General features: G+C 37.8%; 3 protein-coding genes across 8 annotated transcripts in view; 1 reads left to right on the top strand and 2 right to left on the bottom strand.

Moving 5' to 3' along the window:
• The window catches only part of LOC101847483 (peroxisomal carnitine O-octanoyltransferase), a 38,497-nt gene extending 18,616 nt beyond the window's left edge, over positions 1 to 19,881 (top strand). For both annotated transcript variants that reach the window (XM_013080999.2, XM_005095659.3), the window contains exons 5-16: positions 297 to 424; positions 948 to 1,153; positions 1,548 to 1,682; positions 2,711 to 2,812; positions 4,734 to 4,817; positions 6,680 to 6,787; positions 7,643 to 7,773; positions 9,542 to 9,665; positions 10,519 to 10,597; positions 12,620 to 12,713; positions 14,492 to 14,611; positions 15,459 to 19,881. In XM_013080999.2, the coding sequence (XP_012936453.1) occupies positions 297 to 424; positions 948 to 1,153; positions 1,548 to 1,682; positions 2,711 to 2,812; positions 4,734 to 4,817; positions 6,680 to 6,787; positions 7,643 to 7,773; positions 9,542 to 9,665; positions 10,519 to 10,597; positions 12,620 to 12,713; positions 14,492 to 14,611; positions 15,459 to 15,597 (1,450 nt within the window). In that variant the 3' untranslated portion in view covers positions 15,598 to 19,881. The remainder of the gene's footprint in view (positions 1 to 296; positions 425 to 947; positions 1,154 to 1,547; positions 1,683 to 2,710; positions 2,813 to 4,733; positions 4,818 to 6,679; positions 6,788 to 7,642; positions 7,774 to 9,541; positions 9,666 to 10,518; positions 10,598 to 12,619; positions 12,714 to 14,491; positions 14,612 to 15,458) is intronic.
• A 2,016-nt stretch (positions 19,882 to 21,897) lies between these two features.
• On the bottom strand, positions 21,898 to 36,610 carry LOC101846806 (dynactin subunit 3). Of its 4 annotated transcripts, XM_005095653.3 has the most exons (9): positions 36,484 to 36,610; positions 30,253 to 30,273; positions 29,463 to 29,547; positions 28,762 to 28,848; positions 27,638 to 27,721; positions 25,779 to 25,796; positions 24,903 to 24,961; positions 23,935 to 23,994; positions 21,898 to 23,558 (listed from the first exon to the last, which is right to left on the bottom strand). In XM_005095653.3, exons 1-9 carry the CDS (start codon positions 36,580 to 36,582, stop codon positions 23,481 to 23,483), a joined length of 591 nt encoding a protein of 196 aa, XP_005095710.1. In that variant the 5' UTR covers positions 36,583 to 36,610; the 3' UTR covers positions 21,898 to 23,480. The 4 variants fall into 4 exon arrangements, with proteins under 4 accessions (XP_005095710.1, XP_005095711.1, XP_005095712.1 ...); XM_005095654.3 differs by lacking the exon at positions 25,779 to 25,796; XM_005095655.2 differs by lacking the exon at positions 30,253 to 30,273.
• A 7,800-nt stretch (positions 36,611 to 44,410) lies between these two features.
• On the bottom strand, positions 44,411 to 71,423 carry LOC101846419 (zinc transporter 5). Of its 2 annotated transcripts, none has more exons than XM_005095651.2 (17): positions 71,341 to 71,423; positions 66,943 to 67,065; positions 66,367 to 66,489; positions 65,631 to 65,697; positions 64,249 to 64,334; positions 63,169 to 63,259; positions 62,206 to 62,296; positions 61,667 to 61,746; positions 60,615 to 60,785; positions 58,231 to 58,519; positions 57,447 to 57,653; positions 56,824 to 56,980; positions 55,536 to 55,665; positions 54,066 to 54,351; positions 52,876 to 53,102; positions 49,383 to 49,511; positions 44,411 to 47,278 (listed from the first exon to the last, which is right to left on the bottom strand). In XM_005095651.2, the coding sequence occupies exons 2-17, from the start codon at positions 66,996 to 66,998 to the stop codon at positions 47,105 to 47,107; spliced, it is 2,364 nt and encodes a 787-aa protein (XP_005095708.1). In that variant the 5' UTR covers positions 66,999 to 67,065; positions 71,341 to 71,423; the 3' UTR covers positions 44,411 to 47,104. The 2 variants fall into 2 exon arrangements, with proteins under 2 accessions (XP_005095708.1, XP_005095709.1); XM_005095652.3 differs by having other exon boundaries at positions 66,943 to 67,062.
• Between the last annotated feature and the right edge of the window lie 666 nt (positions 71,424 to 72,089).

Raw genomic sequence — 72,089 nt, 5'->3', positions numbered from 1 at the left:
TAGCATAGAAATGTTAACATTTTTATGAAGGGCCATTATAAAAGTTTTTCTTTGGGTAGGATTTTTTGTCAGTGTTTCCGTGTCTGGTTTTTTTTGTTGGAATGACTTCCTTCAAGAAAATAATGTTTTAGTTATATTGGGAAAGTTAAATTTTGTTGGCATTCAGGTAATTGTCCAGTTTACTGCTTGATCCACTTCTGACTGTAAGCACACTCTTTTTTTCTTCAAATTTGATCAGAGCTTTGCATGACTTAATAAATCTTTTACTTTTCATTCTTGTCCTTTGTCTCATCTAGGCAAACATATAAGCCCATGAAAGATGGCAAAGGACGGCCACTGGATATGTATCAGTTCCGTAGGGTTTTCAACACTTGCACAATACCTGGAGCACACAGGGATGATCTCAAGGAGTACTTTCAGACTGGTAAGGTGTTACTGTCATCTGAATGATGTTTAGATGACTTTAGTTTTCAGAGAGCACATGTTTTGTTTCACCTGTAAGAACCTAATAGTCTTTTCCTTGTAATGCTTGACGTTTGAAATGTTTCACTCTGGTGTGGTGCTGTCTGACTTTCCAACATGAAAGTGGTTTTCTAGGAAGCCCCCCCCCCCCAAGTTTAAAGGACACTAGTTCGGAGTGAGATAGATAATGAACAAAGGGTTAAACATTTCTTAGTGCACATAGAAGTCTGGAGGACTCAAAGCCACATCCTCAAGATCTCATCATTACTTTCCACAGACATCCCATACAAAGTTACTTGATTATGTCTCTTCAAATCTTATGAGCACTGTTGTTAAATAACATTCACTGTATTGACAGTTGTCAGCCGCCTCATGGAGGAACAAAATGTTGTTACTTGACTAATAAAACAGTGCATGCTGTCCCTTAAACATGATCTTTATGAATAAACACTGCAAGCCTATAAATAATCTACTCTTACTTTCAGACGAGGAAGGATCATGCCCGGATCATGTGATTGCAATGTGCAAGGGGCATCCATTTGTTGTGCATACTCTCGACGAATCAGGAGAAATTCTGACCGCTCCTGAGCTTCAAACTCAGTTTCAGCGCGTTGTGGATCGCTGTAAGACACTAGAACCAGCTCAGGGAGTTCAGTACTTAACCTCAGAGGAGAGAACAAGATGGGCCACAGTAAGGATTCTCATTTTGTTTGATTTCCTAACCATTTGTCTGATCCTTGTACTCATACTCTTGATGGTGTTGTTTTTCCAGTGGGAGAAAGATTTCTGCTCCATGGCAAATTGTGGAAAAACAAAACAAGATTAAGGCAAGGTGGCTGTTTTTGTCTTTTTTCCTTAAACTCAGATGCAAAGCACACTCTTCTCTTAATGTGAAGCCAGGTCATATTGTGACCTTCTGTTCTGTGGGTTGAAGAATCTACTGTTAGCTGTCTTTGAACCCAGAAGAAAGTTAGAAAAAGACAGAAAAAACGAATAATTGAAATTGTAACAATTATGTCCTTAGCTTAGTGTAATGATCCATTTTAAGCATGAAGTGGTAATTAGGCATTTTGTTTGTTCCTCAGGCACGTAATGAATTGATCGCTTTGAATCCACACAATTTTGAGGTTCTGGAGAAGATTCAAAGTTCCATAATGTGCTTCTGGTTTGAAAGTGGTCCTGGAGGTGACCCCACTGGACAGATGGATGAAATCACTGCCGTGAGTTGAAGATCTTGAAAATGATAGGATATAAGCCCAATTATTCTTTGGTTAAAAACTTTCTTTTTACTGGTTTCTTTCTATACAAAACTTTCCTTTCTAATTAAGGAAAGTCTTCAAAGTGAGAAGACTTTCCGTAGTTTCCTATTTTTGGCCTTGTGAAAAATTCGTATTGATTTCACATTCTATCAATGTTTTCAAAAGTTATATCTAGGGTCTGTTTTCTTGATTCTCACTTTTTGGGTTTAATGGAGAAATCAAACATCCATTTCTGCTCTCTGTTTTGACGAGGTGTCCTCAGTACCATAGGCATGCTGAAAGCTACACCACGATGAGCTGACTGCGGATCCTTGAATGAATATCTTAGGTTATTGTGATGTTTCCATTTTAAGTATATTTTCAGTGGCCTGAAAAAATCTATCAGAGGTCACTGAAAGACTTTTTGAAATGTGAATGAAAACATCTAACTGGTGGGATGAAGGGAGAGTGTTAAAAATGGGCTCTCAAAAAGAAAGAAGTTAAAAGATTTTTAGAACTTGATTTACAAATATGTGTTTTTTTGTGACACTACACTTATTTTTCAAGTACAAATTGCATTGAGGGTCCGAGATAAGTTTTTTATAGTCGCATTTAGATGACGAAATGGATCAAAGATTTCTCTCCTATAATCAACTCACTTCTGTCCTACGAAGAAAAATAATGTAATTAAATAAAAAGCAGATTGTCGTAGATAAAATCATAAAAATGAACCAAAGGGAAAGTTTTCTAGTGCCTCCTTAAATACATGTTGTGGATATATATCTACTTGTATTTTAAAAGGGTTTGTGCACTGTAGACCTATTTCTGTTCTTTTGTTGATGAGATTTGTTTACATGCTAAGGTTTTCATACTAAAAGTTTTATACATCTTTTCTGTGTGTGATACACAATGCTGTTTGTAAACTGTGACCATAGAAAACGTAACTGATGCATCGCAATGAATTTTTTTTTCTTTCTATTCTTTCCACCCTGATCAAAAAAATTCTTTAGCTCACAAACAAAGCATTGCTTGGTTTTGGTGAAAATAGATGGCTGGACAAGTCTTTGTCAAGTGGCATCTATGAGGATGGTCTCTTTGTATCTAATGGAGATGTAAGTATATAGATATATATATTATGTATATACATAAGAAGACAATTGAAATAATTATTTGAGATGCTGTGTGAGTGTTAACTATTTCTTAGACATCTTTGTTTCATGCTGTGCGAAACTGAACATTTCCTTTTCTCCCCTGACAAAATAAGTATCTTGTCCAAAGTAATACACTGAGAAGTAAGTGGGAATCAAAGGTCAAATCTGGATTTTGAGGAAATTTTGATTGATTCATTTTTTTACTTTCATTTTCCTGTATTGCAAAGTAAATGGGTTTGTAGTCAAAGTTGTGTACAGCCCAACCTGCCACAACAAAATCCTGTCCAAGTCAGAAACCTGCCATGATGTAATGTCTTCTCCCCTTCCTTTATAAATTTCTTTATAATACATCCAAGATGAAAACCTTTGCAACCAAGAAATGGAAAGAGAAATTCAATCTCTTTGGACTGACGTGTTTAAGGTGGAAAGTGCTCCTCCTGCTCAACCCTTATTTGAACCAGAACTCTGAAGTTAGGTGACACCTGCCATGCAACCAGGCAAGGGACAGGGGAGTGAGGGGGGGAGAGGTGCGGTTTCAGATAGCTGCTACCCCCACCCATGTGAACCTTGAGCAGTGCATATGGCCAGGGTGGTTTGGATGTGAAATCTCACTGGTGCTTGTCTTCAAAGTGCTCAAGTGGCACGCTGGCTCAGAAACTTTCCTGGGTAGCTAGATATGTGAAATTTTAGCTCTGCCTTCTGCCTTGATCATACAGTAAGCCAAGAAAAAAGTTCCTGGTTACTTGCAGAGTTCCATGAATCTTTGTTATGAGCAGAGGGGTGGCATTGATTGATTGTAGTTATTGCATCGATGGGTGGGGGTTGTTGTTATTGATCCAGATGGGTGGGGGCGTTCAGTCATTTGTTTTTAATTGGTCAGTGGTCCTTATGAGATGCAATGGATTAGTGAGACTGATGCCTACCATTATCAAAGCGGCTCGGATAGCATTTTGGAGATGTGAGTTTTTTTTCGACCACTGCTTGCTGATTGGATTGGCCCTTGATACTACTTTGAACAGCTGGCCCTCCGGCCTCCCCTCCTCCCTAAATCACCCTGTCCAAGACAAAAAATGTCTATGATGGAATTTTTTTCTGACTCCCTTGTGATTCTGTCTTAGACAGGTTTGACTAATTGTTTTTAGTGCTGTCAAAAATTTGTGGCGCACTTATCCTAAAATATCTCTTTAATGAGCGAATCAAAATCACCCATACTTTGCGCAGCAGTTTGTGTCAATTTGTCTTAACATTATCATATTTTTTCACAAGAATTTTTTAGGCTTGATTAAAAAAATTTTCTTCATAAATTTGTATAAAATACAATAGATCTCCATCATGCGGAAAATGGGATTGTTCACAGCACTTCCCACTTCTCACACACATTTTGCATATGCATATGGCCTGTGTCACAGCTCCCTAATGACACTTTTTAGTAGCAAAACTTGTTACTAGAAATTAGTTTTATAGTGGACACATTTTTTGCACTAAAGGTTCTCAAAGCAATTAGAAAAAAAATGACAGACCTGCCAAAATTGTCCAAGACGGCCTGCTAGTCTCAAGGAAAAAAGTGATTGTCTTAGACAGATGGATGTCTTGGATAGTATCATTATGATGTAGAAAAAAATGCAAGAGGGGAAGTAGTTATTTGTACAGGTAATTGTCTTGAAAAGGTGGCCATTAGAGCAGATTCTACTGTACTATGTACTATGAATATATGTCATTCCCTTGGGGCTAATGGGTTAAGATTGGGTTGTTTAAATGATTAGTAGTGTGATTGATTATTTGTGTTTCTACATTTGGTGCCATCACCTTACGAAAACAAGTTTTGATGGCAACTTTGAACTGGAAAAAACAATCTCCTAATGTTTGTTGTTTCTCTCCCCAGCACACACCAGCAGAAGGCATGCTCATGGTGTATGTCACAGACTTTGTGCACAAGAAACTTCATGAAGTTGGTGCAAGATGGCAGGTTAGGGAATGTGTTGAAGTGTATGGGTTGATGGTCCTTGCAACTACTTTGAAGATGGCAGGTTAGGGAATGTGTTGAAGTGTATGGGTTGATGGTCCTTGCAACTATTTTGAAGATGGCAGGTTAGGGAATGTGTTGAAGTGTATGGGTTGATGGTCCTTGCAACTATTTTGAAGATGGCAGGTTAGGGAATGTGTTGAAGTGTATGGGTTGATGGTCCTTGCAACTATTTTGAAGATGGCAGGTTAGGGAATGTGTTGAAGTGTATGGGTTGATGGTCCTTGCAACTATTTTGAAGATGGCAGGTTAGGGAATGTGTTGAAGTGTATGGGCTGATGGTCCTTGCAACTATTTTGAAGATGGCAGGTTAGGGAATGTGTTGAAGTGTATGGGTTGATGGTCCTTGCAACTATTTTGAAGATGGCAGGTTAGGGAATGTGTTGAAGTGTATGGGTTGATGGTCCTTGCAACTATTTTGAAGATGGCAGGTTAGGGAATGTGTTGAAGTGTATGGGTTGATGGTCCTTGCAACTATTTTGAAGATGGCAGGTTAGGGAATGTGTTGAAGTGTATGGGTTGATGGTCCTTGCAACTATTTTGAAGATGGCAGGTTAGGGAATGTGTTGAAGTGTATGGGTTGATGGTCCTTGCAACTATTTTGAAGATGGCAGGTTAGGGAATGTGTTGAAGTGTATGGGTTGATGGTCCTTGCAACTATTTTGAAGATGGCAGGTTAGGGAATGTGTTGAAGTGTATGGGTTGATGGTCCTTGCAACTATTTTGAAGATGGCAGGTTAGGGAATGTGTTGAAGTGTATGGGTTGATGGTCCTTGCAACTATTTTGTCTCTAGATTAAGCTTTCTACTTTTACTAAGTGTCAGATCTTAATGTTTCTTCCTTTCCTTTTTTGTATTCTATTCTTTTGATCGAGTGAATATTCTTTCAGTCCCTGGTTATGTTTTTGTTGGTCTGTCTCTATTTGCATCTTTTTATTATATATCTATCTGTGTAGATTTGGATAGGACCTGTGTTTATTGCAAGCTTTTCAAATATATATGAGCCGGTCTGAGGGAACCAGGAATATGTTGCTAAACCTCAAACCGAGATATCTGCAAAAATTATCGGTGTAGTCAATTTTGGTCGATTTTGAGTTACCGTGAGATTCCTTAACCATTTTAGAAAATAATTCAAGAGCTCTTTCTTGTAAAAACTACTTTAAAACATCTAGTCTCAATTTATTTTCCATTTGCATTTAGATATTAAAAGTAATAATGGTGTAACTTTGCATGTTTTTCTCAGTTCTTATGATGTGCTATTAAAATGTGGAAACTATTCAGCTTAAATAGTAAGATGTGTACTTTGAATTTCAAGAACAGCTTTTTGGTTATATCTTCACATATGTAATTTATACTGACATGTTCATGTTCACTCTTTTTGATTTAGTTTGTTTTAGGGGGAAAAGAACAGATCATCAGTATTCATTTTTGTTTTGATCCATATTTTGATTTCAGTTTCACTTTAAGATATGTGTTTTTATTTAATATGAGAAGATTTGTTTGGCAGTGTGTTTGAAAACATAGAGTGTAACAAAGAAAGTGCAATGTTTTCATTTTACACTCCCCAAGCTTGATTTATAGTATGTTAACATCAGTTAGCACAAAGTGTATATAGTTTAATGTGCACATAGGGAAATTGGTGAGATGTGGACATTTTTTCGTTATGCACAAATATCACCATGTACATATTTTAAATACAAAGATTTAACATGTAAGAAAAAACTTCAGGACCTGAAAATCTGTTTGCTATGTGTGTGTTTGGTTGTGTGTATGCCTGACTGTGTCATTTCTACCAACAATTTACAGGGCACTACCCAGCAGAGATCCCTCCCAGAGCCTGAGCTGCTGAAGTTTGTTCTTGACGAAAACCTGAAGGGCAAGATTGAAGTTGCAAAAGCAAACTACGCTGCACTGGTTTGTTTATTTAACGTTTTTTTTCAGTTAAGAAGTTAATTGCATATTCACTGATGTTATGTATTGTCACCTCAGAACTATTTTGTCCAAAATGTACTTATGTAAAGAGGCACTTTGGACAAAATGGTTCTGAGGCGACGATGTGTTTGGATTGACTTCTATTCTTAAGATAGAATAAATGCTGTGGGCTCAGTTTATAAGAGTCCCTTCTTCAATTTTAGTTGCACTGTAATGTTGTGGGCAGGTAGAAGAGGAAGTTTACAAATAGGGACATATGGATGTTTAGTTTTGAGGTGGTCTGATGGGTACCTGTTATACGTACAAAGCTGCCAACCAGTTCATATAGAACATGATTAAAACATTTTTGAGAGTTTCAGTATGGAAGTCTGTTTTTGTGTCAGAAAATATCTATTCTCTGTTTTCTAGTCTCGCTTCTCATAGAGTTGCCAAGGCTTAAGAAAAGTTGTGAACTTTCAAGAGCGGATTTACAAATGATAATGAGAATGAAGCCCATAAGTCATTAGAGTTTTTCCATTATCATAGTATACTCACCCAGTATTTCTAGCATTATTTTCCAGGTCTGCTTTGAAAAACTGGAATTTATTACATGCAGAAATATGTGTATGTAATGTTTGGAGGAGTTTTTTGGCCAATGTTCATCATCTTGACCTGCAATGTGGGAACAGTCTGTTTTTTGGGGGTTGAAAAGTTGGCAGCAATGTATGCATGTCAGTTTCAATGTTGTTGATTGGTGTTTAAGTGTGCTGTTCACATAGCTCTGTCTTTATAATATGAATGAGATTTTGACCTAAAGGAAATTCTGCAATTGTTCTTTTTTAAAAATCTTGTTTCTAGAGGAAAGAAAGCACGGCACTCATCTGGCAGTATACGACCTATGGCAAGAACTACTGTAAGGGGAAAAGATTCCATCCGGATGCTGTTTGCCAGATGGCTTTTCACTATGGCTATTATTTGTTGTATGGCAAGTAAGTGACCAGGCAGTTGACTTGTGGGAAGCTGTTACTGCTTTCAAAAAAGCAGATGTAGCTTTTGTAGGTTTAGGAAAAGATCTTTGGTCAGAAGTAGTCCCACAGCTAAGCTGCCCCTTTACTCCCTTGACTTTAGTCAACATGACACTGAAAGTTCTTTCGGTTTAGAAATGGGAGCATTTCCATTAATTGGTAGTTTTCTTACAAAGACGAAGAAAAGAAAAAGGGGGATCATATTTTCTTTCAGTCTACTGCTGTTTTCGGATTAACAGTGTTTTTGTTTTAACTCACTTCAGACGGGTCACACAACAGTTGCGTGACCCCCGCCATGACGCTCGCGTCGGGTCTCACAAGCCCTGCGTGACCAACTTTTGAATTTTTTTTTCGCTCTACAAATCACGCACGGATCGCGAGACCCGCCTCGTACCCTTGTTTGGCCAAGCCTGAGCTACTTAGACTTCGTTTCGTATCTCTGGGGCCGGTAGTTTTTAAGTTATTGAAGGTGAAGGACAGTGACCCCAACTGGGGTTGAACAGACCGGAACTCGCTCTTTGTTTTTTTCTATACAGCTCATAGTAATCCGACAGTCGCGTCGTAGTAACGGTCGAAGAAGTCGCATGAACAAGAATCACATAATTTCGCCGTTTTCTATACTTCTGTGCGTTTTACTAGTTCTAGTGTCTCAGAATATGATGTGTCTAATAGTTAGGATCCTGGATATGTACCCGAACACGGCCCGAGTCGTAGTTCTAGGGCTAGATCTAGCACTAGTACCGGTGTTGTTTTTCGCGCAACGAAATCACAACTTGGTGCCGTACATCTGTCTCATGTAATTCAGTGTATGGGTCTGAATCAATGCACAGACCAGCTTTTATATTTTCACCAAACACTTGCACATGTATACAAATCAAACCAGAACACTTTGAACTTTTATTTTTGTTGTTGCAGTGAATTTCCTTCTACTTGTCACGTCTCTGGAAATTTTTCGAAAATCAAATTCATGCCAATTTTTAAAAAATCATACAAATTAAAGTATTAGACTTAGACAACTTTAGTTTTTTGTATTAGATTAAGCTTGAATGTTACTTTACTGTGTCAAAAAATGATTACAATAGGGTAATTCTGAGAGTTGTGGTGATTTATTGAAATACCCCCCAAAACGCCAGTCTTCAACGCTTGTGGCTGGTGAAAGGGCCCAGTCGCAAGTGAGTTAAGCGGACTACACTGTATTTAATTATATTATGGACTACATGTTTCTACTTTAAATCAATATTTGTATCTAGATTTTTAATATGTAATTTAATATCTTTTTCCTCTTATCTGGATTCTGCTTATTGCATGGTTGCCCTGAGTCTTGTTTTGTTTTATGATATTTATATAGATAACATAGCTGATGATTTAGTCCTTTAAAATCCTGATTAGGAGTTGAGACATGGTAGAGCAATGATATCTTAATCAAATTATTGCAACAAAGCCTAAAGGAACAAATTATGAACCATGAATCACAGAATATTTCCAAAGGTCCTCCTTCCCCTTCCTTCTTCCCCTCTCCTTTCAGTGCAATTTATCTCACTTCTTGCCTTTAACAATCTTGAAACTTCAGTATGTTGAAAGTATTTTTGTGAAAGAATGTCTTTGATGTTAAATACTCTTTTGTTATTTCAGTTTAAAGGATTTTATATACTTGATTGGTGTTTTTTGTTTTACAAGACGAAAGAAATTCAAGATACTGTGCGTATTATTTGCCTATCGTTTGTATTTCAAGGATGGCCCCAGCATATGAAACAGCTCCTACCAAACAGTTCTACCGTGGCAGGACTGAGACTTTGAGATCATGCACAGATGCAGTTAAACTCTGGTGTGAGGCCATGGTGGATCCCAGCATCCAGGTAGGTTTTTTTTTTACAGGGGTTGTTTTACTGCTTTCTCTCAAAATTGTTATTTCTTTTAGAATGTATTGTTTTTTGTTAGATCAGGGGCAAGTAAGCATTATTCTGACTGACACCAAGTTCATTTTTGTGGTAGGATATTTTGACAAGCCTCTTATTCTTTAGAACAACTTTGAGGCAGTTGGCTTAAGAGGGAAAATTATATTACTCCTTAATGTCTCGGTACAGGCCTTTTATTGGTAACTAAAGAGTAAGTAGTGGGGTTACTTAGATTTTAAGTCTTATTTTGTTTGGATAAGTAAAATAATTCACTTGCTATAAATTTGTCTTTTTGCTTTTTCAAGCTTATTTTATGTTAAGCAAATAATTTGTTGGTCATGAATGTTGTTCAATAAAAGTGCTTTTTCTCTTGAAAGTTTCAACTTTTTGTCCCTTGTACTACAGGTTTATGTCCCTGTCTTGGTTTGTGATGTCAACATTTATGTTATTTTCACTCCGTCTGGTATACTACTGAGTGTCAAGCTGGTAGTCTTTGTTCAAACCTCAAAGGAACCTAGCTGAAGAATGAAACCCTCTCCGTGGGTGGTTGATGGGTGATTGGATGTGGTTTGCTCCTTCCTCTTCTCTTTTGGTTTTTGTTTCTTTTCCTTATCAGTGAAATGTGGCCATTATTGTGCTAGCTTATTGCAAACTACAACTGAACTCTGTGACTTCAGCTTTTCCCAGTGATGGTGTATAAAATATTTATAGTGGTACAAAGGAAAAGTTAATTTTTTTAAGGCTTGGTTTTGAGTTTTTTTTGCAAGACAATGCATTTTGTATTTATGTGATTGTTGGTGTTTCCCTTTCATAGGTCTCACAGAAGCTCAAGCTGTTTGCAAATGCAGTGGCCAAGCATAATTATGAAATGGCTGAAGCTTGTGAAGGAAGAGGTATGACATTATGATGTCTCCATGTTTAGTGACTTAAGACCGGGAATGGGAGTACTGGCCTCCAAACCAAACTGTCCATCTTTCTGCAATTCTAATCTGTATTTTCCTAGCACTAGCTGAAAAAGAAGTAAAGTCATTCTTTGTTCATTTCATGTGCGTTAGAACTAAAGTTCATCCAAATCAAGTGCAGCGATTTAAAAAAAAACATTTTTAGAAAAAAACCCAAACATGAAAAGGCAGCTTTAGTTCAGTCTGGTCAGTCAGCTATTGGATAGCTCATCTTTTAGGTGGTGATAAGTTATATTCAACGAATATTTGCACTTATTTAGGCAAACGGACCACGTGGGACTGGAAAGTGATATGAAATATTTTAAAAAATAGCTTGAATTTATTAAAATGTGGAATTTCTTTTTCTTAAAAATTTGTTAATCCAATCCTGTTGGAATAGCCTTGAGATTTGAATTGTAGCTGGTTACAAGGATAAATTCATTAAAGAATAGAAGGTGTCCATAGTTGTGTGGCATATTTAAGAGTGAATAATTGACTTACATAGACCTCAGCAAGTACAGCAAACATCGGCAGAGAGTCATTCAAGACAGGACCGATCAAGTTATTTGTTTTTGCCTCCAGAACTTAAGTGAGATTTGAAAGATAAACCCTTTAAAGGCCATCTGCTGGTGAAATATCTAAGGTCCATACCCCTTGACTATATATAGCAACGATGATATATTCATATTAGTGAGACATCAAAGAATAAATTCAAGTAATTATTTATTATTATAAGCACATGGTAATCATGGTTATCAAGCAAACATCCGCCATATCGGATAATTTCATCAAATTTCAAAAGCTATCTTCTCTCTTAGTTTTCGTCTGTTGGCTTTCATTTTTAGCAAGTGCAAACTACAACACATAATATGTAATGAACAAATAATGCCGATTTGTAATATTACGATTAGGAAAATATTTATGAACTTTGGGAATATGTACATAGATAAATAGCAAAAAAATCTCAAAATTCCCAACAAAATCACTGATTCTAATTTTATTCTTTTATTATCTTTAAAAAGGGTTCTATTTCAGTACAGGTCAGCTATGGATGTACGTTGTATAAAATAATGAAGCCATTCGGATGAAAAATAAAGGAGAAGATGTAGTTTAAAGTCGAAAAAATAAATATTTGAAAATAATGAAGAAAATATTAAAAAACATGACGCAAAATTGTAAAATATTTTTTTAAATTACATTTTTAAATGACTTCTAAACATAATTGATTGAAGCAGGTGCTCGAAACTTTGAAGGAAATGGATGTAGGTTTCAAAAATTGAGGGGAAATAATGCATGGTCAGATTGGGTAAAAATGGGGAAAATCTCACCCGCAGATGGCCTTAACAATTTGCCCCTTTAAAAAGACAGGGTTCTAACCCCATGACGCATAGTTTTGAGAAAAAGAATATAACTCTTACAGCTAAAATATTCAAACAGAATATTGTTAAGTGTCAAACTGAGATTGTCTGGAGCCTGTGACACATCTATGTGAGTAATATGTATAATCTCAATTCTCACTAAAACTGAAGTTAGAACGTTGTCATTCTAAAGGCGAGGCTTGCTTTTTTCCCATGGAAATGATTTTGGAGAGAATTATTTTACCACTAGATGACTGCTCAAGAGTCCTATTCCCCTTATCCGTGTTAATAGTTTTGTCCGATTTTATACTTTAGAATTTTTGGAAATGAATTGATCTTATCATAGGCCTTTCATACATTTTTATTTAACTTTTGTTCAGACTTTGAGATATTGTGTGTATGGCATGGGCTGATATGCAGTGTGAGTGTGATAAGTTATTTTTCATTTCTAAGTGTATAACGATGTGCGTTGAATCTTAAATAAGTTCTGTGATAAAATGAAAAAAAAAAGATTTGTTAAATGTCTCATTTATGTTGAGTTCTTTCGCTTATGAGTTTTTTGTAGTTAAGAAAAAAGGTATTAATTTGTTATGAAATTTTCATTTCTTTTCTTTAGGTATTGACCGTCACATGTTGGGCCTGTATTTGGTTGCAAGAGAGGAAGGCAGAGACATTCCCATGATATTCATGGATCCATCATTTGCCAAGAGGTGAGTTGGATGTTCATTGTTTTTTAAATTCAAGCTTACATGTCGTGTTCACGCTACCTTTTTATACGTTACCAATAGCACCATAATCACACCCCCTGGGGTGGTGCCACTGACTGAAGTGTCTTTGGGTCATTCCCAAAGGGGGGACATTTCTTGTTCATGCACAGTAGAATTGAAAATGGGCTGATTCATCAATGTCACGCTCATAACTGTGCCGGATCTACAACAGGGAACTGCTGCTTTTTCTTTCCTAATCCTTACTATTGTCATTTTTCTTCTACTTCTTTTGTATGTTTGTCACACTCTTCTGACCCACTACTTCTGGGGTGCCTTGATAGTCGAAGCAGACTTTGTGCTGTTGAAGCTAGAGAGGTGAGCAGAGTAAGTCTGATTCCTTGTAAGGACTTCTCTGGTGACATTCACCCCTTGGCGCTCATATGACCGTATGCAGTTGCAAGCGCCGTAAAACTTCTATTAAACTAAAACACCATAACCACACACACACACACACACAAACCCTCACACACACATGCACACACACACACATGCACACACACACACACTCTCACACGCGCGCACATACACACACATACAAACACACCCACACACATACGCATGCACACATGCACATAGACCACCTCAGTGGCCTCTTGGTAAGGAGTCCACTTTGAGAGATGTAGAGGAAGGTTATAATTAATCTTTTAAAAGCACTAAAACTCAATAAAAACGAATTTTTAAAGTCAATCCAAGTGTAAAACTAAAAGATGAACAGACAATAACAGCTAGCAGGGTACGTGCACACAGTCATGTGCTGTTTACGTAAACAAGCTTGAAGTGAGCTAGAAGTTACCGTTCTTACCTCGTTTAATCTGTTGTGCATAGTGACAACAAGCTGTTTACATTTCAGACCATTCATGCTCGCAAAGAGGTCAAAGTCTAAAAATAGTTGCGAATGAAGAACGTTGTAGCAAAGGTGGCCTTGAGGTAATGGTTCTGTAAATAATCTCACAGCTACACACTGTCAAGGTCTAAATTCCTTTGTCTGGTCACCCAAGCTCACAATAAACCACACACTCCTCCAAAATAAGTCAAAATAAAATATTTATAGTCGATTGTAGTTGTTTATTTTTATCTTAAATAAAGACTTTCAATAGATCCAAAGAAACAAAAATTTCACGCAAAGTCACTTTTTTGTTTATCGAGCCTCATAGCTGATAATAGCACACTGCGTCACTCGACTGATATTGAGCGGGCGAGACAGATATAGACCAATGGTTCTCGAAATTCTGGAATTTTAAAAATATGTTTTTTAACTCTGTAGGAGAAAAGAAATATTGTTTAAAGGTGACTGGGATGGAAAGATTAGATTTTAAAAATTAAAGGAAAGGAAATAACAAACCAATCATTTCATGACTTTCCTTATAAGATCTTTTTTAAATTGGTGCATTTTGCATTTATAGGTGTTTTTTATAAAAGCCATTTTCGTTTTTGAAAATAAGTTTTTTCTTTGTGAATTTTATGTCAACAAATTCTTTTTGAATGCATTATATCTGTTCCAAATTACAACTTTCTAGTACAAATTTTGTGCGAAATATTCAGAAAAAAAGTTGTAGATTTTTTTTGGATCACCCTGTATCTTAGTTCATGGATAGATTTCAGTGTCTAGTCTACTTTTCAGACTTAAGCTTCAGTTAAACTAAGTATTGTTATATGAGGCATGTGAATTTACTCTAGATTTTATTGTCCTATCGCACTGTGAACTGTTTTTCTGTTTCTAGTGGCGGAGGAGGCAACTATGTCCTTTCCACATCTTGCATTGGTTATACATCTGTCCTTGGCGGTGTGCTGCCAATGTGCAAGGATGGCTATGGAGTCTTCTATCGCATCAATGACAACAGGTGAGCTGTCACATTTATTACAAAATGTTGAAGGCTGTTATATTTTGAATTTGAATACTTTGAATTCATTATGTGATGGATTTACTGTGTTCTTTAAAAGTTTTGGTTGTGCTGCAAATTCTTGGGGAGTTCTTTTCTTCATTGCCAGTTTCTAAAACTGAGGGAAATAAAAGGTAGTTTCTTTTTTCAGACATATATTCAACATTGCACTTGACTCAACACGTTGTTTTGAAAGGAGTCTCCGTGATGGGGGTGTGAGGGGGTTTGTGTTTTCTCAGACGAGACACCGAGTTGGAAGATCAGACCGAAAGAAGTTGACAATGGCTAAAGCAAAAACGGAGAAAAGATGCTTCGACAGAAGTTGTGAAATGACTCTCCTGCCCTCAGGGTAATTTTACTGTTTGTTGATATAACAGAGGACTGATTATATTCCACAGACAGCTATAAAATGAAAAGGAAAAATGTGTAAAGAATGCTTTATACAGTGATGTCACTTTTCCGCTTTTTTCCGGTATTTTGATCCTGATCCGCTATTTCGTTATTGAGATCGAGATAGATTCTATAGTTTGAAAAAAAACAACCCACACACGCACAACTTGCGTCATTTCTTTCTATGTACACTCATTGTTTTTGTTTGTTTTTCATTTCTCTCTAGGTACACCCATTGCTTATATTTGTTTGTCATTTCTATCTGTGTACACCCTTTGGGTTTCAAATTGATATTTATTTGTTAGCGAGACCGTGGCGCGTGGATTTTCAGCTATTTTCAAAACTGTTGAGTGGTATCCCTGTTTATAGATTAATACACCAGAATAAAGCAGGTGTGCGTTTATATCTCTCTTGTCAGGCTCACATTCTACATCACAACATGGAATGCAGATGAGGAAACAGATAACAAAAAGTTTGGACATTCTTTGACCAAGGCTTTGGATCAAATCAAGGCTTTAGTTGATCAAGGGACAGCATCCTCAACAGCCAGGTTGTAACTGGATTCTTTACAGCTCAAGGCAGAGATGTCGCCTTATATCTTAAACTTTTTTTCTCTTTTGCATATGTTCTGTATAAGTACAAGTTTTTTGTTTCATGGTATTGTAAGACATTAAGTAGATCAGTGTGTTTTTTTAAAGTTTTGGTACTTTTTTATATCAAGTGATATTCTCTTGTTTGTTTTAAGTATTGTACCAATAGAGGGAAGAGAAAGTAGGAGAAGAGGAATGCACTAGAGGTTTTGACCTTCCTTTTCTAACCATTTTTACAGAACATTTGTATGCTTTTTGTTGTGGAGGTTAATATGACGAAATATGTATCAACTGCGTCTCCTATTTTCAGTGCTCCCCCTCCAGACTGGAGTCTATCCCTGTTTGAGCAGAACATTTGTTATTTGAACTTTTGTTAATTGTTGACTTGGCAAATGTCAAATACTTTCCATTAAAAGAAAATGTCGTTTTCCTTTGGGAAATAAAGTGCTTATATACGGTAGATGTTTTCATTTGAAACTGAAAACGTATAAGGCTATTAATGTTTGTTTGCATGAACACATTGGCTAACCTGTATATATAGTAGTGTTGGCTGTAGCACAAATATGAAATAATGTTAATATGAACTGAGCAGTGTGGAACAAGAAGAATGACATAAATATATATGATTATTGTCTGGTAATGCTGTGACCATTATGACTCGAGTTTCTGTGATTTGCAATTTATCTTGTCTATCGGCCATGGGAGGACAACATGTTCAAGAACAGCATGATCTCAACTGCAGATGTGTGCAACTATTAATGTAGACTTTCGCTCAAACTTGTAGCTATTGGTCCTCATCAGGTTGGGTGTAGGTGCAAAGATAAATTAGAATGGAAATTTAATTTTATTGGTAAGTGGTTTTTAGTCGTGAACTATTTTCGCTATGAATACTCCCGTGATTTATACTTTTGTCAAGAACAAAATAGGATATGTAATAATGATATATTTGCATAAGTGTGCTGTATGTTGTGAAAACCGATTGATAGAATCAATTTTTTAAATATTTTACTTTTCATGTAAACATTCCAAGGAAATAAGGGTTTATTGTACAAAAGGAGAATGTTCAAGAAATTTCAAAAGTTTGTATTTGTAAGATTTTTGGCTGTCTGACAAATGAGCTCCGTTTTTTTACCTGATTTTCTTGATCAAGCGAACTGAGGGACCAGTTATAAACTATTATTTGTCTAAATATCTTTATCCTTTATGTCGTACCTACCCTTTATTAGAAATCATGATGGAAAAGGGAAGTATCTTCATGTTGTCTGTTGTAATTTTTTTTTTTTAATTGTTTTATTTTGTTTGGTTTGGGGGATGTATGGAAAACTAAACACAAAAATCAAAGGAGGATATTTAATCATTCGTGAAATTTAGCATTTTGTTGTACATATCTGACAATATAACTGATTTTATGGATAGAAATTTGATTTAAAGTATCCTGGCTTACTATATTATAGTGTTCTCAGAGATTCTTTGTTAGCTGGATGGTTAGTGAAATATCACCTCAGAATGTCCAAATACCTGGTGAAGTGAGCAGAGGTTGTTTTGGGAGAAAGTTTGATGTAAGTGCAACTGACGGGCCCTAAAACAGTTCTAGAATAGAGTTCGAGGACCTACTTTTGTATCTCTGAGAAAGAGAGACACTGATGTCAGATATTAGATTTTCTCATGTAGGTGCATTGTCTTGTGATTATTAAAGCAAAGGTCTTATTTTTAGCTCACCAATACAAAGATGGAACTTTTGTATTGCAAAATTTTGTTTCTTTATTTTTGTACTGGGTAATTTCTATTGTTATGGATTTTGCCTAAGTGTTATAAATCATCTTTTCACACGTTATACGCATAATTTGGTGCTGCATTTAAAAAAAATAAATTCAGAAAGGCTTTATTAATGATCTGCTTTGGACCCTGCATTTACTGCATTTATTACTTCTTACTTTGATTTTACAGTAATTTTTTAAAGGGTAAACTTGAGCGCTTAAAAGAGTAGAGATTGATGATGCATGGAGACGAATGGCAACCCTTAGATAGGGTTAGAAAGCGGTTCATATCCTGTCAGTTATGATGCTTCAAAGAACAAGAAAAATTCACATCTTAGCTGTTGCATGCTACAATTTTTTTGTTTTTTGATTAAAAACTTGCTGGCAGTAGTGGTAGGTCATTTTCTCATCTATTCCCATCTATTCCCATCTATCTGGGACTCTCTCCCACAACTTTTGAAGGATAAAAACAAAGGCGGAGGCAAAATTCAAGATTCATGAACATGTTTCAAGAAATGTCTTCTTGATAGTAAGTCCTTCTTCAACCTTCTTCATAGTACTCTAATGTTCTTCATGCGGAGTGCATAATCATCATCAATTGTGCTGTGATAGTATGAATGTCTGTTTATATTGTGGCGTTAATCTAAAGAGCATATAACATTCATGGATGTGTATTTTGTATTGAGAAAAAGGTATTGTTAAAATGCGTAGAGCTATATTGTATTGGAGCGGGGGCTATAAAAATTGTCTAGATTATAAAATAAATTACAAACATTATTATTATCATTATTATGACCCGACAATGCTGTGATGAAATAGTTCAGTTGTTGCCCCACTTTTGCGGCCGTGCTCATCACATTTTTCGGGAACAGGAAAGATACAGACCACTTGATCATATTGATTATAGTACGGATATACCCCAATTTCCTTCCAAATCAAGCTCTGCTTTGTGGTATTGGTATGTATGGAGACGAAGGTTTTGCACTTTGTGCTCTGTGTAGGGGGGAAAGTGTTAAAAGTGGTGGTTTACAAATATCAAATAAACCTTGCAAAATATAAGATTGTTCAACACTGAAATAAGAGAATGGCAAGAAAACGTTGGTTTTCTTTGACAAGTGCAGTGTCTCACAGGCTGAAGTAGACTAGATGTGTCTTTATGAATTGCAACTTTTGTCACAGCAGTAGCTCTGTGGCTGGTATTAATGCTCTTCTTAGGCTTACGCATTAAGGGGAGGAGCGACCCTTGATTTTTCAGATTTTGGGTCAGGCTATGCAAATTTTATGTTGGCTGATTTTTGAAGATCAACCAGTTTTTTTGGGTCTAAAATTAGCATGGAGACAAATGAGAAAGTTTTTATTCTCCTCGTAAATTGCCTTTGAAAACATGAGGATGGGTTAATATAGTGAATTTTCACAATAATTGTCGTCTTTCACAAAATTTAATTTTGACATGAAACTTTCAGGAAACAGCTGGGAAGACTGCCATCAATGTAACAGAGAGATATTTGTGGAAACAATAACTCTTTTCCTTTGGCAAGCGATTACGCAACCTAAATTTAGAAAAAAATGTTTTTTATACTTTGGGAAAATTCTCATATTTTTTTCTCTTTTGCACGTATTGCAAAAAACTTGCTGTTACTCTGATAGGTATACTCTCACCAAATTTGGTCAAGTTGGGTCGGTAAATAGACTAGCCTTAGGGATTTGAAATTCATTGTTTATTTTGAAGATGGCGGCCGTTTCCATAGCAACATCTGTAGCTATGCCAAAATAAAATTGCGTATCAAGAGATTTTACTATGCCTAACTTAAATGTGTACTTAGATTTGATCGTGGGCAACAAACATAGAGAATGGTCCTCAAGGCAAGGGTAGCTCCTCCCGTTACAGTCTATGTTAAAGCGCAAGAACAGTGTGTAATGGTTGAGCTCATTGTGAAATAATAGATTTGTTGTTACTTTGTGTACTTATGTATTTATTTTAAAGATTTTGGATTCTTGCTCGTAATCAAAAGTAGGTCTTTGTTATGAATATTCTGCAACTTTAATTTTGTTATGCTTTTATCACCTTTTTATTTTTTAACACATTTCACATCTGTGTCTGTGGTGCAAGATTAATAGTTTCTGTCTTTCTGCTGGGATGCACGATTCTGCTCAGCCTGAGTTGGCTATGACACAAAGGGTTGAACAAGTCTGCCTCCTTTTGATCGATAAGACATGTAGATTTTTCAGACTAAGATGGGAAAACAGTTGTGTATATATTATAAATAATTTAATTTATATTCAGTCCATCAGGGCTCATGACATTTGGAGTAAATGATGACAGGCTCTCATCTTATTTTAATTTTTAAAAATCTTATTATAAATTCACATTGTGTATGGTGTTCTTCATCGTTGTTGTGCATGATTATACAAGATTTTGGTGTTTCTGTTACCATGCTCTTTTTGTTGTTGACTTTCTTTTAAAAAAAATTAAACTCTACTCCTGGAAATTGCAGTCTGTTGTTGCTCTTGGTTAAATACACCACCTTGGTCAGATAAGATGCATGTATGCTAACTCTGGCTTGCAGGGAAATTGGACTCTGTTGTTGGCAATTTTAGGAAAAGTGGGTTATGAGGTTCAGGATGGGGTGACAGAATTTCACTCTGAGGAAGTTTGGCAAGTGCCATTTTCTCCACCCTTTTCTCCGTTGTAATTTGTTGCCTTCACCAAACCGTACGTGGGGGCTATTGTGTTGGTGTATACACTCCTTGACCACACTCTTTCTTGCTGCAAAAGTCAAGTGTTTGAAAGTAGCTTTGTCTAGCACTCAAAGAACACCTACATTTGATCGAGGGCAAATATCTGAATACCAGTCTTGGTGCTTATATAACTGAGTTGAAAATAGGCTGTAAACAGTGAAGCAAACCAGTCATCAATATATTCATCCTGCATGAAGTATGAGACTCCTCCTTTTTTGTGTTTATTACTCTCTTGTGACACTTTTAATCTTCTGCACTTATGACCTTATTGTGTTGCAAGTGCGGTAACACTCTCACTACAACGAAATATGAGCAGAAGGTAACATGTCCACTAGAAGAATGAAACCATTGAAGAAAAGCTGGTTAAGTGTACATTTGAAATTAACAGCATCATAATTAGAGTCAAAAAGTACCTTGATTCATCGAAAGAGAATGGAGAGGGTTGTAATGTTAAAAAGCATGTGTCATTTCTGGAATTATGGCAAACCAACTGCTTCATCTCCACACCCCTCCCTCCCCAGTCTTCACTGTTCTATTCTTTTTTTCTAAAACTGTAAGAGGCTGGATCACTTGAGAATACAGAACACTAAATTGTTGTATTTAAAGTTTGAATACAATAATTATTCATTGGCTGTGGGATTTTTTAAAAAAGTGTCTTGTTAAAATTTTATAACAATACAAAGAATCAGCAATAAGTCGGGAACACATTGGGGATTTCCATTTGTGCAGCTGTGAACCTCCACTGAGCTCATTTTAAAAAAGTGGGGATACAAAACGAACAGCTCAATCCTGGAGTATTTTATAAGGATACACAGATATCTTAACTCTTTATCTCCGGCAAGTCGCTCCCTTCAGCTCGCGGTCGGAACCCCTGTGCCGGTAAGCCGCAGGCACATTCCTTTACGATGACTTTTGACATCAAATTACTTTTCAACAATTGCCAAAAAAAAACAGGTCTCTTTTACCGGGAGTTCATTCGTTAGATAAAGAACTATCAAAACAGGTTCACTTGTTTTGATTTAATTACCTTTTTAGTTACGTTTTTGTCATTTTTAGATTTAGTACCAAAAAAAGGGCCCTGGCTTAGTGGGGTTACCCCCCTCGGAGATGAAGAGTTATGCAATTGAACAAATTTATGAAAATTTGGCTCTGCTACGTTCCTAGGAATATTGAACATTACCTTCGTTTTATTTAAATCTTGAGATCTGAAGGGTATGTGGTTTCTTCTAAAAAGTGAAGTAAAGGTCGGTGCCTCCAGAACTATATATTGTCACCGCTCTAGCAAAATGGCACATCTCATTCTTGCTACTTTTGAGATAAATGGAAAAAACTGTTGAACGAGATTATTTATCATCTTGGAAAAACTTTTGTGACAGTCAGCGCATTTTTATTTTTGTTTTACCAAAATGTATAAAGTACCACCAAACAAAATAAAAAGCTAGTCGCATTGCAATTCTTGAGTTATGCCATTTTTCTTGTGCAGTGACAATATAGAGTTTAGCGAGCACATAGCAGACATGCTATTTCAGGCCCTGAATCTTTTTTTTTTACAAGTATATTCTTTGTATTTAAAACATGTAGGTGTTACATAGTGAAATTCATACATTATAACGAAAAGATTTTTGGTTCCTGCCAATTTCACCATGCGCATGTTAGACTGTACACATAGTTATATTATATCCCCTAACTTGATTTGGAAACCTTGTTCAAAGTTCCTGTTCCAAGAAACAAACGTGTTGGACAGTATTAACGGGAAATAAACCAGGAGAAATCACAGTTCAGGGAAACATTTATTATGAACAACTTTAGCAGCAAACATTCAAATCAATCTTACACAGAAAGCAACCAACACCATTGCAGTGGTCCTCACAGTATTGCACTAAAGAAAAATGGTGATGACAAGCAGATAATTTTACATTGAAAAACATTTTGTAATGTTTTTACACAGCATAAAAGATAATAACAATATTATTTGAGGAGGCGGGGTAGGAAGTGAAAATGGGAAAACTATACTAAGATGTCAAAATGTGTAAATAACTTACTTTCGTAAAGCCAAAGATACATAAATTTGAACTAAAGACCGAAGGGGTACAGGGCATCCCAAAAATTACTGGATCCTTGAGAGATGGAGGCTGTACACATAACATAGTAGGCCCAACTGCCCAAACTAACTAAAGTAGCTGGTGGCATAATAAAAAACAAAGACTGGCAGCCTCAATAAGTTTTGGCAAAATTTCATATTTCGTCAACATTTCAAAGAAAATAAAATAAAGAGCTGTCGCCTTGAAAGCTGAAAACTGCCTAAACGTTCAAGAAACAAACAGCACTGTTGTTCGTCATATTGCAGAAAAACTCCAGAAACCAGCATTTTGTTCAAAGAACATAATTGTGGCCGTATATCAGGCAGTGTCCGGTCTCTCTTGGACCAGGACTAATTTATATAAAGTTAACATTGTAAAAAGCAATGTTTATGCTCTACTAAAATTTAAATCATTGTCACATAAATGAAGACCATCCCATATGAACGACAGTTTCCTGCAGCAAGGTACTTTACACAACCTGAACAAAACAGCATCTTGAAATTCAATTGTCTCACACCATGCCTTATCACATTTTCTTTCCCACACTGCAGCTTGTGCTTACTCTTTCTCTCTTGCCCTCCTTCAGTCACAATGTCTATTTTCTCTCCTTTATTCTTAGCGACTCTTTTTTCCAGTCTCTGTCCCAGTCCCATTCAGTGTAGCCTACCTTCTTCGAATTTCCCATTAACTCAGTCTTGTGTAACATCTCCTTTTCAATATGTTAGTTTACTAATCACTACTTCTTGCCTCTTAGGTCACGTTCCACTATTTCCCTTTGGCTATTGTGTTAGATATATATAATCAAAGGAGCAAATCTCATTCAAAGTATCCACACCAATGAATGAAGCAAGGTGATCAACACTTACATTTTTTGCACACAAGCTATCAAAACAATATGAAGGCAGTCCTCAGACACAATGACATCTATCTGCATGTTATTTGGTCATAGAAATAGTACTGAGAAAGGGAATATTAAGAACCCTCAGTTTGTACTGCCTACTTAACATTCACAATGCTGGAAACAGCAACACTATTTTTAAGACAATAATCTCAAGAATGAAATAATAGGGATAATCTAACAACCCTCCCCCTTGGCAGAGCAACAAAAAACCCATTTTGAACCTTAAATGTGTCACAGGATAACAGAAAGCTGGAAGAAAATAATGTGACTTAGGGAGGCAGTATCACAAGGCATGGCCTCAAGTCCAAGAAGGACCACAGTTCAAAAAATATATATATAGAAGAACTAATGGATACATTTTTAAAGAACATTTTATTTCTTCTGAGCTTGTAACTCCAACTGTGTGACATGCTCATCCCAGAGAATAAACTGCTTGGACAGAAGAGAAACCTGGAGCACAGTTAAGGAAATAAATGCAATGTTTACACATTTCAATACAAAGACAATAAATTGAAAAAACTGAAACCTAAGTGGTTGTTAAAAATTATTATAGTATCAATAACGCAGGAAGTTAAAATTGTCTTTTTCAATGAGACTGATGATCAGCAAGCTTGACTTAATCAAACCCATTCCCTTGGCCTTGATGTTTATTCAGTGTACCTGGTATGTTATAAGTCCAAAACAATCGCTAAACATGTTACAATTATTTGTTCATGGTTATGACAAAGGAATTGTTAATCCAAACCAAAAATCCCAATGATTGCCCAACTCTCTACCCATAATTCATAAGGATCAAGTCTAGACCACTGTTCTTGTCAAAGGATACAATATTGTTGTAGGCATTCAGCAACCTTCTCGTCTCTTCAGACATAGTGGCCAATGCATCCTGGAGAAAAAGACAGAGGAAAATTTTGAGCACACAATAAAATGAAGTTTGTACTGGAAAAGCACTTCATCTTTTATTCACTTTGGTGGAAAAAGTACAACCAAAGTCAAGTCAAAGGTGAGTCAGACCCTCTCTCCCATCCTGATTTGAGGGATCAAAATTGAGAATCCATCCAGACAGGCTTAACCCTATTTCTGTCAGTGGTAAACTTGCATTTGTCAGGGAAAAATCTTAGGAACAAGGGTGCACCTTTAGACGCAAGAAATAAGTACATGATAAAAATACAAAGACCTGAAAACTATATTTGGAAAGCTCTTTCCTGCAAGTAATATGGTTAAAAACAGTCATGAAAAAAGATACGTTCTAATGGAAATCCATCTCTGATGAGATGACCAAATATGCCAGCTATAGCAAGTTGTCCACTTGATATTCAAGGCAGACAACCACGAAAGTAGAGACCTTGAACAATCTATGCGGTAGCCAATTGATGTCCACAAGACTGGAGTACATCCTAAAAAACCCTCATTATTTAGAATATAAGTCAAATGAGAAAAACATTTTCATCCTCCACCTTATAACATATTCAGTCCTGCTCTAACGATCACCTATCCAAGACAATCACCTGCACAAACAGCCACTTTCCACTCATCCCTCCCTCCCCCCGACCTTGTGTCTTGACTTCATTTCAATGACACTGTCAAAGAGGACCACCCGTCTAAGAGGACCACTTTTCCCTTGACCACCGGCAGGTGTCTTGGACAGGTCCGACTATACAGTCACCAATACAGCGGACTGTCTTGTCAGCTTAACACTTAAAAACAGCTGACATGTGAAAAATCACCTCAAACTGCACTACAAGAAAAGGGAAAAGTTTATAAAGCATCACAGAAATATTTAAGAGAGTTTACCTGCTGGTCGATTTGAACTTGGCTCAACGTCTGCAGATTTTCTGTATACTTTGGCACGGCTGTGGAATGAGAACGAAATATATCTTGATGAATAATTACTCACTTCGTACATTCAGATGTTTGCTGCTGCAAATGAATCATAACGGAAACAAGAGCTTGAAGCATAAAAAGCCTTGACAATGAACAACAAGCTTAGGTTTACATGAATACTTCTATGTTGAAAAGAACACAACTGATTCCAATGGACAATTTTATTTGCTTTGTATGCCAAATTCATGATCAAGAGCCAGGTGGTTTTTAGCAGAACAGAGTTAGAATTTTATATCGTGAGAAAGAAACTTCACATCAATTTGTATAGAGGGGTGAATTGAGCATCAACATCTACTGAAGAAATAAACTCCTGAAGTATTAGAGTCGAGTCCAAAGAGTGATCCAATATTATTTTGTTTCACTTCAGGCCACAGAAACCAAATTAAAAAATATCTCTACGGTCTAACGGCCTCAAAGACACTTTACATATGCTACTTTGTAACGTAATTGGAGAGTACAACCCGCTAGAAGAACTCGGATTTGAACAAATATCAAAGGTATAATATTTATTTTATAGCATTGGCATGCAATACGAACAAAAACTGAAAATATCAAGGCTTGCGTTTTGAGCAGCACTAAAAGGTTGCGTGGAATGAACAATGAGCAGGGGCAGTGGCTAAAGCTGTTTTTTTTAAGTCTTTGATTTTGAAATGAGCAGCAACTGAAGGACATTCACAGCTCTTGGGGCTGAGCATCATGTTAGCTGATACCGGTACATGAAAAGCAGGATGGGAAAGAAACCTGGTGGAAAACAGTAACAATCAAAAGCTGAAACACTTTTGGCACCTGCTTGAGAAAATATTCCTGAACAGAGAACATGTCCAGGAGGTGGTCAAGGATGCCATGTCCACAAGGAGAAGCAGTTGAAGAGGAAGAGGAAAATATCACACTTTTACATTCAGTCATAGCCCCTATAAATGACATCAAAAGTAGTTAAACTTAGTACTAAAGACCCCTGAATGCAAAACACCTAATTTTCCAGCTCACTTGTCAAAAAGTATGTTGACTCTGCCCCCCCCCCCCCCCCCCAAAACCCTGCCAAACCACAAAGAGTGCTGTTGGATTTTGGACAAGTAGATACTGTGATGTATCTGTCAGGGAGACATACTAACCCTCAATGAAGTGGATTCTGCACAGCAGAACACAACAAAAGTGTATGAATGTCAAATTGTATTGCAATGTGTGAAAGAAGTGAACCGCAGTGTATGAAACAAGTCCTACGTGAGACATCGGTGAAATCCGGCACTCGTCACATTCTAATAATATCAAAGAAACCAACATTTTTCTGCGCGTCTTGCAATTTTTATTGAATTTTTTTGGGGGGGCTCAACAACTTTCATGTTTGTGTAAAAACACAATTCTGTGTGGATTTTACTGAAAAATGTTGATTAACTCTATGCCGGGGCCCTACTTTGATACGAAATCTAAAACTGACATATTTGTCACTAAATTGGTCATCAAATCAAAACAAGTAAACCCATTTCGATAATTCTTCATGTAATGAATGAACTCCTGATAAAACAGACCTCTTTTTGGCAATTGCCAAAAAGTAATTTGATGCCTAAGTCGTTGTAAAGGAATGCGCCTGAGCCGCTTGGCTCACTGGCACAGAGGTTCTGACCGCGAGCCACTGAGAGTGGCTTGCCCGAGATAAAGAGTAAGAGACACAAAAAAGTAAATTAACAGTTCCCAAGCACTCTCAAACTTTGCGAGCCATCAAACTTTGGCCACCATTTTCTTGCTAATTTTACCTCTGAAACCAGGCCACTCCCATCTCCTTCAATCGCAAATATCTAGACTTCTATTCAAGATGGATGGATATTTTTTGCCACAATAGCAAGACAAATGAAGAAGCTTTTAGATGAAACCAATAACTCCACATGCCCAAAAATTGACAAGTGTCCGGATTCCACCACGTTGTGATACATATTTTTATTGCACTGATGTTTAAAAAGTGCATGTGCCCTGCTTTTTCTTTTCTGTCTCCATTGTTTTCAATACTTAACATCCAACCAATGACCAATTTAGTCACCTGTCAAAAGGAACAAGGAAAAGGTCTATACATTTATCATCATCATCATCCCCTGGCAGGATAGGCTACATACAAGCTCCTTCCATTTATCTCTGTCCTGGGCCATCCTTCCAAACTCGATATTTATCATCATAATGATGAAATTTATTTTCAAAAGCATTATTCATGAACAATGTAAATACATTTTTGTTCACTCATGTTCTAAAAATGTGTTTCCAATCTCAAACTAAAATGGATGAATAAAATTAGTGTGCACATAGCAAAATTGGTGGGATGTAGAAATCTTTTCGTTATGTATGAATTTCACAACATACATTTTTTTAATACAAAGAAATACATGTCCAAGAAAAAAATTTGGGACCTGAAAATATGCTTGCTATGTGTGGGTTTCATTATGTACATGCTAGACCATGAAAAGGATTTGATTGAAAGTTGGATCCCTTGAAGATGAAAAGAGGGTTAATATTAAGTCCAAAGGACAGAACAACCATAACGTCTTTTAACAATGAAACTATAAGACCTAGATCTATATGGAGAAAGGCATTTGGTCAAAAAGTTGAAAGTTGCAATTCTTAGTGACGGTTTTAAAAAAGCAGATTTGTGAACACCTCACCTTGAACGTGTTCACTGTTCACATGTTGCTGTTTTTCTGAGAGTTTCTGGTAAAGAGCAGCTTGCTTCTCTAAAAATTCAGATTCTGTGGAGCATAAATTATAAATAATAATTAAAGCTAAAATAACACAGATAAAAGGAACTTTTAATTTGCTCAGTCAGCGCTTCACAGTATTCTTAGCTTATATTTCCTCCTAGTTCATTAGTCATAATTTGATTTAAAAACTCATTCATACAGAGGCAGCATTCATTTCAATAGACCTAGAAAAGTAGCAAGCTTCAAAACCTTTCCAAGGTCAAAATCAAACTGTTCATAAAAATAGCACTGCAATATATATAATTTTAAAAAATAAGAATAGATCTCTGTGCTAGGCTGCAGTTTGTATTCATTTGTTTCTGACACAAGTAGGTATATAAATTATGTTAGTAACTAGAAAACTACAAAAAGTAAACAGTGAAGAATATAAATAGATTTTTTACAATTTCCACCTGCATTTGTGGTATTGTGGTTAGGTACTTCACCATTGAACGCAAGACACCAAAGTTCGATACCCGGGTGGGGAGGATTTTTATTAGGTATCTCGGTCTTTCTGTTGAGATTTTGTATCCCTTTCTGCTCGGGTTGGCCCTGACAGGCAGTGTTGAAGCCCGCAACCTAAACTGGGGGCTCCAGTGGGTAAGTGAGTAGTGAGTTTCAGTTTAGACTCAAGTAATGTCAAGCAAGTGTTGGTGACATGGGGATCAGATGGGTGGTCACTGGGGTGTGTCCTTGAGCAAGACACGACAACCCTAGTTCAAAATACAGGGCGCTGCACAGTGGCGACCGACAGTGGCATGGTTGTAAACTGTTGTGTATTTGTGTAATATTGTGTATTTATGTATGTATTTATTCATGTATTTATGAATGTTACACATTTATAATTATGTATTTATGTATGTTTTTTTTCGCCGTTGTAAACCAAAGTGCTATTCCGGGATAAATAAAAGTGTGACTTATTATTTCTTATGATTATTATTTATATAATTGTGTGGATAGGGGCGTAAAAACACCCATATCGAAATTTTTAAAAAAGTTAAATGCAAGATTGTTACAAGATAAATGGACAGCAGTACCAAAAATCTGACCTGAAAGGATAGTCTCTTCCCTTGCATCATCAGATAACATCATTTCATCTGTGTATCGATGATCCAGGTATTTCTTCAAATCAGGCACTGGAACAAGGAATCATGCTCATGATAATAGCAATTTGAAAACATTACTGACCTAGTTGATCTTGTTTCTCTAAATTCTTCCCTAGCTTTTCAGAGAGGTCCTCACTTCTCTTGACAGATACAAGGATCGTTAAGTCGGTAGGGTTCATTTTGGTATGGCAATAGTTCTGTTTCTAATGTATCACATGCTATAGCATTGAGATTCATAAAGTAGCAGAGTGCTCACTCACTTCCCCTTCCTTCCCCCCCCCCCAAAAAAAGGTGAAAATGACAAAAAAAACCCAGCTTTATTGGCTTAAAGCTATATGCTCTAAATAAGGTTTTCTACTTGGAAGTACTGCTGGTTTCACAACTGTTATTTTATTTTTTTTTAACGACTAAAACCTAATATTTTGTTCTGTCATTTATTCATAGGAAATACAAAGACTGCTGGAAGCAATGGACTAATGGTGCAAAATACAAATTAGCAGTGGTTAAGAGATACACTTTTTAAAATAAAGTTTGTGAAGAAAAAAGGAACAAGAAAATAAATAACTATGACTAAGTCCAGAATTTTGAGCATGAGAACAAATTATCTGAAATTTTCATCAAAGTCAGAAAAAAAAGCAACTTACATTTTTCATACAGTTGTGCAGCTTTCTTCTTTCCAGCCAGGGATGTGTTAATTTTTGCTTGAACTTCCAAAAGACTGTCAATAATCTATATGAAAAGGGTAAAGATGGACGTAAGTATTTGGTAGTACCTTCTGAGATATGGCACAGCAAAGGACAAGACAATAAAGCACAAGAAAATAATGAAACATTTCACAGTTGACATAAAGGCATGCCATGCTCATTCATGGAATCCCAAGCTAGGAGTACAGAATTAAGATAACAATGGGCACAGATACGTACAAGTGGCTGAAGCATTGCACAAAGAATTATATCACAATAGGACATAGGCTTAACCATTGAAAAGCTAAGCAGAAGAACAAAAAAAACAACAACCAGTCCTTCCCAATCTAAAGAAGTTCCAAAAATCCTTCCACATTTCAAGAAAACTATTGAAAAGCTAAGCAGAAGAACAAAAACTAGTTCTTTCCCAACCTAAAGCAATCAAAGAATTCTTTCGAACTTCAAGAAAAAGTATTCCTCAATACAGCAACTGCATACAATATTATTTGAAAATGCAGGAAATTAAATCTAGGTGCTCAAATTAACAGGGAGATACTCAATGCAGTCGTCACTAGAATTGCCATTCATTGATTAGTATTCCCTGATAAGTCAACTGCTGGGTTCATCTCAGTCTTTTTTTTTTCTCTCCATATTTTAGAACTTGATCACATAACACAAGACTATGATACGATGCAATAAATAGTTAAATGTCAACTTCGAGTACAACGCAGACACCACAAAAATACCTCACCTGTTGTTTCTGCTTTGAATTCTGAAATGAATGAAAGTGAGGATGCTTTCAAATCAATAAACTCCATGCAACAACAAAAATGAAATTATTGAAATAAAAAAGTACATCCATAAACACTGAAGTTATTGAGAAAGGGATGACAGGGAAAGGCAAAAGCAACAAAACAGTGCATAGGCTATAGCAATTCTCCTAAGTTCACAAAAAATAAAAATTTAATTTTATATATTTTATACCATGCTTAGGAAGTGTTATCACTTACCATTAGATTAGAGTGAATGAGTACAAAGTTAAAGGAGACAAAGGAACGTCTAAATTATGCTTGTATGCATGTAAACCAGCTTTCAAAGATCTTACACTTTTCAGGGAGAGGCATCAGCTTCCATTAAGCCTCTAAATTTTTTATCTATTTCTGCACACTTCTGCACGATATTATACTTATACCATAACAGCTCTTAAAATGATTTTTTGTTCAAAAAATAAAAATACACATTTTGTGTCAAATGTCAAGATCAAATATTTTGACTAAAAAAACTGAAGGGCAACTACATGACATAAAAACAAACTGTGGAAGCACAAGCCAATCTTTGAATAAGTATCTGTTCATCAGCAAATCATGCAGCCACCATGCCTTTGTGAGACAGGGAGTGCATTCCACTTCTTAATCTTACTATCAGCGGTTTACAAAAATATTTCCAATATTTGAAGACAATTCATTTCCTACTTTTTCATTCGAAACTAAGTGCAGGATAAAAAAAGAAATATATTATGGAATGCAATTAACACAGAATATGATACATCCACAAAAAAAAAGAGCAAAAACACCTTGGTCTAGGGAAAAACAAAATTATACAGCACTGTGAAGAAGTGGCACGCTTCGTAAACATCTACCTTAAAACTAACATAGGAAGATCACAACAGATTTCATGGATAAGGATAAAGCACAATTCGACAATCATATTTACGCTTTTCAGCTTAAAAATGTAAAGATAAGAGTACACAGAGAGAAAGACAGACTCAATGTAATGATATGCACCATAAAATGTTGGGGACAGACAGCTTTTTAAGAGGAAACTGTTGGTGATAGCCATGTGGCTTTCCAAGCGACCACCCCCGACCGTAAATTTATTGACGACATTAGAATCATAGATCTCTACATTCAGAGAAACATTTCTCTTGTGATTCATTGAACAAGTACGTTATAAGTTCTTAGCGAGCAGCTGATTAAACTTACTTGACTAATCTTTAATCCTATAGAGGCTTATCAAGTGTTTTACAGCATTCACGCGTGTTGCGCATCATAGTCATAGGCCTAGGTCTAACTAAACATTACATGCAGTCACCCAAACACCAGTCAGAAACCATCTCTCAAAGATGCATTTCCAGTGACCAATCAAAAAACATTTTGTTACCCAACACCACCCCCCAACATTTCACCGACCAGTCCTAGACCTACGTACTGTCTGTGGAAAGTTGGGTGTAAAAACGCTGTCCATCACTCTTTGTTCGACGTGAGGGACAGTTTTACCAAATATCTAGGCTTGTCCTATGTAAGCTGAGCAGGTTGGAGTGAAAATTTCCCATTTTCAAGCTTTACATGTCGCCATGTTTCACGGATTGGAGCGAGCGCTTTGAGGGAGTAACCGTGCGTTTGTACATCTAAATTATATAGTAAAAAACCCGTTACATGATGAAAGCGTGGGTTTGAACGGAGTGAATAGCATGCGTTTAGGCGGCAGGGACCATCATACATGAGCATATCTTCCAAACCTACTTCATTTCATACTGAGCCATGCCACTTGCTATGCTAAAATCTTTCAAAAATAGTCACAAAGATTATACACTCAAGACGTTCTTCTGCAACAGTTAAAATAAAGCTTGTGGCAGGTTTTAAAACTTACATTTTGAAGGGTGTAATTGTAAAGGTACACTCTCATTTGCATTAAAGCAGAGCAGAAATGTCAATCTTTTTGTTATGTGGTTTCACTGGACATATTAGCACTTAAGCTTAGAATATGATGATGATCTTGCTAGCAGAGAGATCATTGCATGGCTGGACTAAGTAACACTGAACTCCGCCAATTTGACCTTCGGTGAAGTATCCAGTCTGTCTTTACTGTGAGCCACACATCCATCACATATCTCACTACAACCTGTCAATATATCCACCCGCTCAAACCTGGTGGCTCTGCAATTTGGGTATGGTGTGATTACATGTAGGGGGAGGGAGAGTACACTCACTTTTGTCACACGTATTTATAGTCTTCCATGAAAAATGCAAAGAAAGCAATCATTAAGCTGGGAATCAAAACATGCTAATATATAGAACAAATTTGAGAAGCAAAAGTGAAATATTTTATAAATCAAGATAACTTCTGAGAAAAGTGAAAAAAAAACCCTTTTTTTTTTTTACAAAACGAGGCAGCTTGCAAGCTCAGGCAGTGTACATCACAAAGAGTTCATTTTGAAGGAGTCATTCAAATAAAAAAGCATATAACCTTGTTGTAGGTACCACAAACTAAATTTTTAAAGTAGATGTATGTCAAATTTATCTGTTCCATATGAAAGGCCTATATCTCCAGAGAATTTTGATACCATTTTTTAACCTCTCAGACGATTTTTAAGAAAATGGTAGCTGTTTTAAATATGATCAAATTTGTTTAAGTTACTAACAGGCTGCAACCCCAAGTTTGACAGACAGGAAAAGAGTACCAAGTGCATCAAACATCTCCACATTAATAGAGTACAATCACAATAATATAGATATGGAGCCTAATTTTTTTCAAGATTGAGATCATTGCAAATCAGTATTTTATCGCCGCAAACACGATGACCTGTCGTTATTTCGACAAAAACACTGAGCGTTGACCCGGCCGGCGTCGCACCGGCCCCTGTGGCGAGCGCGTCGGCTCTCTACTAGTGCACCGAGCGCTCCCTGCGTGGGGGTCTCATGCTTTCCGAGCTTCGCGGAAGAATTGATGAAAAATATTTCTAAGCCGATTATTTTATTTTAATAGAAAACGAACTGATCTTTCTAATGGTATTTTTTTAGCCGGTATTTTACATATTTCGTGTAAAAAATATGATCATTGAAAAGTTTGAAGGTATTTTTAAAGGCTTTCTATTTAAACGAGGTAAAAAATATACCACGGGAATGCCCTTTCAAAGCTCTACAGTTCTCTGCCCATGAAAAGACGGTATTTAATAATCAATCTTTCCGCAAAGCATTGGATGCATGCGTGTTAATTTTTTAACCGGCCAACCACACATTTAGACCGTGAGGGGCTTCGCTTTCCACGGCAATTCTTCAGCTCCTAATAATCGGACATATAAACAACTTACACTATTGTAACGAGGAAAAGCTGAACTTTTACAATGTGTACAGCATTTGGTGTTTGATAGCGAAAGAGCGAAGTAACAGCAATCTGAATTACCTCGATTTCACCGAAACCATGGGCTCGGAAGGCCACGAATGCCCGTGAGGCTGTGTTTACGCTACCTATTCATTGCACTCTTAAAGTCATTTGACTTGTGTTCCTATGAACGGAATTTCAAACGTTTCTGTCAGAAACTCCTAGAGAGTATTCTGTGGTAGAGGTACGCCATCTTTGGTTGATCATCGACCATGGATATAATAGTACCCTAAGAGTTCATGGTGTTACTGCTGAAGGACGATTGTTGGTGGCTCATGAGGGTGATGCGGGAGTGACAATCCCTGCCACACATGGAGCAGACGTGGCTGGTTGAGGGGGGTATCTCTGAGAGTATATATATTGATATGTGTGCCTTTTGTATGACTCTATTCTATTCTCCATTCCATTCAACTAGATTATATACATTGAACTATATTTGGTCAGATCTCTAATTTATTATATATTTGTATCAGAGTAGGCCTACGTTTGTGTCATGCACTGTGACAGTCACAAATGAAGCCTTCAAAACTGAAGTAATCAAAATTGTGATGTTCCCATTCCTTCCTTTGTTCAAATCAAAATTGATGTACTACAAGCATTATTGACCAATTGGTTATTTCAAAACTAAGCTTTATGTTGTTCCTGCATCCTTGTTAAGTGTAAACAGTGACATCCTGAAGGACATTGTTGTGGGGCACAACCCTTATCCTGTTTTTCCTTATATTTTGTTACATTTTGTATCTAAACTTGTTGAACGCAAATTCGAATTTGAACCTATCTCATAGCTGCCACTCAGGAATTTCAAAAAAGGAGGAAATTCACGCTAAGGTGTAAGCACGCTCTACGAAGGCCAGAGTAAACTAGAGAGATCCAGAAGTATGCTCTCAGAACATCTGTGTTTTTGGAAGGGAAAAGTGTTGTACAGATTTGTTAACCATATGGTACTGAATTAAAATGTATCTATTTGAAAAAAAACCAAGACATTCAAGCATTTGACCCAGTTTGGTGACAAAAAATTCAGTGTTTGTGCAATGATGTAGAGCAGTGTTGGATTATGGAATCAACACCTTTGGCACTGTACGAGATTTCTCTATTGCACCAAACGCAAAGTCGTGCAGCATTGGCTTGTTCAATTTTCTAATGAACTGCTGAAGTTGTACACCGTCTGCTTCTTTCTTAATTCAGCTCCAGTTCCATTTATTTTTGCATTCTGCCTAAATTTCTCTTGAATTTCCGCCATTTTCAAGGACAACTAGGCGCGCCATCATCCCGGTGCTCCATCGACACTGTCCCTCCACAATAAACAACGTGAGACTTCAGCGCCAGGCACAGAACGGAAGTAGGAAGCTACAGGCGGACATGTGCAAGCTGTGTTTTCGTCTCACTCCCGGTTCGGTGTTTTCCGCGGGTAAAAAAGTATCGCAATTTGCAACCGGGAGTGGTCCAGTACAGGAAGGAGGAAAGTAGCCGGAAAAGCTAGTGATAAAGCAACGGTAGCGGAGTTTTCGCTTTTTAGTGGAAAAGTGGTAGCTGTACTCTCTGAGCAAACATTTCACCCTTGCTTTCATCTACTGCAACATTCTTCAAGTTCAGCTCATTGTAACCATTCACTATTTCAGGTGGTCAGGGGTAAACTATTTATAATTCACTCATTGAACTACTAATACAACTTCGAAACCCACACCACTGGATGAATTGTTTTCTTGCACAAAAAGGAAGCAATAAAACTGATGGCAAATATGGCCTTTCATAACAGGAATGTACTTTCTCCATCTTCATTGCCACAAATCAAAGTAAAGGATACAGCTACAATCAATGTGTTTATACACTTTCTCAAAACATTAAATTAATAGACGACAAGGACTACATCTAGCCTCCAGGCCTAGGACTAGGGTGGGGAGGAGAAATTTTATTTGCTACTATAGAGGACAGCCTATAGACTATAGTATAGTAGCTTCAGCCCCCTGACCTCACAAAAACATGAATGGGGGGGGGGGGGGGGGGGGGGGGGTAGGTTCAGGGGGACACGTCCCTCTGAATTTGACCACAATTTTATGTTTTGCAATTAGGCTTGATATCTCTCCATTGGCACGCACGTAAAAAAGTAATGGTTTAGAACCAGACGTAATCGTCAGTGGGGTCAAAACTAGATTTCTAGATTATCCCCAAACGGGACTCGCATTTTTAAGCAGCACCTAGATCTAGATCTACATATATCTAGATCTAAATCTAGTAGTATTTACAAGACATCTTACTAGACGGAAGGACTTCCGTAACGAGCGACCACCCCATCAAACACAATAAAAATAAAGAAGAGGCCTAATCCCAACCCAAACCCTACCACTAGATCTACCCCTACCCCTTGCCCTCAATTCTGCTCTGTCTCATAGTGATCGCTTGTTACGAAAGTCATCCCTACTAGACTATTTGCCTTTTAACTTCAGAGTTAATTAAAATAAATTCAGTTCAATACAGATGAAATCAGGGACGAGTATGAGAAATTGGGTATGACATTTTGGGCACTCCTGTACAATTGTGGTCCCATTTGGGGATACTCGTTTTGACCCCACCAACGATTACTTCTGTTTCTAAACGATCACTTCTTGATGCGCGAGCCGATAGGCCTCTACTCTATGGAGAGATAGCCAATCAAACCTTTAACTTTAAAACATCATATCAATTTATAATCAATGGGGGGAGATGTAGATCTAGAAGTAGAGAGGCAATGCCAGCTTATCAGTAGCACCAAAGGCTTGAGTGAAAGCACTACGATCCTACCCGGTCCTCTGCAGTTGAGAATTTAATAAAAAATATTATAAACCTTTGGATAATCAGCATCTTTTTCCGACTGTCCAAATACTAAAGCTTCAAGACTTGAGACTCTCTGCTCAAGGAAGTCAAGTGCTTCGTAGTCAGCCATTTTGACTCATCAGCAAGCAACTTATTGATTTTTTTAAACCTAAAATAAAAGAATATCACAACTTCGTCAGCATTTAGTTTCGCAGAAATGTGAGTTATGCTGTCCCCGTGGTTTTAGGCATCCTGCATAATTTAGCAAAATTTGATCATTTTTTGCATAATTTCTGATTATTTTACTTTACTATTCTTTGTTAAAATTAACAGAATGGCATAATTTCACATTTTGGGGCTCAGTTTGCATAATATCAGAATTTTTCTTGCATAAAACAAGGGGGACAGGTTGTGACTTTTCCTTTTCTCTGTCATGCATTCTAACAACATCTAGATCTAGATCTAGTTCTAAAGAAACTTGTCCATATCTGGGATGATGGTACAATTTCTTTGCTTTCGTAGCTTTTCCAGTTGTTGGATGCCGCTTTTCGAATATTTTTTTTGCAAAGAAATACTGTCTCTTTTATGCCATTTTGCCTGCCTGATCTGTTTTGGTTCCAGGCAAGGTTTCTTTGTCCTGTTCCCATCTTCTGTTAGGTATCCCCCTTTCTCTCTTGCCTTCTACCTTTGCTTCCCGAGTATGTTTGTCAGGTGAATTGTGGCTTTTGATAAGCCCAAAGTGGTTCAGTTTTATTATATTATGTTCTGGAGGAGTGTTGGCATTTCTGTAGTGTTTCTTCGTACTTCTTCATTTCCTGTCTCCACAATATTTTAAAGAGTTCTCTATTCTTAAACATTTCCTTTCAAAAGCTGTTATCCTTTTTTGTTTCTGCTTCACTGATGATACATTATACTTGGCATTGAAAAGGATAGTGTAAACCAGAAATGAGGAAGGATAGGAAAGATGTAAGAGTGGAGAAGTTGATGGCATTTTCCACTCTGTTTTGTCGCACAATTGTACGGATAACCACTCTGAAAGAGAATGCGAGCGATACAGAGAGAGAGAGGGAGAGGGAGAGGGAGAGAGAGAGAGAGAGAGAGAGAGAGAGAGAGAGACTTGAGTGTAGAATTCTGTGATCTACCCTGAGCCAAGAGGGCGCTGAAACTTTCCGAAATCACAAAAGAGTTCCCCTACCGGGTCTGTATACTTTGTGACTTTGTTCCCGGTTACCGGGACTGTATACACTCCCTTATGAAAAAGTAGATGCTTTGCTCTGAATTGTCAGGCTGTCTCCTTTTTCTATTTAAGTTCAACACTATTCCACACTCAGAATGGGTCACTTCAGAGAAAAAAACACAACCCAAATTCAAATCCCAGATTTTGGTCCACAGGAAAAGCTCACATACATAACATGCAGCATGAAGCAATTAACAGCATAAAGATAAGTGTTAACCTGCTACCCTTCAAAAGACAGACCAAAGACTTTTTAACAGTTTGAACCATATAATTTTAGAGTTGCAGTAGATGTCCCAAAGTGACAAACTTATTCTGTCAAGATTTTTAAAACTTGCTTACGAATGAGATTGAAGTGTATTATGGCCAGAGGCCATTGCCCAGAACACCATAATGGATATATTCATTCCACAAACAGTGCAAATTTTTGCTTGTTTATCTGATTTCAGTAAAATCAGTCAAATAAATGTACACGTAATTGTAATTTAGGGCTAAGAATAGTAAAATAAAAGATAAAAGTATGACATTGAGAAATAGATTGACAACCTACCTACAGCATCCTCTACAATCTTGTATATATAACTTTATGTCATCAGAACCAGTACTTTTTATAGTAAGCATTAGTCAAAACAAAAAAGTTTTAAAAAATTATGATTATATCCTCATAAAGCAGAAAAGTTTGGCTGACAGAATTTAGGAAGCCTCAAAGTAAAAGTAAAGTTGCTGTCTTTTGCCTGTAGGATGTTACTTTCCGTCAGATCTATATATATAAAATAAATGATTCAACAAGATCATGCTCGCTATAAAAATATCCTAATGCAATTGTAAAGTTTATGGTTCTCATAAAGCATTCGAAAGTACTAAAACAAAAGGCTGGGACCTGAGTTTTTCTTTTGCAAAAAACCTATACCATAAATGTAATTGAGGTTTCTAGAGATCTCTTACCTGTTTAGTCACATGTCAGTAGTCAATATCTGTGTGATTATTTGACTGATTCTTGATCAGATTCATTGAGACTATTAATACACAAACAACTTTTTCTAAAAGATACATTCAGGAAATCAAAGTCAAACCAAATTGTTTTCACCGTTAGCCATTCAGTTATATTTTATTTATTGCAGTTACTATACAAGGTTCATCACACAACAACATGCATTCACCATTCAAGAGGAACATCTATGATAAAATGCCATGGTAAACATTAGTCAATTCAAACTTCCAAGGGTAGATGCCTCATTTTTACACAACATAAATCTGCTGTTGAACTTTCAAGCACCCATTACTGATAATTTTTGCAATTGAATCTAACAAAATACAGCTAAGATAACTTGAACATAGCAGTTGTGACTCTGAAAATCCACTGGCCGGACACCATCTGAAATGTAGTCTTATGGAGGAGGACCAAACAACAACCAATAGATTATGAGATCATGAAAAGAAGGTGGTGGTTGATGGGGCACACTCTGATGGAATCCCCAGGGGAGGGGAAGAAAGGAAGGTTGAGATCCATCTGGGAAAGAGATCCAGAGGAGGATCTCAGACGGATGGGGCACAACTGGCTTGAGGTGGAGAGGACCTCCCAGAACAAAGAGAAGTAGAGAGCCCTTCTTGATGGCTTGTACCTAATACCAGGATAGAAAAGACAGAGAGGGTAGTGACTTAATTTCAAAGTTTTTCATAAGTACAGTCCTGTTGCCTAAATTTGGATCTAATTTCCATCTAACCAACAACGACCATAACAAGTTTTTGAGTTATTCTCCAAAGACTGTTTTGATAGCTATCAATGAATTCACCGCTAGCCTCATATTCATGACTCATACCATAGGAGGATAGAAGTGTATAGCCTAGAGCTTCAGAAACCCCACATCAAATTCATCCAGCAGCTAGACAAGAGGCCCCCAGGAAAACAAACAAACAAAACTCACAAAAAACAGTTTTGCCTTTCTAATGCTATGACCAGTTATTGCCCTAGCAATTTTTTTCTGGGGGGATAGTCTCTAACTGACAGTCATACAGATCCTTTTCCTAGATGCTGTAACTATAATTGTGTCATGACGTAGTGGAATCAGGCGTTCGTCAATTTTTGGGCATCCATATATGGAGTTATCGGTGTCATCTTAACTGTTCATTTGCCTTCCTTTTGGTGAAAAAAAATCCATCTATGTTGAATAGAAGTCAAAATATTTGCGATTGAAGAAGGTCAGGGTCGCCTGGTTTCAGAGGTAAAATTAGCGAGAAACTGGCTGCCAAAGTTTGGTGACTTCCATAGCATAACTCACTGCTGACGGCCTACGAGAATACTTGTATCCAGGCAGCCACCTGACTACGAGAAAATTCGAATCCCTCTATGTCTCTATAAAACTTGCTCCAGTCCACCGTTACCAAGTTTTAATTAAAACTACTTTAGAGTAAGCCTTCATGCACTTCCGTACGCTTAGTGCCCACTAATCTTATAGCTGTTTGGAGGGAAAGTTGTTGTAGTTTTAGAGTGGGTACCTAAATTTGCGGGTGTGGTGGAGGCAGGCCAGGTGGGTGTATCTGCTCATGGGCGCAACTCAGGTGGAAATGGGTTTAGAGTCCTTGGAAACTGCAAATTTACATTTTTTGTGCCTTTAATTAACGTTTGTCCATAAAATCCACACATGAAAGTGTTTTTGAATGTTGAGCCAAAAAACAAAAATTCGAAAAAAATGCCCAAACTGGCCGAAAAATGCAAATTTCCGGGATTTCATTATTTTGACGAGCGCTTGATTTCACCATGAAGCCTCACAATTATGATAACATACTTGAAATTGTTCATTCTACCACAACTAGTTAAGTTCTTTGTCACAGCAATAAACATTTCAAAACAACACAATGGACTAATAAGTTATAACTAATAAAAATAAATATGCATAAATCTTGATCAATATCTTAGTTCAACACCTTGGTGACCACTGATGAGTGAACTTGTCTCCCAGTAGGACTCCTTTACCTCAAGCAAAGCGAATACTTACAAATGCCTTTAAGAAAACCTGTCCATCTTTCAGTAAATCAAACCCATGTTTCCAGGTTCACAAAACATTTCCCAGACTAAGGTTAACAATTTCTTAGTTCTTTTGTCAGAACAAAATTGTTTCAATTCTAAAGACGGCTACAATTTTTCTTACAAAGATGTCAGTCATGGTCGTGGCTAGCCAGTCACTCACTGAACTGCCAGTCACTAATGTGTACTCTCAGTCCAAATTAATTAGTTGCAGTGTTGACACAAGAGCAATTCACATAAATTGCTTGCTCTAAATTTCATGTACAGAGTAGAAAAACACAGTCTGTAATCAATCATTTTAACATATACGTTTCTCTGTTTCACTGGACCCCCCCCCCCCCCCCCCCCCCCCCCCCTCTCCTTCCAATCTTCCACATTGCCATACCATACTGACCAGTGGGAGTAGAAAGTTAACCTACAAGGGGAATTCACTTTTCTAGGTGAGCAATTTCATGTGGGATTGAAAAAGAGTAAGAAGAAAACAAGGTTTTATTAAGTATTAATGTCTGAAAAGTGAAAACACAAAACAAAAAAAAATAACAAACTAAAACAAGATATTGATACTAACAAACAAACCTTGAAAAAACTCCATTCATGTCTGTTAACAATATTGAGAACAAAACGTTCCCATAAGTAGGCATTTATACAAATGACATTTTTATTCTGTTCAGGCAGGAAGCACACATTTAAAAAACAAAATCTCAATCACACATGTTAGAGGAGAAAGAAAATATAGAAGTATACAACATAAAGTTAGTATAACTCCAGAGAGCCATTCAGATAACCTAAAAATCAATATACTCATATAGCTGTTGTCGCTAGAAAAAGCATTACAGGGTGAGTAATTTTCATTTTTCATGTGACAGCTACGATATGTAGTATACAAATATCAACTTGTTCATGTGTGAAAGAAAAGACCTAATGCATGTATTCTGTTCAAAGACAGCAATGTGAACATTGATCTTTACACAAATCATGGTTCTAGGAACAACATTACATGAAAATCAAGGGCAGCATTTGTCTTTAAATAAATTTATCATTACAGTTCAAATTGTGTGTTAGGAAGCAAATCTTTGGTCCTCATAAAATCTGTACAAAAAATATGTCAACAAAATTAATATGAGTATCTTGTACAATTCAGTAGGAGTAAGAGTATGACATATCCATCTCTTTATATCATGGCAGTCAGTGTAAATTCTGTTAAGGAAATTAAAAAATTTTGTTATCCTACCCTAAGAGAAACTAAGATGCAATGTAGAAAGGTCGTCAGCAATTCAATTGCAATCTGTCATATTAAATGATTAAAAGAAGAGCATTCTAGAAACCAGATCTCGTTCAAGCTTACAACAACATCCTCAGACCAAATACTGAAAATGATCAGATTTCATATGACACAGACAACAGTGTTCCCAATAAAAATATTTCTGTAAAACAGCTAAAAGCGACGTCTCATACATTTTTAAACACCTAATCTAATACACTGCACTCCTCTAGGCATGATTGTAAAAGTTCTACCACCTCAACAACACACTATAGTATTGATCATGTAAACGGTGGGTGCTTTGATCCTGAGCAGAAAGAACGAGACACTTGATAAAATTCCTTCCATTGAGGGAATGAATGTACATAATTAAAGTGCAGGGCGGAGATCAAAATCATTAAACCAATGATTATAGTTCTCTTAGCAAGGACCAAAGAAGAATATACAGTTGACAAGTAAGTTGAACATCAATCTTACAATTATCCAACAGTCAAAGACATAGCTGTGGGTACTTGCGAAGTTTTCAAGGTTACTTTTGAATAGGATTGGTATACAAGACACGAGTATAACATACCTGTCCTTACTCAATATTAACAGTTTACCGAACTGACACTTTCATTTATGATGCAAACGTAACAAGAAAATGAATTTCTATCACAAGAACACATTTGTACTTTTCAAAGGTTCAGTCACCTTATTGCAAATCATTTTACAAATATGAACAATTACAAATACACAAATCTCTTTTCAACACACTATTATTATCTACATGAACAAGTAACTTCTATCTTATTAATAATTAATCACTGGACAATATGGCCATATACAGGAAGCACCAAAGCAAAACAGCTCACAAGGCAGAGACTTGCAATAATAAATGTGATCTTTTCCTAGTGGGTTCTCAAAAGCAAAAGCAAATCAATTCTTAATAAAAATTTTGATAGCTAAACTTGCCCAAAAAAGTCAAGGAACAACTTGTATTTTCATTTGTCAAATTTAAACTTCAATATCTCACAAACCCGTTAAACCAAACTTGGCACACGCACTGACGACTAGACAGTTTGCCTGTACGGCAAATTTGCCCGCATCAGCTTCACAACGACGGTGCAGGGTATTCTGAAACAAAGCCGAAAAGCATAATAAATGGGCTAGATTTCTCAGACTCAGCAACATGGGCATAGGGACTGTTAGCAAAAACTAAGCTTGGCACGTGCTAAACATATGTCTTAGCTGTGAATATTGCTCACTTACAACCCTTTATAAGCCAGCGTTTTTCAGCCATGTTTCATTACAACACGATGGTCCAACAACGCTCGCTGCCTGATATCGACAGAGGACGAGCCCTTGCTTGGCTCCAAGTTCCCAGTCGTTGCACATCAACTTGGGTTGTCCCCATCAGTCATATAGAGGCTGCAAGAACGATGGCGAGCAACCAGAAGGGTCCAGGACAGGCCTCGACCAGGGCCGCCCCGTTCAACCAACGACAGCATCGACCGGTTCATTGTCAGACAGGCTGTGACATCATGAAACATCACTGCGAACGGCATCCGGGACCAACTATGGGTGACAGTCAGTTCACGAGAGCGAGGAGACGGTAAGGAACCGTAGTCGTAGAACCAGGTTCGCTTCTCGTGTCCCTGCCAGGCGCCCAAGGCACACGCCTCCCCACAAAGCAGCTCACCGGGTGTGGTTTGCTCGGCATTCATAGTGGACACAATGTCAGTGGGACCAGGTAGTCTTCTCTGACAAATCCAGATTCAACCTGTTGCATCCAGACAGGCGAGCTCACGTCTGGAGGCGCCGAGAAGAGCTGTTCCACCCTGGCTGCATCCAGGAGGTGGTGCCCTACGACGGAGGGTCCGTTCTGGTGTGGGGAGGCTTCTGTACCATATTTTACAGGTCAATTTGACCGCGGCAAGGTACAGGGAGGAAATCCTACGTCCCCTTGCTGTTCCTCTCCTACAGCAGATAGGACCCTAGGCTGTACTGCAGATCGACAACGCCACGCCACATCGTGCACGCATCGTGGGGGACTCCCTGCAGCAGCGAGCTGTCACTCGCATGGACTGACCAGCTTGTAGTCCGGATTTGAACCCAAGAGAGAACATTTGGGATCACATTGACCGATGGATAAGGGTCAAACACCCTCCTGCACAAAACCTGTAACAACTCTTGGGCTGCTTCAACCAGGAGTGGCAAAACCTACCGCAGCAAGTTCTCGGAAGGCATGTCCTGTCCATGCGTCGACGCTGTGCCAAGTGTTTGATCAAACGGAGAGGCTACACCCACTATTGACAATGTTCATGAAGAATTATAGCTGTTCAGACTTTTGAAATCCGACCAGTGTGACTTAAACTCATTTTACATGAACTTCTCGTTGTTGTTGAAATCTGAAATTGTACACACTTAATCTAGAGAGTCGAAAGCATCTTTTTTTGAAAAAATGAATAAACTGTTCTTCAGTTATCTTTCTTTGAATTTTTGTTCCTTGACTTTTTGTGCGAGTTTTTTTCTGTCGATGTTCATTTCTGAGCAGAATAAAAAGCTGTCTTTATATTCAAGGCTAATGGCCACCCATATCACACTACACTGGTTAAATCATAAGTCAAAGTGTAAACTTATAGCCAAGAACCCCTCTAACCAAAAGCTCACATGGCTTTATAATATGAACTAAGACACATCCTTGACTAAACCAAAAAAGATAAAAAGTTCCCCTACAATGAGCTTTCCATAAAGAATATATCTTTGCTTACTGCTCTTTAAACATAACAGTGCACTATCTGACCAAATCCAACAGTACTTCTGACAAAAATATAGTCAAACGCATGTTTAGACCCACCAGTTAGAGTATTATTCTAAGTGTTAACGTCCAGGGCATTGACATGTATTCATTAAACTGCAAGAGAGGTATTGTCAAAAAGAAACAATAAACATGTACCTTTTTCTATTCTGAGCGAAGAAAAATTTACAATGAATATACTGATACACAGTGAGAAAAATAATGTTTCATAACATGTCACAAATTACTGAAAGTATTAGTGATTTAAACAAAGATGGGTAAGTTGAGAGCAAGATCACAAGTACTTTAGCATTATGACAACATACAGCATCCCCCCCCCCCCCCCCGCAAGATTTTTCAATGCGGAGCATTAAATGGAAAAGAGTACCATTCTTGCCACCAGCACTTATAAACCCTGTTTTAACTTATCAAAATGCCATTTGTCATTGCTTAAAAGCATAACAGCTGCCAAACTCAGACCTATTTACTGCCAAAGAAAGAGTAATGACCAAAACAGGTTACACAAATTAGACATCTATGGCTTCCCAGTTTTACATGATTCTTATCATGAGGTGAAGAGTAGACAGAGTCCACCAATTCCCCTCTTTCATTAAACACACATAAAACAGACTTAACACAACTGTGAATCACATACTGTAAATTGCAACAACACGATTGCGTCCAACTGAACTTTAGACAATTAATCATTCCTTTTTGATTGTCAGGTCACAGGTACATGCATAGATTTACACACAAAGTAGATTTCCTTGAGGCTGAAAAAGTCTGTAGAAATGGCTTAAGGCACATTCAGACAAAAAGCCTGTGTCTGTCCGTCCGTTTAAGTGATGGTAACTGACTAGGGACCTCATATTCATACCACAACATGTGTCTTTTTATCAGAGTGCCTTTTCACCAGGAGCAAACTGAAGCCATATTGCTGGTCTATTTTTGTATTTTCTCAGGAATCTATAATATTTAGTATGTTTTCACAACAAAATTTGACCAAGAGTATGTATATGATTTCAGATTTAACCATTTCAACAAAAATTGTGTTTGAAAAATTAGCCTGGCTCGACTTGCCCTAATTTACAGAACTTGATGGAAGAAATTTTATAACCGCTGTAGAGCAAACAAGATGGACTTGAGACCGTTAATCTATCAACTCCCTTTAATGTGTGGAGACATAACTTCAGTCTGAACACTAACAAGCGAGATATAAGAATTGAATTGGTGTGCCCGTGTGATGGACGGTCACGGATCTTTGGTCTAAGTGCACAGTTATCCTGACTTTTTCAGGGACCCAACATTGGACATAGTACAGCCATTAGTCCCACTGCTTTTTAATCAAAGCCCGACTGTTTTTAAACTGGGAGGCCATTGACTATCTAACATTACCCTTCATGGTAAAGTAATCCTGTGTGCGGCTGTATGGGAACAGCTAATTTCCTCAAAAAAAGAAAGAAATCTGAACTGTAAAATAAGCAGGCGTTTTTGAACAGAATTTAAACATGACACATTTTTTCAAAACTTGTCCACCTTCACCTTTCAACATTTTTACGCTGTCATTTTCTATCTTTATACACCCTAAAATAGAACATAACATTGATGAAATGGGCACATATGACATTGAAACAATTCAGATTTCAGCTTCAAAATATAATATATGTTTCTCTTCCTGAAAAGTAAAATACAGAACAAAAGCATTTTAAAGAAAAAAATACATTTTACAATAGCAATATGATATGAAGAAATCACAATAATTTGTTTGCTATACACAAAGGGTATTTTTTTACTCAGATCTCCTATCAACCTTTAGCATTCACACAATGACTGCCTTCGAACGTCTCTTACGACATATTGAATTCTAATTCAGATATCACTGAATCTTTCACAGTTCCCAGCACACTTGACTCTGAATTTGATCTCCAAAACTTCACAAAATTTGTCTGTGAAAAAGAGTATTAAATAAGAAAAAAAAAGAGAGATAGAATTTCCACCATACAGTATCTCAACAGTAAGCTAATGAAATGTAAATGGACATACATAACACAAGCCAGAATAAAGAATGAGAAAGACAGGGAAGAGGGATACCGCACATCATTCTGTGTTTCCCGAACAACAGAAAAGCCAATAAGTATGTTCGTCCTACTTTGCCTTTCTAAATGAGGAAGCATAGAAACTACTTTTGCTCATTCATGCTGTTTTTCATGTACAAAACAAAGAAAAAGTATCCCAACACCAATTATATCACTATCACTGCCATAGTCCAAACACAAGCCTGTACACACTCCTCAACTTTTGAGACAGTCTTCACTCAGCAGGAGTTCACACAGAAGGCTAATAAGTTCATAAATTATACAGCTTTCACACTGAGAGGATCATCCACAGATCTAAGATGAGGCTGTTGAGCAAACTGGGCGATGTTGACTGGACTTGCTCCCAGACCAGACAGGTGGAAAAAGTAAGACTGCTTCTCCACTTGAACTGTCATATTCGACACTCCAGCCTCTTTGAAGATTGATGTAGCCTGCAAAACAAGGAATAGATTTTTTTTTAAAGCCATAAATGGCCGTTTCATTAACTCACTTACTACTGGACCCTTTCACCAGTCACAAGCGTTGAAGACTGGCGTTTTTCGAAGTATTTCAATAAATCACCACAACTCTCAGAATTACCCTATTGTAATTATTTTTTGACACAAGCTTAACTCATTCGCTACGTATTATTTTCGGCTTGTGGACGAATTCTTTTCTGGAGGGCGAAATGAGATGATGACTAGTGCGCAGTTCACAGGTCTTTGGGGCCATAAATTCAAATAAATATCAACATATTATATACCAACATTTTCAGTATGGTTTGTAGAATACACCTGCATTATTTATTTGCGTATTTTTCAACTTTGGTTCCTGTAAGAGGCGATTATGCAACACAATTGTGATTTGATGCGGATAAAATTGGAAAATAAAAAATTTATAATCTCAGGTGAAACTAAAAAAACATGTTTGCACCTAGTCAAATGATACCTCAAAATAACCATAACTGTATATAGAACAGGAAAATATTGAAAAATGTGCAGTTATTTACATACATTCCATAACAAAATAATTATACATTTTGTTGTGTAAAAGTACTAAGACTGGTGTCTGGGCTATAATTTGGGCTTCGCGATAAAACAAAGTCGAATAAACTACGAAATCATGTTTCAAAACTGAATCAAACTTCTGATTTTCGGTGGAAACGCTTGACCCGGAAGTCAACATTATATTATGACCTTTATTTTAATATGGATAAGCGGATTGGAATAGAAACCAAGCTAAAATTGAACGTCGGTTCTCAAGCCGCCGGGGGCGGCTTAACGTACTGACGGCACCTGAGCCGCGCCGCCCCCCACGGCTCGGCGTAGCGAATGAGTTAATCTAACACAAAAAACTAAAGTTGTCTTAGTCTAATACTTTAATTTGTATGATTTTTTAAAAATTGACATGAATTTGATTTTCCGAAAAATTTCCAGAGACATGACAGGTAGAACGAAATTCACAACAACAACAAAAATAAAAGTTCGAAGTGTAGTATTTTGATTTGTATGCATGTGTGAGTGTTTGGTGAAAATATAAAAGCTGGTCTGTGCGTTGATTCAGACCCATGCACTGAATTACATGAGACAGATGTACGGCACAACGTTGTGATTTCGTTGCGCGAACAACAACACCAGTAGTAGTGCTAGATCTAGCCCTAAAACTACGACTCGGGCCGTGTTCGGGTACATATCCAGGATCCTAACTATTACACACATCATATTCTGAGACACTAGAACTAGTAAAAGTACAGAAGTATCGAAAACGGCGAAATTATGTGATTCTTGTTCATGCGACTTCTTTGACCATTACTACGACGTGACTGTCGGATTACTATCAGCTGTATAGAAAAAAACAAAGCGCGAATTCCGGTCAGTTCAACCCAAGTTCGGGTCACTGTCCTTCACCTTCAATAACTTAAAAACTACGGGCCCCAGAGATACGAAACGAAGTCTAAGTAGCTCAGGCTTGGCCAAACAAGGGTATGAGGCGGGCCAGGCGATTCGTGCGTGATTTGTAGAGCGAAAAAAAAATTCTAAAGTTGGTCACGCAGGGCTCGTGGGAACCGTCTCGAGCGTCGCGGCAGGGGTCACACAACTGTTGTGTGAACCGTCTTAAGTGAGTTAAAGAGTATGATGACATAAAGCTTGAAAACAAACCTATCTACTCCAACTCCCACTCTAACACCTAAAACTACAAAAATAACAGTATCAGAAAAGTACAGACCTACAGTACAGTGGAATATCAGAAATTAAAAAATTTTAATTCAGGAATTCGCACAAGACAACAAATGTCGTTCATCATGGACAAATAACAAATTTATTATCTTAACAGAGTGAAAACTCCCAACTGTTGACTGTTTTATGCAACATGGTTACTGCACAAAACATACCATCACTTACAAGGTACTTTATTACCCTATATCACAGCTTTCACATTTCCCAAACAACTCACACTTTACTTTTATTTTTCCGATCCAGCGGCCATCTGAGTTCTAGCCCTTCGGCCTGTAAACAACTCACACAAAACAGGCAATACTGAAAGCTGAAGTGGTACCTGTGCTATAATTCTCTGCTCCTGAGCTTGAGGCCAAACTTGTAGGTGCACCATGCCATGCACTTTGCTGGCAGTGTGTGACCAGTAATGAGGTTCTCGATACGACAACACCCCTTCAATCGTTAGTATCTAAAGAAGAGTGAAAAGAATAGTACTTGAAGAAAACTGTTAAAAACAATTTGAGCATCAAAATATTTTTGTTTGAATACTTTGGACACAATTTTCGCTACAAAGTATAAACTGTACCAAAGCTAAACAACATCAAGTATGAACATACATATATACATCAATAAATGCGAATAATATTAACAGATTTGAATAGCCCTGCACAGCAATTTATTAATCAAAGAGTCAAAAGGTAATTTTCCATTAGTAACAAGCACACACAGATATGGAATAAAATTTAAAATTCATTTGTGAGGCACCAAGACTAAAAAAAGTTCTTGAAAGATCACAGAGGTATAAGTCTAAATAATTCCCACACATGCATATGCTGTTCTCCATCCAGCATCATTAGATCTTCATTGACTTACTAAAAAGGAAAAATGTGCTATTCCCAGTATGATAATTTTGTTGTTGATACAAATGATATGCAGAATAAAACAAATAGGGGGGAAGATATATATATATATATATATATATATATATATATATATATATATATATTTCCTGTTAGTGTAAGATCTTTCAAAGTTGGAAAAAGAAACTTTAAGCAAATGTCATACCCATCTTGTGTAAAAAAATAATTGGAATAATCTTTTATCTGCTGGAATCATTTTCCGTCTACTTAAATCAATTTCAAGACTACTTATTTCTGTGGATTAGTTCATGTCTTAGACTGATGTCCATTTTATAATAATGGAATGGGTATTCTTGTCTCTCTCTCTCTCTCTCTTCTGGCGCTGTGGCTTCATAAGCGGTCAGCGATGCCGACAGCACGCAGGAACTCAACACTCGCCCGGGGGTCCTTAAAAAGTGCTGAAAGTGGGTTACTGAAATGTCCCAGCAGACGGGTTCTAGCACGATAGCTGGCGGGACACCTCAGGAACACATGGTCCATAGTTTCGTCCTCCTCCTTGCAGGCTCGACAGGACGGATCTGGGTTGTCTGCTGGCGCAATTTTGTGGAGATATGATCTCAGCTTGGGCGATTTTCCACCAGTTCTCATTTGGGAGAGAAGCCGGCGGTCCTGTCGTCTGAGCGAGGCCTCAAGCTGGAATGACGGCGGCTGGGCAAACGGCAGTTTGGGTTTCGCCTCTCTTTTCCACTTTGCGCGGGTCGATCGGTGGATGACGGCTTTAGCTGTCGAGAAATCGATTGGCGTGTCAATCTGGGTAAGCGCTGTTGCTTCTTTGGCGATGCTGTCAACTTCCTCGTTCCCAGCCAGTCCGGCGTGGCCTGGAATCCACTGTAAGTGGATGGAACATTCAGAGCGTTGACAGAGGGTGTGCAGATGTTGCCAGATTGAGCAGGCCACCTTTTCCGATTGGTTGGTAGGGCCGTATGAGAGGCGCATGACTGCTGATCTAGAATCAGTGTATACATGGATGCGTGCACTGTTCGGAAGGCTGCCTGCTGTATGTAGTGCCACAAGCATGTCAAGCGCTGTGTCGAGAGCTACAAGCTCGGCCCTGTAGCTGGAACAATACCGGCCCGCAGGTACACGTTGGTCGAGTTCGGTATCGCCGGTCTTGATCAGTATTCCACTTCCTCCATACTCAGTACCGTGCTCAGCTGAACCGTCAGTCCAGACTTCTACATCGGGCAGGGGGAGCGAACGAATTGTAGCCTCTGCTGCTGCTTTCCTGACAGCTGGTTCATTAGCACGTTTGCAGTCGGCGACAAGATCGGTGCTAAAAGTCACGTTGTATGATGCAGCCTTCCACGGTTGTGTGGGGGGTAAAACAACCAGCTCCTCACGTGGGTACGTATCCAGTTCAGTTTCGGCTACGAGGTTCTGGGCATGCTTTCTCCAGTTCGACTTGCCTGTCCGCGTGGGCACTGATTTTGTTGCGGAGGCTTTGCGTTGGTTCGTTGTAGGCAGACGCATGGACTTCTCGAATGAGATGGCAGTCAAGGCATCAGCTCTATGCCTTAGTGGTAAAATGTCTGCTTCGATGAGGAGGCTGTCCACACGAGTATCCCTTGAGCAGCCTGTGATGATTCTTGCTGCTTCATTCTGCTTTCTTTCCAGTTTCTGCAGATTGGAGGGTTTGGCAAGAGGCATGTAGGCAGGGGCACAATAGTCGATAGCTGACCGACAAGTAGCATAATATATAGGCTTTATGCATTCCCTGGAGGCACCCCAGGTGGTGCCTGTAAGGGCTTTCAATGGTCGAAGTCTGCTGGACAGTTTTAACTCAAGGTTTTGGATGTGGGCGTTGGAGGATAGAGTACGATCAAGTGTAACCCCAAGTAAGGTGGGGTTGGAGTTGAAGGTGATGGGGGCGCCTTTGAGTGAGAGTGTTGGTTTTCGCTTGGCCTCGTGGGTGCTGGTGGTGAAGAGGGTGCACTCTGTTTTCTCCGTACTGATCTCCATCTTGTTTTGCTTTGCCCACTGCTCAAGTAAGTTTATGGCTGCTTGGACACTGTTTTCAGCCTGATTTATGTCTTCGTTGGTGGCGTATATTGTATATATTGGAACACCAGGTCAAAATAAGGCGCTAAACATGTATTTAAAAAAACAACTCTAGCTTTGGTTTCAATAAAATTTGTTATGTTACTTTTAGCTCTAAAAAAAATAACTGCCAGCACTAAATGTTCATCCAAAAAAACCAAACAAAAAAACCCCCAAGAACGAAGAATGAAAAACACTCTAGTAAGAGACACTATCTTTTGGCTGCTCTTGTTTAATTCATTCAGAATACAGTAAAATTGTCTAAAACAGCCAGCCATAGTCGAGGAGAAAAGTGGCCATCTTAGACAGGTGGACGTCACACAGTGTCAATATAATGTTTAAAAAACCCACAAAGGAAGGAAATAGGAAGTGGCCATTTGTTCAAGCGATTGTCTTATACAGGACACCGTCAGAGGTATTAGAGAAAGTTTGACTCAAGTTTCAGTATATTTCATAGTTTTCACAGACCAAGTGCAAATTCCTAATAAAACTACAAAACTAAAAATGAGTACTCTTGTGTAAAAATGTATGAGTGAAAAAAGGCAGTCTGACAGCAAAGAAAATATTTTGCTTCTTTATGTTATTCCCTTAACTCTGTCCCATTGCACCATTACGGTTGACACCCCATAGCAGTAGTATAGCCTTTGAAATTGTTCATCTGTATCACAGTCCAGCATGGTACCAACAGAACTAATGGCGCACCTGTAACAGATGACAAACTATATACAGCACACTGTGTCAAAGAATGGTGAGGTTATTGGACCCTTGCTCCACCTCCTCGCTTTCCCAGCACTAAGGTGGAAAGTGACAGAAAAAGTTTGAAAATTCCGTATCATGGCAAATTTTGTCTCAGGGAATTCACATCATTCATCTCACCTTATCTAATGCTGAGCTGAGGGAACTTTCAATCTGTTGAGGAGATCTCAGGAGCAGGATCACAGCAGTCTCTCTCAGCAAAGGTATAACACTTAAGAATATTAATGCTGCTATAAACAGGGAGCAGATGGGATCCGCAATGTTCCAACCAAAGTGTTCAATCAAAAGCGTAGAGATGATGACTCCGACGCTGCCCATGGTATCAGCCACCACATGAAGGAACACACCTTTGAGAACACACAGAAGAAGTAAATATTGAAGGTCTATACATAAAAATTAATTCACAATATTTACACGCAGCAAAGATGGCTTATAACTTCACATAAAACATAAACCTTTCATTAACTAAGTAAAAGTCATATTCTCAATTCTATTGTTTGCCTTCCCATCCGCCATCCACCATTTAAAGTGAATTTAACTTAAAATCAATACAAAGGCCAGGTCCTTCCAAATTTACTGAACCCTATCCGTACGCCCTGGGGTCATTTTGTACCCCCGGGGTTGTATTCTTCATATTTTAGAATACTTCTAGTGCGAAGATCTCTTTGAAACTTTCAGTATTTCTCAAAAAATCATTTTGACAGACTGCTATGCAAAGCGTACGGATAGGATTAACGAGTAAATGTCCTCTTTGGAAAGTGGTGGCACAGAGTTCCCCACGTCGAAAGGATATGATAGTAAAACACAACATATGGATAGGGTTAAGAGTATTCGCAGGGGTATTTAAAAAATCACTGAGGTAAATGTAAGATATTAAGCATGTACAACATACATTTTGAAATAAAATTGTAATCACAAACATTTCACTTTGGCAATTGCAATATTGATGCACAGAAATCCTCTAAATCCTCCATCCCCCACCATTTTTTTCTCTCTTACTGCTCCTCACTGATAACTTCTAGAAGGAAACAAAAAAAGTTTAAACAAGACACAACAGTTCCATTTACGTGGAGGAGCATAACAGCAACAAGATTTACAATGGCCACCCTTACAGAAACTCTCATGTTGCAATGAAACGTTAGTGAAAATCATGTAATGATCTTATGCGTTCAACACTTCCCTTTCAAGAGTACTCCAGAAGTTCCAACAACTTTTAAGCCAATATAAGTTATTCATTGTCCGTGTAAAACCTGAAATATTCACTAAAAACCCTCTAAAGTCACATGAAAACAAAAAGAAAACATTTGTACCTTCCATGTTGGTGTTGTGATGAGCATGACTGTGTGAACCCCCAGAAGATGAGGCAGGCTCAGACGAAGATGTGCCATGGCTGTGGCCATGACCTCCACCATGACTGTGGCCATGACCTCCACCATGGCTGTGACCCCCACCATGACTATGGCCATGACCTCCGCCATGGCTATGGCCGTGACCTCCACCATGACTGTGACCATGACCACCACCATGGCTGTGGCCATGACCTTGAAATGCAAATATTCCTACCAGATTGACTAGAAGCCCAAGTACTGAAACAGTCTGAAACAAATGAAAAAGAGGAAAAAGGCATAAATACAATACTATGAAACAAAGACTCTGTGCACCTGTGTGAATAATGCTAATACATTTATGTATGTAAAAATATTAGCCAGTCTGCTTATGTGTATATTTGAGTAAACACAAACAATTGCACTACAATGTATATTAAAAAAAGGCAATTCTAAAAAAACAAAAAAAGACTATCATTAGGGTAGTGTCTTGGAGGAATTATGACACCAGCACTGTATCTGTTTAAAGACAATAAAGGGCACTTATCCCATTCTTGTTGCAACATTCACATTTAAAGATTAAGATTGTTAATTCAAAATAAAATATTTGCAAATTATATACAACTCAGATTACACAGTTTACAATACGAGAAGAAAAAAAAATTATATGCAAAGTTTGTGACCCCCCCTCCCCCCAAAAAAAAACCAACCCCAAAAACCCAACACATCTGAAATTTTATTGTAACAGCTCCTCTCTAAACAACAGCCGATCTGTGTTGTGCTGTCAGGAGAAAACGCCTGTGTTTCTGTTCAATGTCCACAATTTGAAGACCAGCCATTTTGTTCATAATAACCAGGTCAACTCCAAACAATATATACTGGCTATATCAATGCAAAGGCCAACGAATAAGAGAGGTACATGTATTTGTATGTGTGTGTGTGTGTGTGTGTGTGTGTGTAAGTGTCTTTGTGTAAGTAGGTGAGTGTGTGTGCTCATATGGGCGCGAACACACACACCTACCCATCCCTCACATTATACACTACTGTATAACATAATGTACATACAAATAAACACGAAGTGACCAACAAACAGACATAAAGAAACAGCACAATATAGTTAAAAATGCACCAGCTGGGTACCCCTTCGATGAACGGACCAAAAGAATCCGTTGTCAAGTCATTGTGGAATCAGTGCCCACTGCTTGTGAACGGAAGCTCACTTGTTTACAATGGCGTCTTAGAAGATGGACTTTCCCAAGATTAGCTCTAAACGAAACTAAGGAAAAACTGAAAATTACACTACAGTGACTTCAGACTCCTTAATATAACTGTGCACCCTCTAAATGATTCTGAACCATTGTTAATTTTCTCAAATTCGAAAGTTAAGTGGTTCGGAAGTTTTAGGCGACCAAAGTGATCAATTTTCACAAATAAAATATATATAGATGAGCGTACCAGTAGTTTCTCTGTCTTTACTTCTGGGGGTTCAAAGAGCCGCCCAAAAGCTTCACTGAAGACAAAGAAAGAAATGACCACCAGGAATAGGCCATTGATAAAACCCGACAGCACTTCCACACGATCATATCTGAGGACGAAATAAGACGTAAACAAAACATCAAGATATTAGGCTGTTTGATTTTGTACATTAGTATGTTTTTGTTTTTTCCAAGATACTGTTCTATTTTCCAACTGCATTGTAACTTAGATGATAATTACCAACGAACCTTTACACAGTCATCAAGCACTCGGTAAGAATGTCGTACTGAGAAGCTCAAACAGCAATATACTTTTACAAGTTGATCTGAGAAAATCAAATGCAAATCTTCCACTTTCTCTTAACACATTACACCCTAAGGGCCTGGGCGGGAAGTCCATTGTTAGATCCTAAGCAAGGGGAAGGAACCCACCTCCCGTGAATACAAACGTTAAAAAAAAACACATTTTAAAAATACAAAACAAATTCCAAAAATCCTGAGAAAAAAAAGCTAAAAAAAAAAAAGTGAATGTAGTTTCAGAAAAATATAATTTTATGTATACGCAAACTGTTGGAAATGTTCTAACTTTAGTTCAATTGGGGTGTTCGACCCGCCACTCTCACTCTCAGCCTCGCGGTCGGACCCTAGATCTAAATTCTAGATTTTCTACGTCTGATCAATCTGAATCGCCCCAAACTCTTGCTACAACGTTTTCATCAAAATCTGAGTCATCTGATCTGTCACATGCTTGTTTTTGCTCAAATCCATTGTTAATTCCTTTTTCAAACTCAATTGTGTCGCTTTTCAACAAGTCGAGACACCTTCGAAGTGTCGGCAACGCGATCGTACTTTGATCGGCTCTGATACTAAAACTACTGGCCCGAAAAATTTCGTTTCGATATCAAACGAAAGAAGAAACTTTTTGCAGTAACTATGCAAATCAAAATCTCTGCCCCAGAGTCTCGTCAAGGCAGAACTTCGTTTCTAAAGACGCCAGGTCAGCGTGGGCGGTTCCGGGCGAGTCAGGGTGGAGTGCGTAAGGGAATTCACGGGCGGTCCCGGGCGAGTTAGGATGTAATGTGTTAATTGAACAATGCTTATCATATTTTCTATAGACATTTTTTTTAAAAGCACCCCCCCCAACATTTTCCTCAATGACAAACTGCATTACAGAGAATGAAACCAGTGAAGTTGATGCAGCATAATGAATTTCAATGCGTAATTGGTTTCTTTTATTCTTAAAACAGATGTTATGGTGCCAAGCTTACCCGTATGAAAATATTCTGGTGGCTTTCCATCTCACCATGATGGAGGCATAGAGACCCATCACCAACGCAGAACAATCAAAAAGCATGTGGAATCCGTCAGAAATCAAACCCAAGCTATTGGTCCACACACCATACAGAAGCTCCACAAATGTAAAACCTAAACAAGAATGAAAAGACAAGTCTGTTCAACTGGGGGACAAGATGAAACAAACACACCATCATATCTTAGTGTTATGCTGGTACAAATCTGTACTAGTTTAATTCAGAATAATCTTATTAAAAAGGTCATCTATTCTTTATATGAATACTGTCACAATATAAAAGATTTTATGTACATTTTGAGCAACAGATATATCAGTGAGACAAATATAACCCTACAAAAACAATTAACAGAAACTTAAAACCAACGAAAAATCTAAGATGCTGAGTCTTAAGTCAGGCTGTGCCTTATTGCAGTCAAATAAATAAACATACATTTTGCCGTAAATTACAATGCAGTTTGTCTGCCATCCACTTGGTGTATTTAATATTATATTACTATACGTACAAACATAAAAAAGGTGTCAGAATCAAGAATAACTACATTCATTGAAATATATTTATTCCAATTCAGAATAACATACCCAGATTTATGCAAAGAAAATAGAAAATCTTCCTGGAGTCTCCATCGTCTAAGATCTGTCTCAGCCCATTTCTCAAGACAGAGAGGACAGACTGAGATGTCTTTTGAAGGGCTTCACTTGAAATGGAGTAGAGTGGAAGGCCTGCAGGGTTGTAGCCAATAAAACTGCCTTTTGCTGCTCTGTCTCGGGCCATCAACATACGTGTGGCTGGGAGAAATTGTACAGATAAATTATTTATGAGCAATGGTAAGTGATACTTTCAACACTAAAAACTCCCAGTGGGAATATAATGGTTTCTCAAATATTAGATTTTTATTTTTGCAATTTGACCAAAAACTTAAATAAAGTGGACCTAATAAATACAAGCAGACCGTTACAGAGAGGGTGGTTTACAATATTCTCAACATCCAAAATCATTACATTATTGATAGTTAAAAGAAGCTATTCAATGATCAAATCACAATTTTCTTGCCCTTAGACACAAGGCAGAATCCTTCTGTGAATAAATTTAGCCATGCCTGCAGAAGACAAACAAATTTTCTTTAAACCTTATCAGGTAAAGGACACGACCCAAGAAAAACCAAATGGTCTCCCTACAGGATTTGCAATTTTATAACCATAAATTTATTAAAACAAACATTTTCTTCAAAAATAATACGTAACTGTACATAATAAATTGCCTTGCCATCTGAGAATTTTTTTAAAATGACAACAATAAAGTCTGTTGTCAAGTGCAGCATGAAAGAATGCTTTCCAAGGAGGAGAAATGAAGAAAACTGCTTACCCAAGAGGAAAGCGGACACACTGAAAATGACTCCAGCAGACAGGACATGATCCTCTGTGACAATGTCGTTAAGCTTGTGCATGGTGGTCACCCTGGTCACATAGGGGTGAGTCCACGTAAGGCTGAGAAATATGGCCGCACTGAATATAGCCAGCGGTGCCAGGAAGGCAGCCTTCAAAGGCTGGAGATGACTGGTTGCTAGGCCATCGATGTAAAAGTCAAACACCCCCACAAACAGAATGACTAGAGTCAATGGGAAGAACACGGAGAACCAAGACTGGACCTCAGTCTGAAACATACATGTTATTGCTTGTTATTACTTTTCTTTCTTTTGAAATTAAAAACCCTATTTAACATTAGTACAGAATACATAATTTCCCGGGCAGAGACCCAGGTCTGATAAGAGAACGCTGGAGAGAGGCTTAAATATTCCAAGACGTACAAGAAAAAGTCTCTCAAACTAGAACCTCAAACTGCAAGGAGATATCAAATGCATTTCCTTCTGTGTCACAGCAGCAGGTAGAAAGTCAATGCTTCATACTTGATTAATGATGGAAAAAAAATGTTGTTCGAAAATATGGAGTGGCTAGCCGGCCGATCTGGGGAGGCTAGCGTTTTGCTACTCGAACGAATTCGGTCGATTAACCTGCGCATGTTCCGGGCGAACGAATTCGGTCCCATCTACCTAACTTTTCTCCCAGTTTATCAGTGGCATTCATTGGATCTATTGACACCAAATATGATTGGATTTCCATTCTTTCTCCCTGAATACATCTACAAAGAGACTAGTACCTCAGAAAGACGAACTTTTAGGAAAGGCTCATATAGATCTAATAGTCAGATTGTTACTGGTTACATTTCTTACGTGAAAGTTTGACTCTGACTGCAATGAACTGACCAAATTGACATTATAATACATGTATGAAGATGGGACTGGCCATAATGCGTATATACAATAATGACTATTGCATCGGGTCAGCTTGTAAACCGACGCAGAGAGAAAACGACAGGAATCAGTAATTCTAATAACAACCCTCCCCCCCCCTTTCTCTCTCTCCTTCTCATTCTTACTCTCTCTCTCTTTGTGTGTCTTTCTCTCCCCCCCCCCCCTTCTCTCTCTGCCCACAGACAAAATTTCTCACTTTCAACTCAGTGCTGGAACGTTTGTTTACACTCGTACCACAGGCCCTCATGCGCTAAGACGAGGTAGATCTAGCGCCCAAGTCTCGTTCGGATGCGAGATGGGCAATTAAAACATCTTGGTAGTAGTCAGACAATCTTTGATAACATCATGACGCTGCATTTCTATGGTTAGTAACTTTGTCATTGGCATTCTGATGAATGATAATAATTAAATAATAAAGGGTGAAAGAACTAGGGGAAACCTCGGAAGACGACAAAAATAGATGGCGGAAAAACATCATCTATGATCTATTTTGGGCCAATCACAGAGGTGTGCTAGGTGCTCTCAACAGCTTCAAGTAGCTCAGAAGGCAGCGAGGCTGTGTTTACGCTACCTCAGACTAAGACTAGATCTAAGTGACCGGCTCTGGATGGGCAGAAAAATGCTAGCCACCCGAGATCGAAGAAATCCCCACTGGCCAGTAGCGTCAGGCTAATCGACCGAATTCGGTTGAGTAGCAAAATGCTAGCCACCCTAGATCAGGTGACTAGCACCGGCCTAGAAAATAACCTTGCATAAGATGCTAGAACATTTTTTTTTCAGAATAGCAGTGATATTATATTGATATCTAAAGTTACAATGTCATAGGTGCCAGTATGAAAGGACTTAAATGATCTTTCTGTGAACAGATTAACTGAGTTTGAACCCGTACCTCTCTGAGGTAAAATTACCAGTCTAAAGTCTTGGCTAGATTTCATAATGGTGAAAAGCAATTCAAATGCTCAAAGGAAAATTGTTCTTTAAATAATAACCCTTAACTCCTAGAGAAGGACAAGAACATGTTTATGGAGTTAATGGTTGATACTGAAAAGAAATCACTTACAGTTGAACCTATTCTAAAGGCCACTTGGCCAAGACAATCACCCGTACTAACAAACACATTTCACTTTCTCCCTTGCTTTTTATTTCTACATAATAATGACACTGTCATTGACATCCACCTGTCTAAGACAACCACTTTTCTCCTCTACAATGGGTGGCCCTCGCGGACAATTGCGATTGTAGCTACACAGTAAGGAACTTCTCCAAAGTAAAGGTCAAAATTTAGTAAGGGTAAATTCCCTATTTACAGCGTACCATTCAAACATGCTGTAAATGTTGACCCCAAATCTGTTATAAAATAAAATATTTTATGAGTAACCCAAGCATTTTCCTAACAATATCAGAACATCTACAAAATATATTGTTAGGGATGACATACCTCCATTGTAAAGAATATAAAACATGCCCAGGGCCACAGGAAAGCAGTTGACACAACAGTGGACAGACTGTGGAGTCTCTTGGCCCCGCCAACTTCCACTGACAACTTCTTGGCTGCAGAATTGTAGCCGCAGTTCAAGCAGAGAGTGAAAAATAGGAGCAGTACACCACCCTGGTAGAAAAAACAAACAGGGAGAGGAGTTGAATCATTTATTTATAAAAGCCTCGTTTAGTAAAATGTAGGCCTACATACCAAACAGAGAGGGAATTTTTACTATATGCAATTATTCGAAAGGGGAAGACAATTTTAGTTCCTATGTTTCAATAATAGTTTTAACAAAAGTCCATTTTCCCTTTTGATTGTAAATATTCCTACAATCCCCCCCCCCCCCAAAAAAAAAAAAAAGAAAAAAAAAAAGAAAAGCTGATTGTCTTTTAAAATCCTGATGAAAATGAAATAAAAGTTGAGAACACACTACTTTGCAATTGTAAATACTCTGCAATTTACTTTCTGAAAATAATGGCATTTACTGGGAACACAAGGCTACATTAGACTATTGCAGAATTTGTGTAGCCACCAGCTACTCTTCATTTCTAAAAGTAAAGGTAAGCATCTTGCTCGGGTACATGGTCTATGATGTAGGAATGAAAAGATAATTTGTAAAAAGTCAACCAGCAGCAAGTGATTTTTCAACACCGCCTCTGTCCCCTTATCCCATTAGGATACAAAATTATTGTAGTATTTTTCAATGCATAAACTAGTGTGTGCCTTTTTATTTGGGCGTATGCTGAATAACTTAGGCAGTTGGGCATTTTTGCGAAAGTAGAGCAGAGCTTAAATCATGAACTAGCATGGTGATGGTCACATATCTTTTACCAGAAAAAAAAACCCAGACTCTAAAAAGAAGCATGACCATAAACTTTTCTATTGGCAAGCAAATGCCTTGTGCTTGACTAAAACATCTCTTCCAAAACAAAGCACCTTAAAATCTTTTCAGATAACAATTTTGTGAGTTCTTTCTTAGAAGAATTATTGCAGGAAATATTACAAACCTTGTGATCAGACCAGCCTAGAAAATCAATACCATGCTTGAAAAAGTGATGAAAGATAGTATGATGATGGATGGTCTCACCTGCAGAAAAGAGGAGAAAACAATAATTTTCCAATTTTTGGTAATAGAAGGCGAAATCATGTGCGCCCTGGAAAAATCCTTACATACTTGAAATATTTTTGTATTTTAGAAAGAGTAGGCAGTTTACGCCTTTACACCCTTAATTGTGGAAAATAAAAATGGAGGTCTTTTTATAATTGAATTCAGATCTGTTTGTTATGATTAAATAGAGGAGAACTGTGAAGCAGCAACTTCTAATAATTTAAAGAAGATAGTGAAATGTCTTTTATAACAACTAGATTTTTACACAGCTATAAATGAGATTCGTGGGTTGCCTTCTTTAAAAAAAGATGCTGCCCATACTACCTTACAATGAATGAAACCTTCCACACAATGTCTACTGAAATGAATGGACCATATTATCATGTTATCGTATTGCCTCTTAACAAATCTTCAGAAATATAAGGAAAAAAGTCTTACCATCCTGATCTCCAAGCACATTTAGTTTCTCATCATGATCAAAAACTAAGAGGGCCAACACCCCAACAAGAAAGAATATGGCTCCCCTTGCCTGTTTGTGAAAAGACATGTTTATAGAATTTCCATTAAAAGCATTTTCAGAATATGAGTCATTTTAGCTGTTTTTAACAGCATAATTTTTAAAAAAATTATTGGGCCAACCACTGCTTCCCTACCCCCCCCCCCCCCCCGCGGAGGCGATGTCTGCATGGACATCATATGTTCTCGAGGTGGAGGGACTCCCCCCCCCCCCCCCCCCCCCAAGGCATTACAAACTGAAGTAGAATAGAATTCACTATCTTCTGAGCTAGGAAAATGAGCTCGGGTTTAAATAACTTCATTGTTATGTAATCTCTCACACCCTACATAAACAGCTGAATAATGTATCTTGACTGACAAGAGACAAATAGAACAACACAGCAGCAATAAAATATGTGAGGCATGCTAACAAAACGAGTTACTTCTCGCAATCCAGGAATCGAGATTACGGCTGAAAATCACACTGGGGTCAGATCTATAGATTTTCAATTGATTCCATTGTGCTCAAGTCTACCGTGTCTTTTATTATTACATACTTACAAATTGTATAAACTCCACCTATCAAGTTGATGTATCAATTCCTATTAGGCTAAAATCCGAGAAGTAACTCATTTTGTCAGCACACCTCACATATATTTTTAGTATTTGAAACTAGATGCTAACTGAAAAAAAGAGAAGCTATGTGACATTCTGTTCTGCTGTCTGAGCAGACACTTAAAAAAGAAGTCTGAGAGGGGTTAGCTTTTAATACAATTTTGGACTGCTGTATGCAGAAATAGATCTCACCCATTTGAGAAGATTTGGATGCAACTGTAAAAGAATGCAGCATTTGAAAATAATATAATCTTTGCTTGTTTAACATGCATAGTTCACTTAAAGCCTTACCTTTGATGGACCTCCTCCCCCATTAGAAGAAAATAAGGCACTGGCCCCTGCCAGTATCACAATGTCTGTGTTTTCAAACAACACTATTGATCTGTATTTAAGAAAAAACAAACAACTGTATATGATACCATTTTCTATTGTTTCAAAAAATGAAGGAAACAAACATAACTTTGAATTTAAATAAATTACAAGTATATAAGAGACTTTTGAGAAAACAATTAGTACAAAAATTAGTTGAATTACTTTCTAGTACACATTTTGAACCTCGGATTACTTTTTGCTCATTTGTTATTCTGATCAGGACTAATACATATGTATGGCTGCACAAGAAAACCATAGCTTCTCACAAGCTGTTTCCCACATACGTGCCAGTTAAGTTAAATAATGAAATAAAGTACAAATTACTTAGAAAGATATGATAAGATAAGAAGAAATACATCTTTATTGTCCAGATCCTGGCACATTGGTTTGGTGTTTCATCATGTACACACACACACACACACGTGCACACACAAACATGCACACTACATGCATATGTGCACACCCATATACCCACACACTCTTCCACACAGATCCTCTCTTCCACACACATCTCTGCATATAAAGACGTCCTGAATCAAAATTTGCCCATATCTCAGTTTGCAAATTTTGACCAAAGAGGAAGAGTTTTCTTGTGCCACCACTTGTATAACTCTTGCATTATGCCCAGACTTGAACATGCTGTTTGTTGCATCAAGTCTCAAACCACGACCAGCATTCTTTGCTTAGCTGGAGCTACTCATTATGTGACTGACACTGACCATTAAATGCATGCCTTTATAAACATTAACATGATCAAACCAAACACACATATTGTGTCATCTAGAAAAATACAAAAACAAAGAAGGCGCCACTGCATTATACTTCTTCGTTCTCAGGAAATTCTCCCAACTAAGATGCAGTAGTCACAACTGACATATCCTGTATCCCAAAAGAGTAATCAAAGACTTGTGAGATTTACATTTTAGTAGCAGGAAGGACAACTTGAACAAATAATATGGCATTATAGATTAAAACAAAAATAGATATCAAACCAAGTACCTTAAAGGCCCACACTGAGTAAGACCAAACATCCATAAATAGCTGATCCCACTGCCAAATAAGGCATGTCTCCAGATTCTGAACCACTGGGTAAAGAAAAATTATGGAAAATAAATCAACCCATACATATATGAAGACTTCAGGGGGGAAAAAATGCAGTCACATTCTGGTGATTTTGTGAAATCTTAAGTTTTAAAGTCTGGAGTGAGGGCTCTCGTGGCCAAGAGGATAAGGTGTTCGCCTCTCATTCAAAGGTCCCGGGTACGAATCAGGGTTGCGACCGGAAAATTTTCTTCTCTAAAATTGTCTCCTTTCACCTCCTTTCCTGCTCTCTAGCAATGCTCTGTCGTCTGCTTTCGTCTCCACTTTCTGCCCCCACCCCATCATCTCCTTTGCTCTCTCCTCTGGGCTCCTGACTCTTTCTGCAGCCTTTCTACTGCTACTCCTTGGCTCCTTCTTACTGCTGTCATTCAGCCACACCCCTGATCTTCTGGTAGGAAAGATCTATACCTAGATTTCTCGGACAAGGGCGAAAAATCTCGGAGGTCCCGTGTGCAAGTTGCGCACGTTAAAAATCCCTTGGTGGTCTAAAATCGACAAGAGTAGGCTTTAGCCGCCACCCGGGTAAAATTCCAAATTTCCTACAAACTGAAAAATGTTTCATGTGTCCCGTTCGCTCATATGACCTTATGCAGTTGCGAGCGTGGTGAAATACTTACCCCCCCCCCAAAAAAAAAGTTTGGAACATCGTATCCCCAAAAGATTTATATTTACAAAACCCTGTGAGTTTTCTTTTTCAAAACTTTACGTTAAACAGTACTGTTATGAAGCCTCCATAAGTATAACTTAAAATTTAAAAAATGTGACTGCCACTTTTCTTCTCCTGTAGTATTCATTCTCATAAAATGTGATGATTGGCATGCAATACAAGTAAAAAACACAAATTACCAGCTTGAATTACAGAAAAGTGAAATGTTTACAGTTACAAAACATTTATCTGTCCCTAGCATTCTGTCTTGCAATTTCAGACTGAATGGTAGTGCTTCAAAGTATGCATTAAAGTCCTCCTATTGCAACTGGTCTGTAATGAAAGAGCTTATGAATCCAGCTAGTACAAAAATGGGAATCATATTTTCTGTTAAATCATATTAACAGAGTCGAATTTTGCTTTCTACTTCTTTCAGACTTCCATGTGTCTCCACTTTATGAATGATGTTACTTTGAAAAGAAACACTTAAAATTGCAGTAATTTGAATTCATTATACGCATCCTATAATTTCATGTGAGAATTATTAACGATTTTATGAGAACTTCAAGCAAACATTCGTTAAATAAAAAGACTGAAAATCAAACTTTTATCAAACAAATAGAAGAAGCAATACCTGATGCTTTGATAGCCTCGGCCCATTTGTGAAAGGTTTTTGCAGAAGCACTAATGGCACTGAGGTCCTGAAATTAAGACAGTAGCACAACAATGAGAAAAGTAGAAAAATAAAATAATACCTTTACAACAAGCTACACAAGGACAAAACAACACACTGAAACAAATATTATCTGACCCTCACATGAAATTTTCAAAAGTAAAAATGGAAGAACATGGAATCCGCACATTTAGAAAGGTACGAAAGCTGGAGCTGCATACCAACAAAGCAGCAAGAAATGAGTGACTCCATACATTATAAAGACTTACTGTTACTAATTGCTTAAATCCATTTGCAACAATAAAACCTGAAAGCTATTTGAATTGCTTTGATGGATTAAAAATAAAAGCAAACATAAAGAAAACAACATCATTGAAACCAGAACTGAATTTACAGTTGAACATTATGAAGACTAGACCAACCACACAAGTATCGTAGAGAAAAAACAAACTTACAGACAACATTTAACAGTTTTTACAACAAAATGTTTTTCACCATTTTTATTTTCTACAAATAAATGATCATTTATAGACATATCAGCATAGGACAAATAGTAACCGCACAAATAATGTTACATTAGCTTGCTTTAAAAAATTCTTGAGCCTACATGACAGAAAGACTTTCCGAGAGGTAAATCTCTAATTCGTAATAATAATGAGTACACAAAACATAACATGAAGTTTAAGACGAACCTTACCCTGCTTTTAAGAAGAAAAGAAACACAACCACAGGAATGACCTTCAGGAGGTCATAGGCAATATATAAGCCTACTGCTTTCAGGAATTTAGAAATAACAAGAAGCACGATATACACAGTCAACCTGTGAAAAGACAAAGATTCACATTGATTATTCTCAACAATTCTATCACGTAAACTGACAAGGAACGTTTTTCCCCCTTTATATAAACATTAAAATATATATCTTCTTTCTGCATCGACTTCTAAAATGGCTATGGAACAGCCAAAAGTATGAAAAATTCTCCACGATACTTATAATACTCAGCACTTGATAGAGTTCCTATATTTACCCCTCAATCTTTCAATTAGTCAGGAAAATGAAATCACCTGAGAACTTTTTCAGAAGGAAATTACAACTATGTATACATAATTTTTTACACATCGTTTTATAATTCATGAAAAATACTTTTTTTTTAAAGCTTCAGAAATGATTTCCACGTGTACAAAAAGAAATTTCCGTAATGGCTTTAACAAATATCCTTTTAAGAAACTCCAATAACCTATGTGTTTTCAAAGAGAAGTAATTTATAGTTACCCAGAAGGAGGATGTATGCTCCTACTTGGGAGGCCATTGCTGAACCGTTGCACCATTTTTGTCTCAGCTGCAAACAAGAGTTACTGAAGCCTGTTTCTTTCTTGCATTCTGCTTGGCAAGCTACTGAAACCACCCCCCCAAAACAATATAATTTCATTTTAATATAATGATACATAAAAATTGAGTGCCACTTGTAACTTATCTCTTGTGTAATTTGTAAGAATATTTCTTCCTTTGTGGTTAGAAAATCATACGTTAGCCTACAAGATTCATAATAAGACTTTATTAGGGCATGTAGCAAGACCCGTCCTATCCTAGCGCGCAGCCCCTCCTTAAAACGCGCCACCCTCAAGCAGTAACGCACATCCCAGCTGATTGTCGTACACACCCGCCCTCACTTTGCCTCACAAATACCACTACTGAGGGAGACAGGCAAACGAAGCAGGCATAGAGCGCTGGGCCGATGATAGGGGACAAAATTTGCTTCTCATTAGTTATTGTGCGGTTAACTCCCCTCTCACCAGGGACTGGCAAGGTCACTTTTTATGCTTAGGGTAGCGCAGACTACCTCCTCTACTCTAGTATGAAAAAAAATCTTGAAACTTTTTGGACTCTGTGAAAATAGATGAAATGGATGTGTGCAGGGACTAATAATTTATGGATCATTTGCATAAATCTCGTATTTTGTTTTTGTTTTATTTTGTAAGGTTTTACAGCACTCACAACTGCATAAGGTCATATGAGCGTGCGGGACACATTAAACATTTTCAGTAGGTAGGAATTTTGAATTTGCCTTGGTGGCAGCCAAAGCCTACTCTCATTTGCAATCAATTTTGGACCACCAAGGGATCTTTAACGTACGCAACCTGCAAACAGGATCTCAGAGATTTTTTGCCCTTATCTGAGAAGGCTAGTCCTACCATAAGATCAGGGGTGTGGTTGAAAGACAGCAGTAAGAGGGAGCCAAGGAGTAGCAGTGGAAAGGCTGCAGAAAGAGTCAGGAGCCCATGAGGGGGCAAAGGTGGTGAGGGGTGGGGGAAGAAAGTGGAGACAAAAGCAAACGACAGAACATTGCTTGAGAAGGAAAGGAGGTGAAAGGAGACAATTGTAAATACAACAAATTAATGTACGTCACTATCCGAATTCGAACCCGGGACCTATTAAATGAGAGTCAAACTCCTTAACCTCTAGGCCACGAGAGCCCTCAAATCTTTCTTGGTAATCATCAACACAAAGATACATGTACACATGCATACACATGTGCTCAAAGAGACTAAAAATATAAAATATTTATCAATATTTTACGTATCTGAAGTCAGGTAGATCTAGAATCTAAGTTGCAGTCAATAACAATTTTAGAATTCCAGGTTTCTGTATTCATCTGGAAAATACCCACCTCTGAGTTTAGTACAGTAAAGTAAGGTTAATAAATTGAAGCATGCTACTGACTAGCACAAAACTGAAGTATACTACTAGTTGTAATGCAAAAGTGTCGACAGAGTGTCACAGATGTGTATACTTTTGTTTTGGTTAAAGAAAGTACGCTAGACAGTGAGAGTGCAAAGAGTTGATTTTATATGGCAACCTATTTTTAGAACACGATGCAATGATCAAAATATACAGGAAGGCGTTACTGATAAACTAGCATGGTTTTAATCTACGAAGTGACTATTCGGACTCGAGTCCGAATATGAAAAAATGTTATTCGAACTCTGATTCTTGACCAGCATGACATCACTTCCGACTTCTTGTGACTCGTGACTCCAGCTTCCTGTCCTGCTTCACTCGTGACTCGCCTCAGGCTGGGTAGAGACCGGGATCACTTCGGGCAAAAAGGCGTTTTGTGCAGGAGCCGAGTTTTAATCTTATGATGAATTTCAGGCCGGCCTGAAAAGTTTCATAGCGCTTCTAATAAATGTTTGTCAAGAGGTCATCAGAAGCAATTAAAGATGGCTTGTTAGCGTGTGTCGGGGTCGGATGGGCGATCTGCACATGTGTGGCTGTGTGCGTGTCGGGGAGGGGGGTGGGGGACTATCTATCGGTCCGGGTGTTGAACATCCCATACGCGTCAGTTTTTTTTTCCCCCGGCAACTGATCATTATACAATAATAAGCTAGTCTTGACGTAGATCTACGTAATGAATTGTGCGCTGGTGTATGGAATCAAAAGTTGCCGTATTCTCAGCTCTACACAGCAACACAACTTTTCCTTGGTAAACAATCGAGATGACACAGGCTTGTGTATTTGAACGAATCGGTTTTTTTTTTTTACACAGCTCATAATATGCAGGTGCCAGGTGGTTTGCTAATCTTCAATTTTACCTTTTTTTACAACAAAGAAAGTGGGAAACATGGGGGGTGGGGGGGGCGTATCAATGAGGCGGCGGGCATCGGATCTGCAGAAAAGGTGTGGGGGAAACTAAAAAATGGCGGAAACTTGGAAGCACTGAACGCAGACCTGCCACTCTATGAAACCTCAAAAATCAGGATCTCAGGGAGAAAAAAATCGGGATCAACAGCATATCACCAAGGTGACTGCCAAAGCTGACTTAAAAATTTTCCAGTGGTGTCCATAAATTCCTTGGCCTATATGCCCTCTGTGTGTCTTTGTTTGTTTGCGTGCGTGTGTATGTGTGTGTGTGCGTGCGTACGTACGAGTTATCATTATTTTTTTTGTAAATCCTGAAGCGCGTGCGTACGTACGAGTTATCATTATTTTTTTTGTAAATCCTGAAGCATCGCTTCAAGCACTCCTAGTCCAAGTGTCTATACCCCCCCCCCCCTACCAATAAGTCCCGAAATACATGAACTTAAGTTGACCCCGTCAACAGACGGTCCCCGACACGCAGGACTCACACGGCGATAATAATATGTCACGTGACGCGAATGCGCGATTGAAACAATTTTACTTACGGGTCCAACTAACAGAGCGTTCACACGAAACACTCGGATGAGCGACAGTCGTTCTACTTCCAGGATAGCGAGGGCGGCCGACCCACCGACCAAATGTACCAACAAATCTCTTATCCCTCATAATCATAATGTGTTCAGACTAAAGCAACGACAACGGTCGTATGTTAGTCTTGTCAGCACAGTTACATGTAGATCTAGTTGTGTAAGGATTAGAAAGACTGTTGCTCGTCCGAGTGTTTGATGTGAACGCGCAGTTACCAGACCTCGGACAAGGCTTGTTTTGAAAGTAACAGCGGAACTACTAATATTATCGATTATTAAATGTCCCAAATTGTAACAGTTACCAGGCTGTCATAGGAGAATTCTGAGAGCGGGAAAAGATCACACACTACTTGGGGCGAGTCAACTACTAAATGCGGCATCGATATTTCGGGAAATAGTGCTCAGAGTTCCTACAGACAAAAAGTTCGACGGGTGCTTCCCGCGATAAAGGAAAACGCAGAGTAAGTTTTTAGAAAGATCCAGCACAACAGCAGACTGGGACAAGAAATCGGGATACACGCGATCGAAATCGGGAGGATTGAGATTTGGGGCAAAAAATCGGGATATCCCGACTAAATTAAATCAGGATGAGTGGCAGGTCTGTGAACGAATCTATAGAACGAAGACACTTCCTTTTTTCCGGACCCGAGTCCGAATAACATTTTTTCATCGAGTCTGAATAAAGAATTTTTTTATTCGGACTCGAGTCCGAATGTGAAAAAATGTTATTCGGACTCGAGTCCGAATAACGACGGCCTTAATCTAATCATTATCATACGTACAAATCACAATATAATCTAGATTCTATTTTAAAAAATAAGCATCCTTGTAGCCTACTCTATCTAGATTAGATCTATCTCTACTATAGCTACCCTATATGCAAAGTTGTCAGTAATTTGGTACATCTTTTATTCACCTTTCCTGGATTCAGATGATATCATATAAGGCATAAGGGTTAGGGTTAGGGTTTGGGCAAGGGTTAAGATTTTAGGGCAATAAATAAACCCTAATGATGCTACACTAACTCTAACCCGTTCCTTATATTGCCTTATTATCTTAATTCAATATGTCATGTATGTATAGTATGTATGTAGTATGTATGTGAAACTGAAATAGAGACCTGCGAAGACGACGATGGTCCCTTACTTTACCTTATATTTTATTACCTGAATCCAGGATAAGGTTAACCCTAGACCTTATTTACCCTCATCCAGCAAATATGACTAAAACTTATTAATGATTTTTATTTAACCAAACTGGAAAATTGCTTTTTAGTAAAATCTTAAGTTGCTTTTTAAAGTCGTACTCCTCAGGCTGACCTGTGCCGTGTCCGGTCTAAAACAACAGTTAGGGCCTACTACGATTCTCCGACGTGTATTGATGTAGAACCTTCATCTCGATCATGAAGACATTACAATGCTGAGCAACAATATATTTTATTTACCTTCGACTAGTCGACGCAGTAGTTCATACTGAATCGCCTTGGAGTTTAAGTGAGAGGTAGAGTGTCACAGTGTGATGTTGGCACCTGGCATCACAAACAGTTTCATTGTCTCCCCTTGAATCTAGCCAGTGGTCGGAATCGTAGAAATACTATTCTATTTCTTAGTTTCCTAAAATAATTAATAGTCAAAATTTTACCCTCCTGGTTTTTTTTTAAAGTTTAGGACAGCAAATGAAGTATTATTTCAACCGCAAATAACGGCTAAGTAATGAAGAGCTAAAGATGACAATAAACCACAAAGGATATCTCGGCTCATTTTTGGTTTTGGTGTTCACTATATTTTAATTAGTTTTCGTCATTTAATACAAAAAATGGAAAGGTTTTTTAAAACGTACACCAGATTGGGGCGAGAGCTTAGCGTACAAGAGTGGTGCTCTAAATTTAAGTATGAACCAACACTTTTTTCTGTACCTGTATCAACATTTCACATCTTGACCTGCTTTCTTTTTTTCTGATTCTATCGTAGTAATCTAGAGTGAAGATACATAATAATTATGTATTTGGATTGAGGTGTATTTTTTATACTTCCCTCAGATACCATTTAAAACGTCCCTTGCAACACTAGTACTAGCTCGATGTCTATTTGCACGAACGCATACAGTACGTACAGAAATAAATAACTATTACATTATTCCCGTCTACACAAACTGCTAAGAAAACTGTTGGAATTAAAATCAACCTTTAATCAC

This window comes from Aplysia californica, unplaced genomic scaffold (assembly GCF_000002075.1).
Source record: "Aplysia californica isolate F4 #8 unplaced genomic scaffold, AplCal3.0 scaffold00110, whole genome shotgun sequence".
Classification (NCBI taxonomy): Eukaryota; Metazoa; Mollusca; class Gastropoda; order Aplysiida; family Aplysiidae; genus Aplysia; species Aplysia californica.
This window is presented reverse-complemented; position numbering and strand designations above follow the sequence as displayed.

Excerpts from the sequence above, each read along its gene's own strand:
- LOC101846806 (XM_005095653.3), bottom strand. The coding sequence starts at position 36,582 with ATGGCTGACTACGAAGCACTTGACTTCCTTGAGCAGAGAGTCTCAAGT. Across the intron at positions 27,722-28,761 it reads GGAAGAGACTATCCTTTCAG|AATCTGAATTTTTAGAGAAG; the intron begins GTCAGATTTTTG and ends TATGCTCCACAG. Across the intron at positions 23,995-24,902 it reads AAGTTCAAATCGACCAGCAG|GATGCATTGGCCACTATGTC; the intron begins GTAAACTCTCTT and ends CTTTTTCTCCAG.
- LOC101846419 (XM_005095651.2), bottom strand. The coding sequence starts at position 66,998 with ATGGTGCAACGGTTCAGCAATGGCCTCCCAAGTAGGAGCATACATCCT. Across the intron at positions 53,103-54,065 it reads TCACAACACCAACATGGAAG|GTGTGTTCCTTCATGTGGTG; the intron begins GTACAAATGTTT and ends GTGTTCTCAAAG. Across the intron at positions 47,279-49,382 it reads AGCAGAGAATTATAGCACAG|GCTACATCAATCTTCAAAGA; the intron begins GTACCACTTCAG and ends CTTGTTTTGCAG.